This window comes from Melospiza melodia, unplaced genomic scaffold (genome assembly GCF_035770615.1).
Source record: "Melospiza melodia melodia isolate bMelMel2 unplaced genomic scaffold, bMelMel2.pri scaffold_34, whole genome shotgun sequence".
Taxonomy (NCBI): domain Eukaryota; kingdom Metazoa; phylum Chordata; class Aves; order Passeriformes; family Passerellidae; genus Melospiza; species Melospiza melodia.
In genome coordinates, this window is record NW_026948659.1 from 5260679 (window position 1) to 5332494 (window position 71816).

The 71816-nt window shown below is 49.5% G+C and overlaps 1 protein-coding gene across 1 annotated transcript; it reads right to left on the bottom strand.

Moving 5' to 3' along the window:
• Positions 1-21966: 21966 nt before the first annotated feature.
• Positions 21967-22867, bottom strand: LOC134434284 (olfactory receptor 14J1-like). The gene has a single exon (XM_063182963.1). The coding sequence runs from the start codon at positions 22800-22802 to the stop codon at positions 22005-22007; it is 798 nt and encodes a 265-aa protein (XP_063039033.1). The 5' UTR covers positions 22803-22867; the 3' UTR covers positions 21967-22004.
• Positions 22868-71816: the final 48949 nt, after the last annotated feature.

Genomic DNA, 71816 nt, shown 5'->3' on the forward strand with positions numbered 1-71816 from the left:
AGCACATGGGCTCTTCTGACTTCCCAGCGTGTTGTTAACACGTAAGATCAGTAAGAGCATTCCCAGGAGTCTGGTATGAGGCATTCCCCTAAACTCTACAACTACTGAGCTGCACCCAGTGATTGGAGGGGCTGTTTTTAGGCAGACTGTAGACTCACCCAGCCTTGCCTCCTGCTTATGCTTTTCTCCTACAGAAGAGCTCATTGGTTTTAGTACAGAGATTTTTATTCTCTCAGTGTCAACACATTTGACTTTTCTTTACTAATTTATTTTTGCCCTGAGGGGTGTTTTATAGGAGATTGCTTTGCACACTAAGATTGGAGTTAACTGGGGTGCTTTACTTTTTAACACAAAAACATTACCTAAAAATCTTGAACTCAATGGTCAGATGGCTTTAAGAATTTTCAGTATCCAAAATGATAGATAAAATACTCACACCAAAGAAATAACAAGGTATTTACTCTTATGCCTAATCCTACAAAATCATAATATGATTTTATGCTAATCCTACAAAATCATAGTACACCTTATGCCTAATCCTACAAAGCCATACACCAACACAGACAAAGGCTCCAACACAAACTAAAAATTCTTCATTCATTAATAAACACTAACTAATAATGAACGCAACAGGAAAGTATCTACTTTTCAAACTCAAAAGTAAAAGATGAATAACATTAACTGCAATTTTTAAAAGTTCTTAACGAGTTTTGATTATTTAAACAGTTCTTAACAAGTTTTTGACTATAAACACACTCTAGTAATCTTTAGGTCTCCTCTGGAGAGTTAGCTTTAGATCATCTGAGTGATTAGTCACAATCCATTTATTAGAAGACTTAGTAGGGGATGTGGTTGGTTTTGACTCTTCAGTGGGACGTGGTGCAGGTCCTTTAATCTGGGTTATATGTGTCCACCCCCTCTCTTGGGTCTGTATGGCTGTATTGGTGGTGAGTAGGACCTGAAAAGGGCCTTCAGACTTAGAGGATAAAGGTGCAGAACTCCATGATTTAACTAACACCCAGTCTCCTGGATTGATGTTATGTTCCTTAGTGTCTAAGGGAGAGGTTTGAGGGAGATAGCCCTTTTGCCTAAGATCTTTGAATCTCCTTCCTATGGCCTTTAGATATTTTTGGGTGGCTGTCTCTCCTTCTGGATAAATTCCCGTGATATACGGGCTTGTCAAGAAGGAGAGTCCAAACATCATTTCATAAGGTGAGACTCTTATGCCTGATTGAGGCCTTGTTCTAATTTGTAACAGTGCTAAGGATAGACATTTAAGCCAATTCATCTGAGTTTGTGTAACTAATGTAGTTAATGTGTTTTTGATGGTTTTATTCATTCTTTCTACTCTTCTGGAGCTCTGGGGATGCCAATGGGCTGCGCAACCTCCATTTCATTCCCAGGGCTTCAACAACTTGTCGTAAGACTTGGGCTGTAAAATGTGGACCTTGGTCAGAATCTATATTATTTATTAACCCATATTGGGGAATGATGTTTTCTAGGATTGCTTTTGTGGCTGCTTGGGCTGTCTCTGTTTTTGTTGGGAACGCCTCTACCCAATGGATGAGGTCATCCATGGTCACTAATAAATGTCTGTATCCCTGGACAGGGGGCATTTCTGTGAAGTCTACCTGCACACTTTGGAATGGCCGCAAGGCCAACTCTCTTCCCCCAGATCAGACAGTACTCTTCTCATTACTTTCTGATTAATTGGTTGGCAAGTTAAACATCCCTTGGTAACTGCCTTTGCTATGTTATGTACTCCCATGCACATATGATCCCTTGGAAAGGGGTCACATAAGCCTTGTATTTCCCAAGGGGTCAACGCGTGTAACTTCACCATCACCATTCGGACGAGAGCTTTATTTAAAATTTGCTGTCCATCAGGGGTCCACCATTCTCCATTTTCTTTTTGATGTCCTCTCATCTTTTCTAACTCCCTTAATTCTTTCTCGTCAAAGATGGGTCTTTCTTCTTTTCTTTCTCTACTAGGTCTTCTCTCTGTCTTAAGAATTTTAACTGGACTTTCCTGTTGCAAAGCTACTTCTTTCACTACTTGATCAGATAATTGGTTTCCCTTTATTTCAAGGGTCTCCCCCTTTTGATGTCCTTTTATGTGAACTTTGGCTATCTCTATTGGATTCCTTAGTGACTCTAGTACTAATTTTCTTAGCTCTTCATGTATTATATATTTGCCTTAAGAGTTAAGGTACCTCTGTTCTTCCCATTTTTTTCGAATGTATGGGCAATCCCAAATGCGCACCAGGAGTCGATATTGATTGTTCCTTTATCTTTGTCTAGTAAATCTAGACTTCTTTTCAGGGCACAGATTTCACAACACTGGGCAGACCAATTTGAGGGTAGCTTTCCTCAATTTGCAGATTCTGCCCATCTATGGTTGCATACCCTGAGACCTGTTTACTGGCTACCATTCATGATGATCCAACTGTAAATAAAATTCTCCCACATGGGAGGGGCCCATCTTCTAAATCTTCTCTCACTTTAGTCTGCATGTCAATAATTTCTAAACAATCATGCTCCAGGTCTGTTGATGGCTCTCCTGTGAGAAATTGGGCTGGATTTAAAAAATTTGAAGTGAATAATTGGAGGCCGTTGGTACTTATTAGGATGACTTCATACTTTTGTATTTAGGAGTCGGTTAGCCACTGAGGAGCCTTGTGACTTAAAACATCTTTCACATTGTGTGGGGTAAGAACCTGGATCTTCCCCTTTCAGGTTACTTTCTGTGTGTCTTCTATTGCGGTGGCTGTTGCTGCTATCACTTGCACACAGGCTGGACACCCTCTGGCTACTGGATCTGGTAACTTGGAGAGAGATGTGACCGGCTTCCTGCATCCTCCCCAATCCTGTGTAAGGACTCTGCCAGCTATCCCCTCTTCCACGTTTACAAATAGGTCAAAGACCTTTTAAAGGTCTGGTAGGCTCAGTACAGGGGCAGAGGACAATTTAGTTTTCAGATTCCAAAGCTGTTCCTTGTCATTTCAGGTCCAGGTTACAGGCTCTGAGTCTATCGATTTGTCATATGGAAATTTAATGCTTCTAGTGATTTAATACTGATCAAGCCATAACCTGCAATACTCAAACAAACCTAATAATTTTCTAACATCTCTTTTGGTCTTTGGGGCAGGGATGGACAGAATTCCCAAAATTCAAGAGGCCACAAAAGGCTTAGACAAAATGAAAATGATTCACTATTGTATCGAAGTCTGGCCTAAGTTAAACCTTCAGGGGGAGTGGCCATGGTATGGGACAAGAGATCCATGGATGTGTTCCCAATTAAACCAACACCTGAAAACCCGAGAAAGTCCCAATCTTGAGCAGTTAACATATGCTGCATGTTTGCAGTGGGATACCACAGGCAATGTTATAAAAATCTGTAAACTACAAAAACGGAAGGAAAATAATGAGGGGAGAGAAGAGGTTAGTGTAAAGTGGGACCCCCTTGATTACTTACCTCCTCCTCCATTCCCTCCTATTTACCTAGCAAGGCCCCACGCTCCTCTCCCAGATCCCCCGATTTTACCTCTGGCCTCTCCATCCCCAGAATCAGCAGCTGCTCTGATCCCATTACCACCTCCGATTAACACTCCTATGGTTATTACTCCTACTCTAACCTCAACTCCCTTACCTGCTCCAAACACTACTGTCCCACCTCCCTCTAATCCAGTTATTTCTCCAGTCTCCCCCTCAGCCTCTTCAACTGTCTCTCCAGCCCCACCTCCAGTGTCCCTTCCTACGGGTTCAGTCTCTTTCCCCTTACCTACTGCTGTACCATTGCTCCCTCCTAACTGGGAGGTGAGCACCTCCATCTCTAACCCAGTTAGTATAAGTCAACTAGCCCCACTCCTCCTGTTTCTTCCCAGAAGGGTAACCTCACGGAGGGACCTTACTGTAATACAAGATCTAAAACATCAAAAGTGGAGAAGCTTTTTCCTCTTAGAGAAGTCCCCATGGGTGGGATACGTGGGGGACTTGGGTTTGTGAATGCCCCATTAACAGCCACTGAAATTCAAGGCTTTGAAAAGAGTTAGGGAACTTAGTGGAGGATGTGGTAGGTATATCGAACCAAGTAGACCAATTTCTAGGCCCCAGCATTTACACCTGGGGAGAGCTGAACTCTATTTTTAAAATTTTGTTCAGTGCTGAAGTAGTAAGGATGATTGGAGCCGCAGGAATGCGGATCTGGGAGTGAGAAAATTGTTCAGGAGATCCCAGTGACCAGAAATTACCCTTACAGGACCCTGAGTGGGACCCTAATGAAGAGAAAGATAGAAGGAACATGGAAGAGTATAGGTCCCTGATGGTTAGAGGAATAAAGGAATCAGTTCCCTGAAGTAATAACAAAAAACTAGCTTTTGAGAACATGCAAGAAAAGGATGAAACTCCAGCTACTTGGCTTAACAGATTAAAGAATGCAAGAAAAGGATGAAACTCCAGCTACTTGGCTTAACAGATTAAAGAGGAACTTCCAATTATATTCCAATATAGATCGTGATTGCTCTTAAGGCTAAGTACTGCTAAAAGTGCAATTTGTTACAAAATCGTGGCTGGACATATGGAGAAAGTTAGAGAAAATGGATGATTGGCAGGAGAAGGGAATAAATGAACTGTAAAGGAAGCTTTATAGATATATTTAGGGAGAGAAGAAGAGAAAACTAAAGCTAAAGCTAGAATCATGGTAGCTGTAAAGAGGGAAAGTCTAGGGGTAAAGAGATCAGCAGGGACAACCATCGAGAATCAGTGAAAATGGACGAAAGTCCTCCTTTGAAACACCCAAAGATAAACCTATACTACCTCCATGGGTGGATACAAAAAAGAGACCAGGGACACCACTGAGCAACAGGAAATGTTATTACTGTGGAGAGATAGGACACATAAGAAGGGATTGCAATAAACTCTCTGGATGAGGCAATGGTAAAAGAACAAGAGGCTCTTGAGAGACTCCTGAGGGATGACAACAAGGGGTGTCAGGGGCTTTACATGCTACAGGACCCAGTGTACCATCAAGAAGAGCCTCTGGTAAACTTTGAAGTTGGTCCCCAAAGTGAGGAATTTGAATTTTTAGTTGATACCAGAGCAGATAGATCAAGTATAAAGGAATTCCCCACAGGAGTGACGACTGGGAGAAAGGTCTGTGAGGTGATGGGAGCAGAGGGAAAACCATTTAGAGCCTCCATAGCTGAAAACATAGAAATTAAAGGAAACGGAAGGCAGTGTGTGGCTGACTTGACCTATTTACCTAATCTAGAAAGTAATTTACTAGGAAGGGACCTACAAGGCTAATTCAAAGTGGGGATTATCCCAAAGAATGGGAGAATGATAGTCCAGATCATGAAATTGACATCAGGAGATACAGAGCAGACAAACCCAGAGGTTTGGGCAGGAGAAGGAAAGAGGGGCTATCTAGACATCCCACCAATAAGAATTGAAATGCAAAAAGGAATTCCTCCCGTTCAAGTAAAGCAATACCCAATGTCTACTGAGGGAAAAAAGGGACTGACCTCTGTGATTGAGCAGCTATTAGAGGAAGGTATCCTGGAGCCGTGTATGTCTCCCCTATTTTAGCAATCAAGAAGGCAGATGGAAAATACCAATTGGTCCAAGACTTAAGGAAGAAAAATAAGAGAACTATAACCAGGCATCCAGTGGTCCCAAATCCCTACACCATCTTGAGTCAGATACCAAGGGAGCATGCCTCGTTTACTATTATAGATTTAAAAGATGCATTTTGGGCATGTCCTCTTGCTGAGGAATGTAGGGATTGTTTAGTGTTTGAATGGGAACATCCAGAGAAGAGGAGGAAACAACAATTAAGGTGGATGTGCCTACCCCAAGGATTTACCGAGTCCTCAGATCTCTTCGGGCAGGCCTTAGAAGGGCTTTTAGAACAATTCAACCCTGAAAGTGAAGTACAAATTCTACAATATGGAGATGACTTATTAATATCTGGAGAGGAACGGAATAATGTCAGGGCAACAAGTATACGCCTTTGAAATTTCCTAAGAGCAAAGGGTTTAAAAGTATCTCAGAATAAATTGCAATTTGTGGAAGCGGAAGTTACTTATCTGGGACACATAATTGGGAAAGGATATAAGAAATTACGTCCTGAAAGAATTTCAGGCATACTATCCATACCAGCACCAAAAACTAAGAGAGATGTCAGAAAACTATTAGATTTATTTGGGTACTGTAAGGTAGGGTTAGACCAATATACCCAAAGTGTAAAATTTTTATATGACAAATTAGTAAACGCTGACCCAATAGAATGTAGAAATGAGGATGACAAAAAACTAAATAATTTGAAAGATAAACAAACCTCAGCACCTGTCCTAAGTTTGCCCAATCTGGAAAAAGAATTTGACCTATTTGTAAATACTGAAAAATGAATTGCATATGGGGTGGTAGCCCAAGAGTGGGGAGGGTGTAAGATACCAATAGCTTACATCTCCAAACTGCTAGACCCGGTAGCTAGGAGGTGGCCCACCTGTATTCAAGCAGTTGCTGCAGCAACCACCCTAATTGAAGAGACTCAAAAACTGACCCTGCGATGTAAAATAAGAATGCATACACCACATGAGCTAAAAACAATTTGAAGGCCAAAGAGCCCAGAAGTGGCTTACTGACTCCAGAGTATTAAAGTATGAAATAATCTTAATAGATGCTGATAACCTAGAGCTGGAAATCTCTAAAACTCTAAATCCAGTGCAGTTTCTCTCTGGAGAGCCATTATTAGAACTAGAGCATAACTGCTTGGAACTAGTGGACTTTCAGACAAAAGTTAGGGAAGATCTAGAAAAGATACCTCTATCTTATGGAATAAAATTATTTACTGATGGGTCTTCGAGAGTAGTGGAGGGAAAAAGGATGTCTGGATATGCAATAATTGAAACTACAGAAACGGAAGACATGAGATTTACTAGAAGGGCAAACTGCCTTCTAATTGGTCAGCTCAGTGTTGTGAAATCTATGCCTTAAAGAGGGGACTTGACTTATTGGAAGAGGACCAAGGGACAATTTACACTGACTCACGGAACGCCTTTGGAATGGTTCATACACTTGGAAAGATTTGGGAGGGAACGTGGGTATCTGAACTCCAAAGGAAAAAACTTAGTGCACACAGAACTGATAAGATCAATATTAGAATCTCTACCTAAACCTTCAGAGATCGCATGTTAAGGGACATCAGAAAGGGGATACCATCAAGGAAAAAGGGAATCAGTTAGCTGACCAAGTGGCTAAGGAGGCAGCGTTAAACCCAGGGGAGCCAGTGAAATTACTCAGGTTAAACAAAGTGTTGGGCGCAGAAAGGAAAGGAAAACTAGTATTCAGTGAGAAAGAACTAAAAGCAATAAAAGAATTAAAAATGCATCGGGGGAACCAAGGGGAGTGGTTGACACCAGATGGGCGTAAATTTTTAAATAAAGCACTAGCCCAGAAAATGTTAACAGAGATACAGGAATTAACCCATTGCGGGAGTCCAAGGGTTATGTGATCACTATTTAGGAGAAAACTCATGTATCGGAATACATCAGTTAGCAAAAGCAGTAACTCAGTGGTGCTTAATTTGCCAAAAACTAAATCAAAAAGTGATGAGGCAGACCATGCGAGGGGGAAGAGAATTAGCCCAAAGACCATTCCAAAACATTCAAATAGACTTTACTGAAATGCCCCCTGTACAGAGTTGCAAACACTTATTGGTAATAGTTGACCACCTCACTCATTGGGTAGAAGCCTTTCCAACTAGAAAAGAGACCGGGAAAGCGGTAATAGTAGCCAAGATTATCTTAGAATTCTAACATCAATCCCCGATATGGGTTGGTGAACAATATTGATTCAGATAGGGGACCACACTTTATCGCACAAGTATTACATAAAATAATTGAGGCTTTAGGAATAAAACGGAGATTACATACCCCATGGCATCCCCAGAGCTCTGGGAGGGTAGAAAGAGTGAATAAAACCCTCACAAATATATTAACAAAATTAATTGCAGAAATGTAGATGAGCTGGCTCAAATGTCTACCCCTTGCCCTTTTAAGGATCAGGACAGGACCCTGATCAGATATAGGGGTTCCGCCCTATGAAATGATGTTTGCACTCCCATTTTTAATGACTCCATACACTAGTGGGGACCATTTAGAAGGGGAAACAGCTACCCGAAAGTAAATAGAAACCACTGGAAAGACCCTAGAGAGTCTGAGAAAAAGAGGATATCTTCCCCAAACTTCCCCCCTTGATACAGATGTGCACCAAATAAGTCCGGGAGATTGGGTACTAATGAAGTCATGGAGCAATACCCCATTAACTCCAAAATTTGAAGGATCCTTCCAGGTATTACTCATGACGCACACTGCAGGAAGGACACGAGAAAGAGGCTGGACTCACATCACTCCAGTGAAAGGACCGGTACCACCCCCAACAAACAGCAGACTGGATCCAACAGCACCAGCGACAGACGCTTCCACGTGGGTTGCAATCCCGAACTCGGACAATCTCAAAGTTACCTTTAGAAAGAGACCAAAGGTTGCTTAGAAAGACCAATAAAAGCAAAAGAGACTAATATATTAAAATTGTTATACTTTTTATTCAAGTCATTATTATTTATTGTTTTTGTTGTTGACTTATGAATTTAGAATTTTTAGTTTGTGTTGGAGCCTTCATTTGTTTTGGAGTATATTATGATATTATTGGATTAGAGATTAGAGTGAACATTTTGTTAACTGTTTGGTGTTAAGATTTCATATATTATCTTCAATATAGAGAAAGGGTTTCTCCATCTCTTTTAAACTATTCAAGGTTACAAGCTGAAGAGTTATAAGAATTAAATGTTAGTATGATAGGTAAGTTCAAAAGGTTCAATAGAGTTCTAATAATCTGTTTTTCTCCAAGTAAAACCCTGGGGGTTTCAAACCTACTCTCCTACAGAACATTCCTCAGGAGCTATTAAAATGATAGAAAGTGGGAGGAAAGAGAAGGGAGAAAGTTCCCCAATCCTAAGAGGCAAGGCTGGGTGAGATCATTGCAATGGTTCATACTGGACTCTTGGGAGGGCTGGTGTTATTCCTGTTTATGGAAAGCATAGGGAGTAAGGAAAATCCATGTACTATCACCCCCTACATGATGGGGAGAACCTTAGGTCACTGATAAGGCTTCCCACCAATGTAAATCCTTATTTTTTAACTACTCCCAGTTATTTACCTGTCAAGAGGTCGGGAAAGTCTATTGGATTGCCAGAAGCACTGCCTCATTTAGGCAACGCTTACTTGGAGAATGCCCTGTAGGAAAAACTTGGTTTTGTTTTGAGCATGAAAGTAACCAGGAAGGACTGAAAGATCTAAGACAGGAAAGACAATTAACAGTAACCACCAAAAAGGATGAAATAGAAATGCCCTTAGGGAAGACCCTATTCCTAGACCTAGTTGAAAGAATTAGTAAGGAACTAAATCTAACCAACTGCTGGGTCTGTGGGAGTACTAAAATGACAGAAATTTGGCCATGGGAGGGGATTAGTTTAGGACCATTAGAAATTCTAAGGTGGGAACAATCAGGACAGAAACCTCACATTTTAGGACAAAGAAGGAAAGAACAATGGGACTTAAAATCTAAAGTATTTGGGGAAGAATGCATAATAAGGGCAGGGAAGGGCAGGGATATAATACCCCAGTGGGAAAGACGGCATGCAAGAGGTATCTAAAGATTGCGTTGCTTTTTGATGTAAGGCGAGGTGACTTTGTTTTGAGGAAATGACACGGTGACTTACTGCTCAGGGTTACTCGGGTTAAGAATATACGCAGACACTAGTATGGTGGACTGTTTAAGACTTTTATTGTCTCGTCTCGTTGGGTTTTATATTGGGAAAGTTTTTTTTTTTATGTTAGGGGGTTTTGCTTTACTGTAATTGGTTAGAAGGAGTAGAAAGTTACTAATGTTGGGGGTACTATATTTTTGGGTGATCTTTTATCACTAGGAGTTAGGGGGAGAGGAGTTTTGCTACTTTCTGTGACATCGTGAGATTTTTCGAGCGCCTGACCCTATCTACTACAAGATTGAAGACTTAAATGCTAGATGGATTCCCCAAGAGCCAAATCAATAATGGTCCACTGGGAAAAAGGAAAAGGGGTGCATTTATCCTGAAGGCTATAGGCTGCACAAATGTGCAGAAAAAGGGGTAAACCCCTTTTGGAAAATAAGACAAATATGTAAATATTGAGAATACCCTTGGGAAGTTCGAGACATTTTTTGGAAAGCCCCTGATCATCTATTTTGGATTTGTGGCAACACAGCCTATACTACTCTTCCAGGAGACTGGATGGGAAGCTGCACTATAGATGTCATCAAACCTGCTTTCTTTCTATTGCCAAAGGAATCAGGGTCAAGTTTAGGGGTTCCATTGTATGACAAATTGAGAAAGACTAACCAGAAAAAGAGGAATATAATTGACCTGGGGGGAAAACAAACCTGGAAGGGAACAATCTGGACAGCAGAAGAGATAATTAACACATATGGACCTGCAACTTGGGCCCAGGATGGATCCTGGGGATATCGTACTCCAATTTACATGCTCAGTAGGATCATTCGCCTCCAGGCAGTACTAGAAGTAGTGCCCAACAGAACATCACTTGTCCTTGACCATATTAATTACCAATTGGCCCAAACTAGAACTGTCATCTTCCAAATTCGACTTGCAGTTGATTACTTAGTAGCCGATGAAAGGGGGATATGTGTAAAATTTAATTCATCAGAGTGCTGCCTGAAAATTGATGATAGAAGTGAGGTAATAAGAAACAACTCAACAGAAATACGAAAAATAGCATATGTGGGAAATCAGGAGTGGACTCCCCTAACAGGCACCAGTTCGTGGGATGATTTTTGGTCTTTTAAAGGGAAATGGTGGAAGAAAGTAATCTTTATAGTAGTGGCGGCATTAATAAGTTTAATAGTCTTACCTTGCCTACTCCCATGTTTAAATAAGATTATATCATCTACAATTCAAGCTAGTACAGAGGTTTCAGAAACAACTGCTCAAGCCAAAATCAAAATATTGATGATTGAAAGTCAAGAAGGAGAACATAAAACAGCTAAAAGAGTTTATGACCAGTATCAGAAATTACGGAAGTTTTATGTCCACGAAACAGAAATTACAAATTGATGCGGGCTTAAACTCGATCAAAAAGAAAGAGGGGGGATACTGTGAGGAATGAAAATCCTGGAGATGACAGCTCTTTTTCAGAGTAGTAATTGGTAGTTGATGTTTATGAAGTTGATAAGGTCTTAATTTGAAGTGTTGGTCTGTTGTTAAACATTGAATGTTACAGTTCTAGGACTTGCCTTTAGTTGCTGTTTTTTAAATGTTGATATATTACCATCTATTTATATCTCTCCTCGTCATACAATCTATTTGTACCCCATGTTAGTCTGCTGCTAAACATTGAATGTTAGAATTCTAAGACTTGCCTTTAGTTGCCGCTGTTAGATGTTACTATTTTACCCTGTATTTGTATTTCTCCCCGTCATACTCTGTATTTGTACCCCTTTCCCTCTCACCCGGGATTTGTATCCATTCCCATCGGGAACCACTTCCCCTGCTCCCCTGCTCCCCGGAGGACTTGCACCCGGACTGAATTCAAATGAGAGGCTGTGGGAACTATATGAACCCTCTCAAAACAACAAACCAGCGCATAAACTTTGACTTTAACCCACCAGAACCACACTAAGTCACCCACTCTAGACCAGAGCTGGATTCTGTCCTGTCACCATAACTTTGATAGTACCCAGCTTGAAAGATACCCCTGGAGTAGGAGCCAACATCACCTTCCCAAGGACTCTCGTGAGGAGAGAAGCCCCAGCTGTGCCGAAAGAAAAAGCTGCACTCCTCCTCCTCAGCGTCGTCCAGTGGGAGCAGTGGTGGTGTGCGCAACCCCTCGGGTTCCCCACCCAGACCTGACTTTAATAAAGGCATTTTAAAGGAGCTGGTCTCCGGGCCCCATTTATCACAGCTGGCAGGGGCTGCAGGTTGATGCCGTTTGTCCTTGCTGCCCCTCACATCCTCCTGGCCCACCAAGAGCCCCGAGGCAGCCGTGAGGGACAGGCCCTGCTGGCCCAGGCTGGGCTCAGGACTTGGCCTTTCTGCTTCCTGCAGCCAAGCCAGGCCTTGCTCAGCATTGCAGTTCCCTGCTCAGAGCCTTGGGCTCCCTGCAATCCTGCCCTCAAGGATCTGCTCTCACCAGGCCCTGGGCAGCCTTGGGCACTCCCTGCCCTCCCTGGGGCCCAGCCATGCTCCAAGGCACTTGGAGTTTTGCTGCTGACTCCTTGAGCAGCTTCTCCATCCTTCTCTGCGTGCCTGAGGCTCCTGGAGCCAGCCCCAAATCCAGCGTGGGGCTGATTAAAATACAGAAAGCCCTCAGGAGCTCTTTGTCTCCCTTCCATTGTCTTTGAGTCTCCAGGGCTTGTGCAGGGATTGGAGTCAGTTTGGAGTTGTCTTTGGGAGGGTGATTCCAAAATGCACCTCCTGATTGGTTTTTAATCAAGGGTGCATTTTATTATTTTTCAGTTCATTGAAGAGGTGACAGAAGCGTTCCCCAAGTGATCTTGATACTGAATGTCTCCTTAGGAGGTCTGGGCATGGAGAAGAATAAGCCCCTTGCAGGCTGAGCCTGTTTGGACAACCTGACCTGCACCCCCAACCTCACTGAGATCCCAAAACATCCAAAAATGCAATTAATTAATTTTTATTCTGTAATGCATTATTTATTGTCAATATTTTATTATCTATATATTTATTATATTTATTAATATCTATAACTACACTATTGCTTTTTTATTTCCTAGTCTTCATATTTATATAGAAAAAAATCAAGGCATTTTTAGTAGCCGAGAAAATTAATGCTCAATGTTTCTAAGTAAGAAAATTCCCTTTATTAAAAGTGCATATTAATGGCTCTTTGCAGATATTTACCACATGTATTTTGATTTCTTGATTAGTAGTTCTGTATTAACATTTTAATACTAAATGTAGTCCTGTAATTAAAAGGTAGCTTTTGTTGTTAAAATAGGAACTATGTTAATGGGATTTTTAAGAACGGAATGAGGCACTCACCGCAGATAGCAGCCCCAGGACGCCTAAATCTTTAAGAGAAAAATAATTTATTGCCCTCTTATCAGAAGAAATAAACTACTTCCCGCCTCAAAGGCGCTGTTCAGATTATAAGGAAGAATTTGATGATGACCAGACAGAATCCTGTTTTTGACTGGAATTTATGCATCATGTATGAAGTCTATGACTATGCAACAGGCTATTGGTTTAAGGGCTAATCCTTTGATAAAGGGTGTCCTTTACTGGGCTTGTGCTGCCCAGAAAAAGGTACCTGGATGTCCATAACTCTTTCTCTTTATTCTCTCATATTATCCTAATTCAAATTCTCCAAATTATTATTCCTCAAATTGCATTACTATTTTTATAACCATTCTATGGGCATTAAACTTTTAAAATTTTAAAAACAAGTGATTGGGGTTTTTCACACCTTCATTATTTAATTAATTTCTAGCAGTAATTTCTTTATTCCTCTTTCTGGTAATTAGATACATTAGTACTCCTTTTGTCATCTTTTAAAAATTCTTTTCACAATACAGTGCCAGGGGGGAGGGCGGGTGAGGGCACCGTGGAGTCCATGGAGACATTTCTGGGGCACATTTGGGGCAGTTTTGGGTCTGGGGAGGGAATTCAGAGAGAACTTGAGGGTCTGGAGGACACTTGGGGGAGCCAGGTGGGCACTCGGAGGGGCACTCAGGGATTCTGAGGGACAATTCGGGGTCTGGGGCAGCACTTGGGGGTCCAGGGGGGCCCTTGGAGGTCAGGGAGGGGAATTTGGGGCCCTTCGGGGTCCGGGCGGGCCCTTGGGTGACTCGAACGGGGCTGTCTGGGGCGCGGGGGGTGATGGCAGTTGTAGGCCCGGGTATCATACGGTCTAATGGGGCCGCGGAGCATCACGGGAGTTCTGGGCGCAGCTGCAATGGCTCTCGGTGGGGCGCGGGGAATGACGGGAGATAAAGTCCCGGCTGGAATAGCACCGGACGTTCGCCGCGGAGCATGATGGGCGCTGTAGTTCCGAAAGTGGCTCGAACACAATATTTGGAGATCAGAGAAGGCTCTTGGGGGAAACTTTTGTGTCCGAGCCGCGACTTGAGGCCCTCGAGGGGAACGTAAACGTCTTCGGAGCCCTTGGGAGGAGGTCTGGGATCTCTAACCGGGCTCTTTAGGGCACGGGTCACAGCACAAGTTTTAGGGGCGAGACTGTGTTCGAAGGGGCTCTGGGGCCGCGGGGGATGAGAGGAGATGAATTCCCAGAAGTGGCTGTACCGGGCATCTGTGGGGTTGGGAGCACTCAGGGGATCTGGGGACGCTTTTGTGGGGGTCCCGAATGGGCGCTGAGGGGGCACTGAAGGATCCTGGAGGGTCTGGGGGACACTTATGGGACATATGGGGGCGGATCCCGGTGTTTTTTGGAGCGCAGGGCTCCAAAACGGGAGTTGTAGTCCCTGCTTCTATGGGGCTCCTTTCGGCCGCAGGGTGGGATGGGAGATGCAGGCAAAAAGAAATATGGTTCCCATCTAGGCACCGCCCCAAGACCCGGATCCCAGGTGCTGATTAGCTGGAACTGCTGATGGGCGGGAGCCTCGGCAAATGGGATGCGTTGTAGGTGGGAACAGCCAAATCACCCTTCTCCAGTCCTTTCCACTACAGCCCAGTTCCTTCCCAGTTAAGACAAGTATAACCCCAGTAAAGTCCATTTCATCCCAAGTAGAACCCAGTACAACCCCAGTGCTCCTCCAGTTCCTCCCAGTGCAGCCCAATCTATCCCAACACACCCGAGTTCATTCCCAGTTGTTCCCAGTTCCTCCCAATGTCATCCACAGGTTGCCCCAGTGTCCCCCAGTCTTCCCTGCAATATTCCCAGTGTCCCCAGTTTCTCCCAGTATCCCCCAGTGTCACTCCCAGTATGTCCCAGTGTCTCCCACACTCTTCCCAGTGTTCCCCAGCATGTCCCAGTCCTCCCCAGTGTTTCCAAGGACAGTTTAATTTCTCTCGGTGGCCATGGCAGCCAAACCCAGCAGTAGGGTCAGTGCAGTGCCCATGGCCACAGCCCCTTGCAGTGGCCCCGTGCAGCTTGGGCTGATGATCCACCCTCACAGCTGGCCCAGGGCAGCTCTGCAGTGGCTTTGGTGGCACCTGGGGCAGGCACACACCTGAGCAGTGTGTCTGTTTGCAGTGGGGAAACTCAGGAGGTTCAGATTGCTTCAAAAAGCCCCCAAAAGTGAAAACCCCTCTTAGGCTGAGTGCAGCAAGCTCTGCAAGCACAGCAGTGCCCAGGGGAGTGAGGACAGACAGGATGGGGCTGGGCAATGTGGAGCAAAGTTGTCCACACTGGGTCAGAGCTCCAGGCACAGCTTCTGTGAGCAGGATAGAGCTGCTGAGGAGAGACCCTGGGTCAATATCAATCACAGAACTATGCAACCAACTCTGCTCTAAAGAGAAATAAAATAAAATATATCCTTTAAAATAGGAATGTGCATTTCTTACAAGGTCCTTGAAATCTTTCTCCATCCACAGTGTCACAGTGGCCCCTTGGCTCCGTGTGGCCACGCTGTGTCACAATGGCTCACGGTTCCATGAGGCCACAGAGTTTAACAAGGGACCCTTGGTTCCATCAGGCCTTCCTGTGTCACAATGTGCTTCTGGTTCCATGAGCTCTCACACTGCCAGCAGCAGTCTCTTTGGTTCTGCAGTATCACCATCGACCCTTTGTTCCATGAGGTTCCGCAGGAGAACACGGTCACCTTGGTTCCGTGAGGTTCTGCAGTGTCACAATGGACCCATGATTCCACCAGGCCTTGCTGTGTCACAATGGCCCCTTGGTTCCAAGAGGTTTCTAAGGGTCGCAATGCTCTCCTTGGATCCCCACCATCACAATGGACCATTGGTTCATTGTGGCCCTAATGTGCCAAAACGGATTTTGGTTCCATGGGGTTCTGCTGTGTCACAATGGACCCGTTGTTCCATGAGTTTGCACAGTGTCACAGCTGACTCCCTGTGAGGCCCTGCTGTCACTAAATCTCTGAAATATCAGGATAAGGCTCCTCAAGACTCATTTGCTATTTCAGAGGGTATCATTTATTCAGGCCTAAGGTCCAACATGGGATAAATCCTAAAAATGTGGGCATGGAATTCTACTAGTGTGTTGCTTATATACACTCCCTAAATGGGAATTACATTTTACCCATTTCCATAAAACCCACCTGAAATTCAAAGATTCAGTCCTTGTTTTCTCTATTCCCTGCACCCCTGAGCAAGATGTCTTCTTCTTCTCTTCCAACCATCCTTCCTGGGAAAGCAGCTCCTGCATGCCCTGTTCCTGTGCTCAAAGTTAACAGGCAGGATAAAAATGGAATTAACCCTTTTGGAATCAGCCCCAGGCTTTGTATGGGCAGGCAGAGGCAGGAAGGAGGCAGAGCTGTCAGCAAAAGAAGGGGCCACCCAGGTGGGGCAGCCGGGGGATGCCGACAGCCTGCAGGGACAGAGGCGCAGGGCAGGGACACCGTAGCACAGCAGAACTATGTTCAGAACTGGACTGTCTGTACCTGCTCTCAATGGATTTTTTTTCTACTGTGCCCTCGATTTGCCATCCTGCTCCCCTTCCGGCTGTAGCTTATAAAAGAGCCCTGAGTTAACCAAAGACTTTGAGCCCCAGCCCCTGGCCAGGCAGATGCTGTCCCTCCCTCCTTGCTCAGGGCTCTTGCCGGGATGGGCACTGGCATGTGGGGATGTGCGATGGCAAGGGCAGGAGCATGGGGCGGCCCCTGTCAGGCTGCTGAGCAGGGACAAGGAGGCAATGAGGCCCCAGGCCTGCAAGGGTCACTTGTCTCCTGCTCCTGCCTCAGGCCCAGGCCCAGCAGCCATGGCCAAAGTGCTGCCCAAGTTGGCTCTGGCAGGGCTGTCTTGCAGCTGCTGCACATGCCTGTGCCCTGTGCAGCCCAGGCTGTCCCACGGTGTCCCTGCCCTGCGCCTCTGTCCCTGCAGGCTGTCGGTATCCCCCGGCTGCCCCACCTGGCTGGGCCCTTCCTTTGCTGACAGCTCTGCCTCCTGCCTGCCTCTGCCTGCCCACACAGAGCCTGGGGCTGATACCAAAAGGGTTCATTCGATTTTTACCCTGCCTGTGACTTTCAGCACAGGAACAAGGCATGCAGGGGCTGCTTTCCCAGCAAGGATGCTTGGAAGAGAAGAAGAAGACATCTGGCACAAGGGTGCAGGGATAGAGAAAACAAGGACTGAATCTGGGAATTTGGGGTGGATTTTATGAAAATGGGTAAATTGTAATTCACATTTAGTGACTGTGGATAAGCAAGACACTCGTAGAATTACATGTCCACATAACATTTTGAACTTTCCCATGTTGGACCTCAGGCCTGAAGAAATGATGCTCTCATAAACACCAAATGAGTGTTAAGGAGCCTTTTTCTGATATTTTGGACATTTGGTGACAACAGTGTCTGACAGAACCAAGGACTCAACTGTGACACTGTGGAACCCCATAGAACAAAGGGTCCATTTTGATGCAGTGGAACACCATGGAACCAAAAGTCCATTGTATCAGAGCAAGGCCTCATGGAACCAAGGAGAGCATTGCTGACAATGTGGAAGCTCCTGGAGCCATGGGGTCATTGTGACAGTGTGGGGCCGCATGTTACCAATGGTCCATTGTGACACTGCAGAACCTTCTGGAATCAAGGGGATCATGTTATGCTATGGAACCTCATGGAACAAAGGATCCCTGGTGACACTGCGGTGCTCAGACCATTGTTGACAGTGCGAAAGCTCCTGGAACCAGAAGTCCATTGTGACACTGCAAGGCTTCCTGGAACCAAGGGTCCATTGTGGCTCTGTGGGGCTTCCCAGAGCCAAGGAGACCATTTGGACACTGTGGGGCCTCATGGAACCATCTGGCACTGTGACACAGCAGGGCCACCTGGAGCCAAGGGGCCACTGAGACACTGAGGAATCCCATGGAACCAAGGGTCCATTGTTACACTGCAGGGCCCTGGAGAACCAATGAAACCCTGGTGACGCCGTGGTGCTCTATGGAACCAAGGGGCCATTCTAGTTCTGCTTTGCCTCATGGAACCAAGGGGCCACCATGACACTTCAGGGCCTCGTGGAAGTAAGGCAGCCTTGTGACACTGCGGGTCCATTGGGAGATTGCAGGGCCTCATGGAACCATGGAGAACATTATGGCCCTTTGTAACCCGTTGGAACCAAGGGGCCATTGTGACACTGCAGGGCCTCATGGAATCAAGGGGACCACAGTGACACTGTGGGGGTCCATGGGACGAAGGGGCCATTCTGACACTATGGAACAAAGGAGACCATTGCTCTGCTGCAGGACATCATGGAACCATGGAGGCCATTGTGACACAGCAAAGCCTCATGGAACCAAGGGCACAGTAGTGACACTGTGGGGCTCCAAGGGACAAGGGGGGGATACTTAAAGCGCAGAACCAATGAGGACCACTATGACACTCTGGGGCATCATGGAACCAAAAGTCAATTTTGACACAGAAGGGCCTCATGGAACCATGGAGGCCATTTCCACACTTTGAGGCCTTGAGAAACCAAAGGTCCATTGTGGCACTTTGTGTCCCCATGGAACCAAGAAATCCATTGTGACACAATGAGGCCCTGTTGGGCCAAAGGACAATGGTGGCACTGCGTGGCACCACGGAACCAAGGGACCACTGTGACACTACAGGGCCCCATGGAACTAAGGATTATTGGAACAATGTGTGACTTGTTGAACCAAAGGTCCATTGTAACATTGCAGGGCCTCTTGGAACTAAGGGGGGACAATTGTGATGCTCTGGGGCCCAATGGAAGCAAGGGGCCAGTGTGACACAGCTGGGCCTCATGCAGCCAAGGGGCCACTGGGATCCTGAGGAGCCCAAAAGAACCAAGGGGCCGTTTTGACATTCTGCAGCTGTGGAGACCCTGAGAGGCATTCCCTGGGTTAGGGAGACACAAGAAGCTTCCCTCAAAAGCTGTTCAACCCCATCAGCTCCTTCCCTATGTTCTGTGTCACTTAGCCACTCCCTCCCCATTCCCCCATTGGCCCCATCTTTGTACTGCCCCCATTGCACATCAGCCCCTTCCTCTGGAGATACAGAAACCTGGACTCCCCCCAGGAGTCCTGCTTTGTGATCCTGAACATCTCACTGCACGGCTGAATTAAACATCTGTGGGTACCATGCAAAGGCCCTTTTTCCTTCACTATCCTGGGCTTTATTAGCAGCTATTGCAGCTGCAACAATGGCTCATTATGGCAGCGTGGATCCAAGGACATCATGGTGACACTGTGGGACCTCATGGGTCGAAGGGACCATTGTGACACTGAAGAACTTCATGGAACCCAGGGTCCATTGTGACACAGCAGGGCCTCATTGGAACAAAGGAACCATTGCTGAGAGTACAGAAACTCATGGAACCAAGGGGCTGTGGTGACACAGCAGGGCCACATGGAACCCCGAAGACCAGTGACATTTAAGGACCTCATGGAACCAGGGTCCATTGTGACACTGCAGAAACAAGGAGACCATTGTTGATGCTGTGGAAGCTCATGGAACCAAGCAGCCATTGTGACACTCCAAGGCCTTGTTGAACCAGGCAGACCATTGTGACACCACAGAACCTCATCGCACTGAGGGTTTATTGTGGCACAGCAGGGGCCATGGAGCCAGTTGTCCATTTTGACAATGTGGATCTGAGGAGACCATAGTTACAGCATGGAAGCTAAAGGAAACATGGGTCCATTGTTACGGTCCAGAAGCAAGAGACAATTGTGACATCATGGAACCTCATGGAACTAAGGGTCCATTGTTAGAGTCCAGAACCACAGAGACCATTGTGACAGTACAGAACCTCAAAGGACCAAGATTCCATTTTTATGCAGTGGGGCTTCATGGAACCAAGGAACCACTGTGACACAGCAGGGCCACATGGAACCAATGGTCCATGGAGATATTGCAGATCCAAGGAGACCATGGTGATGCTGTGGAACCTCGTGGAGCCAAGGGGCCATTGTGACACTGTGGGGGGGCAATGGAGCCTAATATTCATGGTGACACAGCGGGGCTGCTTGTCACCAATTGTCCATTGTGACGCTGCAGATGCAAGAGACCAGGGTGACACTGGCAGTTGATGGAACCAAGGGGCTGTTGTGACACACCAAGGCCTCGTGGAACCAAGGAGAGCATTGTGGCAGTGCAGAACCAAGGAGGCCATTTTGGCAGTACGGAACCCAATGGAACCAAGGGTCCATTGTTCTACAGCATGGCCTCATGGAGCCAAGGGGCCATTGTGAAATTGTGGGGCATAAGGGAGTCAAGGAAACCACTGATAGTGAAACCCACTGGATAGAAACTTCTGAAAAGAGTTTGGAGTATTTGAAAGCAGGCATTCTTCATTACAGCATGGTGGTCACTTGGGCCATCCTCCCTCCATTGGAGTGCATTAAGCTATGAATGAACAGAGTTTTTATCACACACACAGATTATGTATCCATTAGCTATCCCCACTTCCTTTGAGTTTATTTGACACAGTTGCACACCTTATCACAAATCCTTTTATGGTTCTTTGGTTTTGTCTTCAACATCCAGTGCCCTTTTTAGGTGGCTGTTCCTTGAACCCTCCTTTTGAGAAAGGGCAATATTATTGTTCTGCATAACTTCTGCTTTGTCAGCCTTGCAGAGCTGAGCTGGCATCCTGCTTGCATTTAGTGTGACTTCTGTTTGCGATAGGTACATCCTCAATCAGTTTCTCCAAGGCTGTGTTGTTCTGTTCTCCTGTCCCTTTCTCAGTGCTCGCCCCGCATGAGGCGTCTGCGACCCCCCAGCCTATGGGCCTGGGGTGGGCAAGTGTTCCTGGGGAACAGGGCTGGGACAGCTGGGCTGGACTGACCCAAGGGATGTTCCACTCCATGTCACACCATGATCAGCAATCAAATGAGAGAAGTGGGGGGCCAAGGGGGGTAGGGGATAAATTTTTTTTTTCAGACATATTTCTTTCAAAACAGCACCTAGACATGCAGAATCCTCTCCTGCCACAATGTGGTTAAATATTTTCTGCTGATAGGAGATTTCCTGTGAATTTGCTTTTTTTCTCTTTGTTGCCTTTTTCTTTTTGTGGTTGGTTTGTTTCTGGGGTTTTTGTGTTGTTTTGGGTGGATCTTGCTTTGGGTTTTTTGATTAGGTTTGGGGTTTTTAGGTTTTGCCAGGAGCTCTGGCTGTGCCAGGACACTGCTGTGAGCCCCCCCTGCACACTCCCCCTGCCCCAGGCCCTGGGCTTTGCTGTGCCAGGGCATTCCTGGAGCACATTGCTGACAGCAGCTCTGGAGGGGAGCGAAGCCTCCCTGCCCTGTCCTCAGGAGATGCCCTTTGCTGCTGGAGCTGCTGTGCGGGATCCCAGCTGTGTCCCAGCAGTGCCCATGGCCTGGCCCTGCCTGTGGCCACAGCAGGGACACGCAGCAGGACAGTGACCAAGCTGCCAGAGCGCTCCGGCCTTACAGCCACAGCAGGGCTGGCAAGGACAGGGTGGAGTTGGGCAGAGCAGATCGGGGAAGAGGCAGGGCCATTGTCCCTGGCTGTGCTGCTGTGCTGGGAGTCTCTTCCTGCCACCTCTGCTCACAGGCACTGCCCCTGCAGAGACAGAGAAGGGCTGAGGAAATGCCTTAGACAGACAAGTCAGGCAGGCACTTGTTTTTATTTAAACACGAAGGGAACAAACCACTTGCAAATATTTTTATTTCAAAAGAAATGTAGATATTCATGTAAAAACCTAAGAGTAATACTACAGTATTTTGATAGAAACACTACAACAATAGAAAAAGATAACATAGCAAAGAATAGACAAACAGGGGGAAAAAGGCTGATATGATAAAGAGTTATATTCTGAAGGCTCTGTAGCAGAAAAGAGAATTTATTGCTTCTGAAGTTGCAGTCACCAGTTTTCCCAAGGCATCCTTGAGCTCCTGGTTCCTCAGGCTGTAGATGAGGGGGTTCAGGGCTGGAGGCACCACGGAGTACAGAACTGAAAGGGCCAGATCCAGGGATGGGGAGGAGATGGAGGGCGGCTTCAGGTAGGCAAATGTGCCAGTGCTGATAAACAGGGAGACCACAGCCAGGTGAGGGAGGCAGGTGGAAAAGGCTTTGTGCCGTCCCTGCTCAGAGGGGATCCTCAGCACAGCCCTGAAGATCTGCACATAAGAGAAAACAATGAACACAAAGCAAGCAAAAAATAGAAGAGCACTTAGCACAATGAGCCCAAGTTCCCTGAGGTAGGATTTGGAGCAGGAGAGCTTGAGGATTTGGGGCACCTCACAGAAGAACTGGCCCAGGGCATTGCCGTGGCACAGGGGCAGGGAAAATGTATTGGCTGTGTGCAGCAGTGAATAGAGAAAGGCACTGGCCCAGGCAGCTGCTGCCATGTGGGCACAAGCTCTGCTGCCCAGGAGGGTCCCGTAGTGCAGGGGTTTGCAGATGGACACGTAGCGGTCGTAGCACATGATGGTCAGGAGGGAAAATTCTGCTGACATGAAAAAGGCAAAGAAAAACACCTGAGCAGCACATCCTGAGTAGGAGATGTCCCTGGTGTCCCAGAGGGAATTGTGCATGGCTTTGGGGACAGTGGTGCAGATGGAGCCCAGGTCGCTGAGGGCCAGGTTGAGCAGGAAGAAGAACATGGGCGTGTGCAGGTGGTGGCCGCAGGCTACGGCGCTGATGATGAGGCCGTTGCCCAGGAGGGCAGCCAGGGAGATGGCCAGCAAGAGGCAGAAGTGCAGGAGCTGCAGCTGCCGCGTGTCTGCCAATGCCAGAAGGAGGAAGTGCCTGATGGAGCTGCTGTTGGACATTCCTTCATTCTGGACATTTTGAGCTGTTCAAAGACAACATTGACAATTTGGACAAAGTACCTTGAGTACATCCTATGCTATTTTCTTGCACAGGCACTCAAAATTGCTTCTCTTTCTCTGGAGAAATTTCATTTACCTTTTTCTTTTCAGTGTAGCTTTGGGCTACAAAGTAACTGTGTGCTTTTTAGAAGGGACAAAAGTCCTGTTCTTAGCATTGCTCTCAGGCTGAACACTGGGGAGGCCAGATGGAAAACAGGGCTCCCTGTGCCCCAGTGCACTCAGACCTGCTGGGCCAACACAGGTGCCCTTTGTTCATTTCCCCTCGCTCTAGTACAGGATGTACCAATTTAAAACTGCACTTAAAAATAACATGGTTTTTTTGAAGACTCCAGTTTCAAAATCAATCTCTCCAACTCTACTCTCTCTCCCTATGCAGCGGGACATGGAGGGATGCAAAGGATTGGTCTGGCTCTCTGCTGCCTGGAGTTGTGCCTATTGGGAGCTGTTTTTCTTTACCCAAGCCTTGTCCCTGCCATTGCTGCCAGAGCCCAGCCCAGCCCTGGGGACTCAGCTCTGCCCTGCAGACCCCTCCCAGCACAAGGCACTGCCCAGGGGCATCTCCCTGGCAGCAGGGCCTTAAGGGCAGGCCAGACAAACAGAGATCCTGCAAGCCAAGGTGCTGCTGCTGCTGTCTGTAGGGAGAGGAGGCTGAGGAGGCACTGCCTGAGGGAGATCTGAGGCCCATCTGCTGATGCCCAGGGTGACAGTGTCAGAGTCTCAGTGACACAGACACAGCTGACAGCCCCTTTCCCTTCCCTTGAGGAGAAAGCTGAGAGCAGCCCTGGCCATGCAGCACCATCTCCAGAGCAGGAGGAATCTGCCCTGATGGGGGTGGCTCCTTCCACCTCCACCTTCTCCCTTGCAGCGTCCATGGGAGCTGCCAGGCAGGCTGAGAGCTGCCCCTGGCAGGTGGCCCATGCCCTGGGCTGGCCAAGAGCCCTGAGGGCTGCAGGAGCTGCTCTGCAGGACAGTCCTGGGCAGCCCTGGCTGCAGCCCCAGCTTCAGCCCCTGCAGCCGTCCTTGGCAGCAGGAGCCGTCCTGCCCTGTCCATCTGACGGTGCCCAGGGCAGCCCCGCTCTGCAGCACATCCTCCTCTTCCTGCTCCTGTGCCCCAGAGAAACTGGGAGAGTCCTCCTGACACATTCCCCAGGCTGTGGGGTGTGCTGGCTTCAGGAGATCCCTCCAGGAGCACAGGGGACATTGCCCTGCACCCACACACTCACCATGCACAGGGCTATGAAGATCTTCCCCCAAGTGAAGTCTCAGCTCAATGTCTTCCCAATCCTGATTGCCTTCAGCCTGTCTCTGCCTGGCTCCTGTCCCCTCAGTGCCTGTAGGCAGAGCCCTCAGCCCTGCTGGGCTGGGAGAGGAGCTGGTCCTGGCAAGAGCTGTTCCTTTAAAGCTCAGCAGCACAGAGCCAGCACAAGGACTTTAATGAGCCTCTTGGGGATTTGGTGTTGTTTACATCAGACTCAGTCCCTGAGAGAGTGTTCAAAAAACTTCTCAAGAACTCCAAGTTAAATTGAAACTCCAAAGTTTCTAAAAGTTTAATAAGTCTCCCTGAGAATGTGTCCCCAGTTTCCAGTTAGAGCAGAACACTGGAGGCAGTGATGACAGCTGGGGACAAACAAGGCCAAGGTGTCTCTGGTGCTGAGCAAAGCTGGATGTGTTTGAGGAATGCCAAGGGCCAAGGCCTGAGCCCCAGCCCCTGGCAAGGCAGATGCTGTCCCTCCCTCCTTGCTCAGGGCTCTTGCCGGGATGGGCACTGGCATGTGGGGATGTGCAATGGCAAGGGCAGGAGCATGGGGTGGTGCCTGCCAGGCTGCTGAGCAGGGACAAGGAGGCAATGAGGCCCCAGGCCTGCAAGGGTCACTTGTCTCCTGCTCCTGCCTCAGTGCTTTCCTTTTTATGGAAAAGAATCCTCCCTCCTTCCCAGGCAAACAAGGCTCCCATACTACTAACCAGTGTGATTAGGCAGAAGCCATTTATTTTTTACATTATGCACCTATTTATACATTCTAACCCTACTGCATACACTGATCACTCTCTTCTTCATTGGAGCCTCTCTCTTGTCCTTGTGTTCTTCACGCACTTCTCGGAGTATGTGACTGGTTTCAGTTCAGGTGGTTCACGGCCCTCTCTTATCGAGTTCTTGTCGTCTTGGTATTCTGTTTCTCAGCCTTTTCTTTCTTCATTTAGCACAGTTTATGTCTTAGTAACCTTGATGAATTCCAGAAGGCTCTGATAAGAATGACTACAAGCGGTATGGCTGGTGCACAGTGTGGCCCAAGTTGTTCAGATACATTGCTACAATTCCCCCTTGTTCTTCTTCTTGCACCAGCCAAACCCTTTTTACAGTATTTTCTACCAACTGGGTCACCAATTTCACTTTGTGTGGAATAATACAAAGCAATATAATAATAACTACTAGTAATAACAAAGCTCACTTTAAGGTATCTTTCAATCATCCAGTTATTCCCCATCCTTCAGACCATTCATCCAAGCCCAATTCATTCACAGTCAATTTCTTCATGTTGTCTTCCAGTTGTTTGAGTTTCCTGTGAATCGAAGAGAGTAGGTTCATAAAACACATTCCTTCAAAATTTTCACACCTGTGCCCATGTGCTAACAGCAAAAAATCTATAGCAGCTCTATTTTGCAGTGTGCCATGTCTAATATTATCTAAATCAGTGAGCATTTGATTTAAAATAGCTGACCTTGTGTTCAGTGTGGGAATCCACAAAATCAGAGGGTTTTGGGGAAGCTGCAAAAGGCGGGCGTCAGAGACAGCAGAACTGTGATTAGAGCTAAGCAGTAGCCATGAGATAGGTCAGCAGAAAAATTATTTAAAAAGTAGAAAAGCAAGGAGAAATAGAACAATGGTCTGTGTCTTAACGCTTGTCTAGAATAACTCCCTAAGATACAGAAAAGTTTTTCTGGCAAGATATTAGGAAGTTTGAAGCTTAATTATGGAGCTCTGTGCATTGTGTTTTAAAGCTTACAAGCAGATATTGTATTCAAAATAAGCAAGCGTTGGTTTTACCAAAGGTACATGTGCTTATAGTGGTTGGATAGAACTGCTGTCAATATGCTTTTGCTTTGTGGGATTGGTTAAAAAAATTATAAATTAAGTTGTACTATTAAGTTCTTGGTCAGCTGCTTGGGATGTGAGCTGCTGGCATCTTCGCATTGTCACAACCATGTAATGAGACTGATGCTGAAAAATAAAACAGCTCAAGGCATGTTCCACAGCAGTGCCTTTCCCGTTTGTGATTTGTACATAGCCCCTGGCTCTCTCTATACAGGAGAGACTGTGCAAAGTACTTTACGTTATTTGAATTTCATTAATTCTAATGTGATATAACTTTCACGAATTGCTCTCAAAAAGAACCAAACCCCCCTGTCTTAAGGCACTTTCATAACAACATGTACACACACCTCAAAGAAAGACCTCCAGTACTTGACCAGAATCATGAATCTGAAATTGTTGAAGGGCCATAGCCTCTCATTATGTGGGTGACAGAATATGCTTGTGTTTCTACAGATACAGGACCCCGGTGGATTCCCAGAAGATTTATCAGTCCCTATGTAGACCGCAGATCTGAAGACAACCGCTTGAATGAACACAAAGTCAGCTCCCTCTCCCACCATGCCACAGAAGCTGCTTTCTCTTGGAGATGAAGAAAAAAGAAATTCACATATCCAAACATTGTGGCAAGGACACTCATCAAACGTAGATATATCCCACTGATAATGTCCATGTCAACCTCAAATGCAGACACACCCCTCCCTTTTCCATCCCTCTACCAGTGACCCTTTATCCCTACCCCTCCCTCTTTCCCCTCTTGAAACTACTCCTTTTTTCCTGCCTCAAACTTCCCTTTAAAAAGAGAAGGGAGTGATTGGGAGGAGCTGGTAAGAGCTATAGGGAGAACTTAAGAATATTTAAGAATGTCTTAAAATAAGTCAACTAATGTGTGGTTTTACCATCCACAAGTGAAAACTACCCAGTGGGAAAGAAGAAGTATGATTCTTCCTGTGATACCCTCCAGGGCACCCCGCAGCAGTACCAGTGCCATCATTGGCATCGTCTTTATCAGCACCCTCATCTGTATCCAAGTGACCACCAGCTGGATCATCCCTCAGCCAAAACAAAACATCTGGTCACTTTGGCAAAGTCATTAAAACCAGACAATCTTTGCATGGCTATGGAAAGCATAGACGATACGCTCTTAACATTCTAGGTGGGAGTCCCCCTGTCACCAAATGACTGCCTGTACGTAGGTAAGAAACCCAACCCCATGGACACCTGGACAAATGAACAAAGATCCTCCCACACCATGTCTCCACAGGACTTGCTTTTCAAGGCCCAGGATGGTGTTTCGGGCCGTAGCATGAGACACAGGGTAGGTTTCCAACCATCCAGTGGTGGCTTTCACCAGGGTCAGCACATAGCGCTTGCTCTGGCGTGTCTGGGGCAGTGTGATGGAGTCAATCTGCCAGGCCTCCCCATACTGGTACTTGGACCACCACCCACCATACCAGAGGGGCTTCACTCGCTTGGCCTGCTTGATTGCAGCACACGTCTCACAGTCATGGATAACCTGAGAAATACTGTCCATGGTTAGACTCACCCCTCGGTCTCCTGCCCATTTATAGGTGGCATCTCTGCCCTGGTGGCCTGAGGCATCATGGGCCCATCGAGCTAGGAATAACTCTCCTTTATGTTCCCAGTCTAGGTTTATCTTTGGCACCTCTGTCTTTGCAGCCTGACCTACCTGCTCATTGTTTCAGTGTTCTGCATTAGCCTGACTGTTGCCTTCTGATGCAAGGCGAGGCGACCTGGTTCTGAGGAAACGGCACGGCGACCCAAACTCTCCAGGGTCACTCGGGCCAAGAACACACACAGACACCAGTATGGTGGACGGTTCAAGACCTTTGTGGTCCCGTCTCTTCGGGTTTTATACTGGGAAAGTTTTTCTCTACGTGGGGGGGTCTTACCTTACTGTAATTGGTTAGTAAGGAGTCGAAAGTTACTAATGTTAGGGGGGACTACATTCTTGGGTGATCCTTTATCACTAGGCGTTAGGGGGAGAGGAATCCTGCTGCTTTCCGTGACATCGCGAGATTTTCCGAGCGCCTAACCCTATCTACTACACATCCCCCCCCTTTTTTACAAATGAACGAAGTAGTCATATACATAGGCACTGAGATGAGGCATGGGGTTGTTGACAAAGAAAGGGGTTTGGTGAACCTGGGTAGAAAATCTTGTGACTGGCAGTGTTCCCTGGTCAAATTCACAGCAGTAAATTGCCGGCCTATGAACGGGATGTTGTCCCATTCTAGGTGGGTCTGAATGAATGAGACTAGCTTGTTCAGCAGGCATGGTCCAAAGGTGACAGCTAAAAGAAGCATTGCCAATGGACCTATTAGGGTAGAAATTAGGGTGGTCAGCCATGGTGGTCGATTGAACCAGGACTCGAACCAACCCTGTTGGGCTTCCCTGTCTTTCTGAGCCAGTCTGTTTTGGAGTTCTGCCATGGAGTCTCTAACGACTCCCATGTGGTCTGCGTAGAAGCAGCACTCCTCTTTCAAGGCGGCACACAGGCCTCCTTGCTGCATGAACAGGAGGTCCAGTCCTCGCCTGTTCTGCAAGACTACTTCGGAGAGTGAGGACACTGACTTCTCTAGAAAGGAGATGGATTTCTCGATCTTCCGCAGTTCCTCGTCAATCGTTGCCTGCAGCTGTGACAGTCCTTGGTGCTGGGTCACCAAGGCTGAGACTCCTGTAGCCATTCCGGCTGCTCCTAGGCCCAGCAGCATCGCGATAGTTATACCTGTTACTATTTCTCTTTTGTGGAGCCGACAGGGTTCCTCGAAATGGCGATACACTTCTTCATCTGCGTGGTACAGGACCCTAGGAACAATCAGAACTTGGACACAAAAGTCGTTAGACTCATCGAATTTGGCAAGGAACACACACGGACTCACTCCAGATCGCTGGAAAATCCACATCCCAGACGTGGATGGGACTACCCACTTATTGTTTTTCCTGTCGGGCTTGACAACTTTGGTGCAGACGTTGCCTTTCTGCCTAGCTAGGGTTGCATTGCCAAAGCATCTGCCCTGGCCTGTGACTTGACTCAGGGTGATTCCTTTGCGGGGGGTGTCCCATCTACATTGGTTGGGTGCATCTGCTGTGGAGTAACTGAAGGGAGTGTTTAAAGCGACTCCTTCGTAAAAGAGAGGTTCGACATCGTAACAAAGCCAACAGGATTTGGTCAGGTTAGGGTTAGTTTTGTTCAGGGATAGGAAGGTAGCTTCTAACATACGAAGGATTGGATCTAAATCTGACCTGGCTGAACGGTCTATCTGAAAGGCTTCTACATGGCCGATCGGGATATCAGCGACCCTTGTGGGCAAGACTTTGGGGTGGGTCGCGTTTCTCCCTTTCGGCATGCTTTTAATCACTTTGTTGGGTCTGACCACTCGGGGTGCTGATGGTTGGAGCCTAATAATTCGCACATTCACTCTCTCTTTTGACCCTTGAAGGACTACTGTCCACGCTCTGCCTATTGCCCAGCTAGGGTGATCTGGCTGCAAAACTGTCATGTTGTAGCCTGTACATTTTCGAAATTTGGGGATTTTATGGTGGTTTCGATAAAAGTTTCCGTGGAGGAAGAGGGGTGTTTTGCAACCGGTGGGTGCCAGGTGAACTGTAAGAATTTGTCAGGCTCTTGTGGATCCCACCCAGACCCCGACAGTCTGGCATCTGTGAGAATGGTTTCGCAGCCCCAGTGCCCACAATGTCCCCACCCCAGGTGATTGCAGTAGATTTTCCCAGGGTTTGAAGCTGGGCACCAGTAGGATAGGTACATGTGTGTGGGGTGTGGGGAATGGGGGTCTACCTTTGGTCATCCTGGAAACAGGTCGGTGATGCGGAGCATGAAGGATGGGGCGTTCGGTGTGGTGATTTCTTTGAGCACCTTGTACCTACTAAGTTGTTGCATGACCCACCTGAATGGCCGATGGGGGTAGTGATCTGGGCTGGCTTGCCCTCTGGCAACAAGCCCCAACAGCAAAATCACACAGAAACACCGTTGACGCTTGGGTTCCACCCGTGCGGGTCTCTCGGGCGCTGCCTGAAGGCTTGGTGGTCTGTCGTTTACCTCTGGATGGGGATGTACGCATCACGAGGACGCCCCACGAGCATGTCCTGTAAACAGAAACTCACAACTCTCATCAGTCTCATTCTGCTTGCTATGGAGGTCCGGCTTAATTGACTTAAGTGGACACCACCTAATTTGCCGTCCTTTTTGACAGCTGTGTACCCTCGCCCCGTGAGCATCAACCTCCAGCCCCGTTCCCATTCGCCTAGCTTGTTTCTAATTACCACCTGTGGGCCCTCCGCTCCTGTTTCTGCTCCCAGGCCTTCTGATCCTCCCTTTTTCATCTGCTCCGGTCACTCCAGCTGCCTCTGGCCCTCCTGGTACAGCTCCTCAGCCCTCAATGCCCGCTCCTCTGCATTCTGCTCCATCTGTTTCACAATGCCCTGCCGGGCTCTCATCAGCTCCTGCTTCCTCTGGCGCTCCAGCTCCTCCTGGACCTCCATGCCCTTCTCCTGCTCCATTTCCATCATCTTGTTCAGGTGCTTCTCTTCCTCCGCCAGTTCCTCAAGGATCATCTGCTTCTCCAGGACTTGCTTGTCCCAGATCATGTTGCACTTGGCACTGAGGAACAGCGCGTTCAGTTCCCCCACATCTTCCTCCTTGTCCAGCTTCATCCTTGTCGCTCGCTGCAGCAGCTTCTGCTTCCCCTTCTGCAGCTCCTCTTCCACGTCTCTCCCGTGGTCCCTCTCGTCCTCCAGCTCTGCCTTTCTCTGCTCCTCAATCTGGGCCTTTTTCAGGGCTTCCTGCAACGTCCAGACGCCTTTCGCTGCGGCGTCCGCTTTGTTGTTGCCGATCTGGTAGTGGCCTTTGACTGGGTCGTGGCTGTTGATGTGATTGACTGACATGGTGCCCTGTCGCGAGGAGAGTGCTTCTTGCACCATTAGGGCTGCTACTGATGTTGACACTCCTGGTCCCTTTTTTGTGTGAAGCGTTAAAGCCACCAGCTGGGTGCTTTTCCATGCCCGGGACTGCCCTCCCACTCCGTTCACTGGAGGGACTTCTTTAAATTGCCAATGTCCGGGCCAATGTGCTTGGGGAAAAATCGTGCAGTCTGATCCCGTGTCCACCCAAAACTGGAGCCCTATGACGTGGGGATCCTGACTGCCCTAAAGGCAGCATGTCCCCCACACCATCAGGGGCTCCTTCCCTATTCTCATGGCCAAGGCCACCCAGGGATCCTGCTCTGGGGCACCTCCTGCTGGCCCTCTGACACCGGCGTGGCTTGTGGCGGTGGGGGGTGCGAGGGTACCGATGGTGCTGCATAACTCTGCCATTGTGCTGCTGGCGGGGATGCGAAATTGACTGCTCCCTGTGGGGGCATGGGGTATGAGGGTCCCCTGCCCAACTGGGGGTTGGCATAGATGGGCCGTCTCGCATTCACTGCGGGAAGAGGCTGAGTGTGGCCTGCGCCCCCCTCCCTCTCCCGTTTCCCCGGGACCGAGATCTACAGTCCCTAGCGAGGTGTCTTCCCGCAGCTCCTACAGATCCCTCTCGGGCGTGCTTGGAGTGAGGGTGCGGCCAGGGAAAGCTGTGCCGGCTGGGGACAGCTCGCTGAGTTGCTGCCCTTCCCCAGAAGCCCAGGCTAACACGGTCGTCCTGCCACTCCTGCTTAGATACAATCCGCCCCGCCCCATCAAAAAGCATGTGGTTTATTTGCGTAATATCAAAAGTGAGCAGATCGTTATTGCTAGAAAGGTCGTCCTCAAGAGTGGGTACTACAGCTGAGTTGATCCCTATTTCTGAAATTGCTTTGGCTTCTTTTGGGTTAACTGGGGTATATGCCCTTTGTTGGTTCCCCCGCGCTCTGGCAACCCCCACCGGGAAAGCATGCATGGAGGCTGCCGGTGCCCGGTCCCCACAAGCTGCTTTTATTTTTCCCTAATTGGTGAGTTTGTTTTGCGATTGTTTCCTGATATTGTTTAAAGCTTTATTCGGTTTCGCTCGAAACCGCATTAATTCTGCTCTCTCGGTTTCCGAGTCCCAGCCGGACTCGGTCGGCTCTTCCGAGCTGTCTGAGCAGCTGTTACTTGGCTCTGAGGCGGAAGCTGACTGCCGGTACACTTCTGGCGCTCCGTGCCGTTTTGTTCGGCTTCGACCCCGCTCCTCCCTTCGGGGGTGGTGCGGCTCCCTCCCCCTGGGGTCCCCCCGCCTCCTGCTGGGGGAGATGCTTGCCCTATAAGGACCTAATTTGAATAGAGTGCTCTGATTTGTCTTACGCTCCACCGCAAGTGCCGCCCCCCCTCCCCGCTCGCCCGCGCATGTGATGATAAGCAGGCTGACTGCCTTTCCGCCCTTTTCCCCCTCTTCTCTTCCGCCCTCGGCATGCGGTTAGGCGCCATTAAGCGCACATGGCGGGGCGAATTTTTACTGATCCCAGCGGGGTCCAACAATCCGGTTGCGTTCCGCGCCTTCTCCGTGAGTCCCTGCCAAAAGCATCGCACATGCTGCTCTGCCTCCTGCGCCGGATCGGCGACCGGCGGGGAAGGGATGGATAGAGAAACCGCGGATTTTTTGGACGGCTCCGCGGGGGGGCCGGGACAAGGCGGGCTCCGTGGGAGGGTCGGGGGGTCCCCTGGGTGATCCGGGGGGTCCCCTGGGGGCTCCTGGGCGTCTGGGCTCGGGCTCAGGAAGGGGTGGAACGCGCCCGGCCCCCGCATATTCCCGTCTTCAATCCGATCGCTCTCAGAGGCGGTTTGTGTCGCGGCCCCCACCCCCAGCTTTGGTGTAGCTAATAAACGTGTACATGCGGCTTTCCTCGTCTCCTGTTCTTCTAACGTCTTGCGTAGGGCCTCTTCTACTTTCCCCCACGCTTTGAGGTTTTTACCACTGCCTAAGGACTTAGAGTCCTCCGCTGAGGCGGCAGTGCACTTCTCCCGTGCTTCCCAATATAATATATTTACCGGACGTCCGATCGTCCCGAGCTCTAGGAGCCTTGCAATAGCAAGATCAGAATTCCTGAGCTCACCTTTAATTCCCCATTGCTCATGAGCCTGACTTATGACCTTTGCCAAAATTTCCATGATTCGAGGGCGTCCCGTCCGCTGTAGTCGGACCTGCCGCTACAGCTGCCGTGCTCTGTCCAGGCGATCCCCGTTCCCTGGGCACTGGTTCAATCCTGGGTTCTGGCACCACTTGTTGCCTTCTGATGCAAGGCGAGGCGACCTGGTTCTGAGGAAACGGCACGGCGACCCAAACTCTCCAGGGTCACTCGGGCCAAGAACACACACAGACACCAGTATGGTGGATGGTTCAAGACCTTTATTGTCCCGTCTCGTCGGGTTTTATACTGGGAAAGTTTCTCTCTACGTGGGGGGGTCTTACCTTACTGTAATTGGTTAGTAAGGAGTCGAAAGTTACTAATGTTAGGGGGGACTACATTTTTGGGTGATCCTTTATCACTAGGCGTTACGGGGAGAGGAATCCTGCTGCTTTCCGTGACATCGCGATATTTTCCGAGCGCCTGACCCTATCTACTACACCTGACTCTTGGGGACATGGGCATCTACATAGCGGACATTCACAGATAGATTTTCTACCCAAGAGGCAATGTCTTTCCACTCACCAGCAGCCCAGATTGATTTTTCTCTGCGCTGCCAGTTGGCCTCTTTCCACCTTTCCAGCCAACCTGACAGAGCATTGACAACCATCCGGAAATCAGTGTAAAGGTAGAGCTTTGGCCACTTCTCTCTTTCAGCAATGTCCAGGGACAGCTGAACAGCCTTGAGTTCCTCAAGTTGACTTGATCCACCTTCTCCTTCAGTAGCTTGTGCAACCTGTCATTTGGGGCCCCATATGGCTGCTTTCCACCTCCAGTTCATCCCTATGATGCGACAGGAACCATCAGTGAAAAGAGCATAGTGTGCTTCCTCTGCTGATAGCTAATTGTATGGTGGAGCTTCTTTAGCCTTGTCACTTACTCCTGGTTCTCTTCATCAGTGAGAGCAAAGTTTTCACCTTCCAGCCAGTTTGTAATTATCTCCAAAATTCCAGGGTGATTCAGCTTTCCAATACGGGTGCGCTGTGTGATCAGAGCAATCCATTTGCTCCATGTGGGGTCAGTGGCGTGGTGGGTGGTGGGAACCTTTTCTTTAAACATCTGCCCCAGCACCAGTAGTCGCGGTGCCAGGAGGAGTTGTGCTTCTGTGAACATCACTTCTGAGGCCCCTTGGACTCCTTCATAGGCAGCCAAGACTTCCTTCTCTGTGGGAGTGTAGTTGGCTTCAGATCCTCTGTAGAATCCCAGTAGTTGGCCTTGAGCATCCCCAGCCACCTTCTGCCAAAGGCTCCAGGACAGACCATGGCTCCCAGCTGCAGAGTAGAGCACATTCTTCACCTCTTGGTCCTCTGACTGGACCAAGGGCTACTGCATGAGCGATCTCCTGCTTAATCTGGACAAAGGCTTGTTGCTGCGTGGGCCCCAATGGAAAGTGTTCTTCTTACAGGTGACCAGGTAAAGAGGGCTCATGATCTGACTGTGTTCAGGAATGTGCATCCTCCAAAAACCTATGACACCCAAAAAAGCTTGTGTTTCCTTCTTGCTGGTTGATGGAGACGTTGTTGTGATCTTACTGATGACCTCCATGGGAATCTGACACCGTCCATCTTACCACTTTACACCCAGGAATTGGATCTCTCGGGCAGGTCCTTTGACTTTGCTCTTCTTGATGGTGCAGCTGGTTTCCAGCAGAATCTGGATGATCTTCTCTCCTTTCTCAAACACTTCCATTACTGTGTGTGTTCCCTCACACAATGATGTCCTCAATGCACTGCAGGTGTTCTGGAGCCTCACCCTTTTCCAGTGCAGCCTGGGTCAGCCCATGGCAGATGGTGGGGCTGTGATTCCACCCCTGGGGCAGTTGGTTCCAGGTGGACTGCCCGCCCCTCCAGGTGAAGGCAAACTGAGGCCTGCATTCTGCTGCCAAAGGAATGGAAAAAAACACGTTGACAATGTCAACAGTGGCAAATCACTTTGCTGCCTTGGACTGCAGCTCGTACTGGAGTTCCAGTATGTCCAGCACAGCAGTGCTCAGCAGTGGAGTCACTTCATTCAATGCACGATAGCCCACAGTCAATCTCCATTCTCTGTCAGATTTGTGCACAGGCCAGATGGGGCTGTTGAAGGTTGAGTGGGTTTTGCTGACCATCCCTTGGCTCTCCAGCTCATGGATCATTCTGTGGATGGGGATCATGGCATCTCAATTTGTTCAATACTGCTGGCGGTGCACGGTCAGGGTGGCAGTTGGCACTCATTGCTCTTCCACCCTCAGAAGTCCTACTGCAGATGGGCTTTCTGACAGTCCAGGCAAGGTGTTCAACTGCTTGTTGTTCTCTGCCTCTACAGCAGCTATTCCAAATGCCCACCTGAGTCCGTTTGGGTCGTTGTAAAGTTGTTCCAGAGGAAGTCTATGCCCAGAATCCACGGGGCCTCTGGGCCAGTCACAATAGGATGTTTCTGCCACTCCTTCCCAGTCAGGCTCCTCTCAGCTCCCAACAGGGTCAATTGCTGTGATCCCCCATCACCCCAGCAATGGAAACAGGTTCTGCCCCCACATGTCCTGATGGTATCAGGGTTCCCTGCACACCTGTATCAACAAAGGTGTTGTGTTTTTGTGGCTCTGATGTGCCAGGTCATCGGATCCACACCATCAGGAAGATCCAGTTTTCCCCATGCCTCTTCCTTCCTGGCTAGAGGCAGGGCCCCTCTAACCCTAGTTATCATTTCTTTCCTGGGCATACATACTAGAGGTACTTTCAAGGGAATCTGACAGATCACACCTGGTAGCTCGGTCATGGGAGGCTGAGGCTATCTTCATTTTGGTGGAACTCTTTGGTTTCCCTCCTTGAGTTGATGCACTCGGGCTGCTAGGACAGAAGTGGGTTTCTCATCCCACCTTCCCATGTCTTCCCCATGGTCACACAGGAAGAGCCACAGGTCAGCCCATGAGGTGTACGTACCCTCTCTCTCTGGCTGGGGGATGTTGGGCTTTGACTTTGGGGCCTGTGACTCACACTGGTGCCATATGGGAACTGTTTCTCTTCACCTCCTCCATCTCCCTCATCTCCTCTTTGAGGTCCTTGATCATACCAGAGACACGAGCCTGCATGGGGCCATTGATCACACTCTCACAATTTCTAAGCTTGTTGGTGACAGAACCCACTGTCTCTCGGTTGTTATCAGCATTAATCGTTGCAATGAAGGTGGTGTATTGGGGTGCCCCCGATTTGCCAGACTCCACAGCATTTGCCCTGTGCACCTGACCTTGTCTGGGTCATTATCATGCTGTCCATCCCTCCCAAAGGGTACCTCCAATACTGCCACTTCTCTCAGCTCTTGGATCCCTTCCTCGAGGGCCTTCCAGCACATTCTATGGTGGTGCTCCTGCATTCTCTCCCTGTGGACAAACCTCTTTCTGACACTCATTAAAAGCTGCTCCCAGAGGGAAAGGGACCCTGACTCCCTTACAAAAATCTGATTCCCACCTGACTCCTGGGTCAAGGGTCCCAAATTCCTTGCCTCACCACCATCCAGTTGCACGCCTGTACCCATGAGGTCCCAGACCCAGAGTAACCAGGTTGTATAAGCCTCACGTCCCCATCGTACAATGTCTTTGTGCAGATTACAGAGACTTTTGTACATCAGGGACTCGGTGATGATCTCAACCATTGGCTCCCCTGTGGGTTATGGGGCCGTCCTTTCTTATCCTTATCTGGGTGCTCTGGTTTCATCTTAGACATCCTTGTTTCCACAGGGGTGACTGCTGCTGGCTGTGACTGCCTTTGCAGTTCAGCTGGAACCTGGACGGTTGTAACATCTGTGGGTTCCACTGCTGCACCATCAGACTCTCCCTCTTTGGGGCAGGGGGAGGGTTTCTCACCAGCTGGGGAAATGTGCTCCTTCAGCATCTGGCCCATCTCCTTCACCAGAACCCCCACCCCGTCTGGGTGGTTCATTTCTGAGGTGGGCTGTGGGGCAGGGTCAGGCTCTGGGGCAGCAGCATCCCTGGTCTCTGGGGCTGGTGTCAGCATGGTTATCCAGGTCAATCTTCCCTTATCTCTGAATGCTAAATAGAACAGGCCTATCAGCAACACCAACCATTGTATGATATCATTGGCATTTAGAGTGGATCTGAACCCTTTGAAAACTGGTGGGGCAGACCCAAAGAGCTGGCTGAAGGGTTGGGAGAAAAGTTCCCCAGTGTCATTTCCTCACAGCAAGTACCATTATTAAAGTAAGCCCAAAACCACACAGTTAGTGTGCGATAGCTCTGAATCCATGTACTTGTCTTCCAGAGGAAGTTAAAAATCCCTAAATTCCTCACTTTATTAAGTCATAAAGCAAACTGGATAACAGCCACATTAGCCTTAGTTATAGGACCCATGTTTAGATAAGGGCCTGCAAATGGCAGAATTACAGCCATGACTATGTGCCACCCAAACCAGGGTAAGCTGGACCACATGGTGACACTGAATGAGGTTTCTATGTCCAGCACACAAAAAATTAGGTTATTTAAGAACTGTTATTCCTTTTTTTCTTGATGCCCTCAAGCCTCATGATGGGCACCAAAATCTTTCTCGGTTTGAAAAGACAGGCAGAAGCCTCCCTTGAAATGAAAATGGAAACCCCCTCCCTCCTGAATTGTTATAATTTTGAAATTAAGGGAGCTCTCAGGCAAAGATATGGGAGTAGGAATAGCAGTTCTTTACTAGGAATAAAAAAGATAAAACCAATCTTAAAAAAAAATCTTAAAAAAAAAGATAAAACCAAGAATGCAGTAATACAAAACAACACTGACAGAGTCGGAATATGATCTGACATCCTGTTGCTCAGGATGTTGGTAGCAGTCTGAATAAACGGTTGCTGTAGCCCTCCTGCAGTGACAGGTGTGGTTCTGCTGGAGCAGTGATCCTGTAGAAGGGTGGAGTTTTCCTCTGAAGGTCTGGTGGTGGTGTAGATGGGCCTGGTCTTCCTCTTGGAATCCAGTGGGAAAGGGCTGTTCCTCTGGGAATCCAGTGGGAGAAGGCTGACTGTGGTGATCTAAATCTTGGTTTATATCCAAGTAGGAATGCTTGGCTCCTCCCCCTGAGCAAAGCACCACACAATGGGATGACGAAATTTTATCAGTCATGCAGTGAGACTCAATGGCCCATTAACAGAAGATATTTCCCAGAGGGAGGATTGGTTTTTGGATGAGATAAAGAAAAGTGCCCAATTAACAGAAGATAACTGCCCCACCTCTAACAAATGGTAAATAGAATACACACCCCCAGCTAAATCTTTCATTCCATATATGGAGTCACTCTGTATTGACAGGAGGCCTGGCCTTAGGAAATGAGAAGCTTAGGACCTGATTGTGACAATCATGTCGAGTTTTGGGGTGCTCCAGCACGAATAACAACATCATTCCTTACTCCAGGTGTTGCTGCTACTCAAGCTTTTGCTGAGTTGGGGTGCTGGATAGCTGAACACAACTTCAGCTATTTTAAATCAAATGCTCACTGATGTAGATAGTATTAGACATGGCACACTGCAAAACAGAGGTGCCACAGATATTTTACTGTTAGCACATGAGCAGAGGTGTGAGGATTTTGAAGGAATGTATTGTATGAACCTCTCTGACCATTCTGCATCCATTCAGAGGAAACTGAAACAACTACAAGAAAACATGAAGAAATTGACTCTGAATGATTGGGGCTTGGATTAATAATTAATAGTTTGAGGGATGGGGAATAATTGGATGATTGAAAGATATCTTAAAGGGAGCTTTGTTATTATTAGTAGTCATTATTATATTGCTTTTTGCTATTCCACGCATAATGAAATTGGTGACCCACTTGGTAGAAAATACAGTGAAAAGGATTTGGCTGGTGCAAGAAGAAGAAGAAGAAGGGGGAGTTGTAGCAATGTATCTGAACAACTTAGGCCACACTCTGCACCAGCCATGTAGCTTGTAGTCGTTCTTGTCAGAGCCCTCTGGAATTCACCAAGGTTACTAAGACATAAACTATGCTAAATGAAGAAAGAAGAGGCTGAGAAACAGAATACCAAGACCACAGACCACAAGAACTCGATAACAGAGGGCTGAGAACCACCACTATGTAACCAGACACATACTCTGAGAAGTGTGTGCAGAACACAAGGACAAGAGAGAGGATCCAATGAAGAAGAGTGTGATCAGCGTGTGCAGTAGGGTTAGAATGTGTAAATAGGTGCATAATGTAAACAATAAAGGGCTTCTGCATAATCATATTGGTTAGTTGTATGGGAGTCCTGTTTTCCTACAGTGGGTGCCTGGGAAGGAGGGATGGTTCTTTTCCATAGAATGGAAAGCACTGAGCCCCAGGGTTTCAGGGACACATGAGAAGAGACCCCACACATGCTGAGGTCAGTTGAGCCCATCAGGCCAAGCCAACCAGACCCGTTCCCTGTTCCCTTGGAACCACAGGGCCCCACAGGCTCAAAATGGTGGTGTCATATTGGACCCTTGCTTCCATGAGGCCCTGCAATATGGGAATGGACCCTTGGTTCCAAGGGCCCTGCAGTGTCACAAGGCTGCCTTAGTTCCACGAGGCCCTGCAGTCATGGTGTCCCCTTGGCTCCATGAGGGAAAGCAGAATCAGAATGGCCCCTTGGTTCCATAGAGCACCACTGTCTCACCACAGTTCCATTGGTTCCACAGGGCCCCGCAGTGTAACAATGGACCTTTGGTTCCATGAGGTTCCTCAGTGTCTCTGTGGCCCCTTGGCTCCAGGTGGCCCCGCTGTGTCACAGTTCCAGGTGGTTCCATGAGGCCCCACAGTGTCCAAATGGTCTCCTTGGCTCTGGGAAGCCCCACAGAGCCACAATGGACCCTTTGTTCCATGAGGCCCTGCTGTGTCACAATGGACTTCTGGTTCCAGGAGCTTTCGCACTGTCAACAATGGTCTGAGCATGGCAGAGTCACCAGGGATCCTTTGTTCCATGAGGTTCCATAGCATAACATGATCCCCTTGATTCCAGAAGGTTCTGCACTGTCCCAATGGACCATTGATCCCACGCAGCCCCACACTGTCACAATGACCCCATGGCTCCAGGAGCTTCCACACTGTCAGCAATGGTCTCCTTTATTGGAATATGAATTCCAATATTACCAGTGAGATAGTGCCTGGGCCAGTCTGACCCTTGCTGCTGGACCAAAGGCAGCAACTGTGGCGTAATCACCCCAGAGATACCTTGGCTTGCTGGAGATTGCAGCTGGGCACTGAACAAGTCCAGGCTTGTTAGGAACTCCGTTTACCTCAGGAGGATAGCTTCAGGCGATGGTGAAGAGAAAAAGGAGATGGATTCTGCTGGAGGGTTTATATCCTGAGGTTTATTCCATGGTTACAGAGGTCTGAATGGTTGTTCTGTTGGAGCAGTGAGCAACTGCTCCAACAGAATCCCCGGCCGCATGGTCTGATTCACCTTTTAAGCTCAGGGACAGGGGGAGGGGAGGTACAGGTGAGCCACCAACCAGGTGAGAGGGGCAGGGTCTCAGGGGAAGATGACACCCAGACAGGCCAATGACCCCTGGGCCTGAGGGGCATCCCTTGAACTTGACCAACCACACGACGCCTTGCTGGAATGTTAAGCCTGATTGACAGGACTCACTCAGCATGGGGGCAAGGGGGAAGGGAGAGAGGTATAGGCACACCTGGGGAAGGAAGTTTACAACACACTGCAACATCTCCCCCTAGTTTTGTTTAAAAAGAAGAGGACTGTGTTTGTGGTGCAAAATGATTGCCAAACCATGGTTGGTAAATCAGTTCTTCCTCTACAGGAGGGTCAGTGTCTTCCACTGAGGCTTCTAGGTCATCCATTGGAGCACTGAGGGCTTCCAAATGGTAGACCTCAGGAGGGGGAGATGAGCTTGAAACTAACTTGAGAACCATGCGTTTGATTAGTCCAAAAACAATACTAACAACTACAAAACTATAGAAAAAATAAACAGCACTAAAAACACAGTTTTCAGAATAGATCCCAACCAGCCCGAGAGTCCCCAGCCTTTGAACAGTCCATTCAGCCCGTTGTCAGTTTCTCTGTTGATGTCCGAAAGCCTTTGTCAAGGTAGTCCATATGTGGTTTGGGCTGAGGCACTATGCAGGAGGTCACAGGTGGGATGATCACGAGTAGGACGAGAAGCAGGCTCGATCTCATGGCATCTCAAGGCTACACACGAACAGTGGGATTTAAACTGGTACAAAAACTTGAAACAAACATATATTACAAACTATTCCAGATAGGAGGCTTAAATGGAATTTCCTCCAGAGAACACATGCAGTGTTTTGTTCTTCAGGCAGCATGAGCAACCTGGGAGTGCTTCTGTAGATTTCTCTGAGACTTTGGGAACATAGGGCTTTACCCATTTGGAAGGAACCCACCTTAAACCAGAGGGGGTGGACACACAGGGACATATCCACGTCCCCAAGTAACCAATTTGTAAGGTCCCACCATTTTCCAAGTCTCAGGGTCCTTTACTAAAACCGGAGGTTTTTCTTTCATTAACCTATGATTGCTCCCCCCAAAGTGGCGTAGGATGGGTGGGTTCAGGCTGTCAAAAGAACAATTCAGAAAATTGATTGTGAATAGCGCCCTGGATAACCGGATGTGGGGAGGTTCCACCTTCAGAACCTGTTGTTGCTGGTCCAGGACCCTTTTAATATCATGGTGAGTTCTTTCTACAATGGCTTGACCTGTAGGGGAGTAGGGGATGCCAGTTTTGTACTCTACTCCCCATTGCTGCAGGAAGCTCCCGAATTCCTTGGATTTATAAGCAGGCCCATTATCAGTTTTCAGCTCCTTGGGGATGCCCATGAAAGAAAAAGCCTGTAAGAGGTGCTTAATAGCATCGATAGATGATTCTCCTGTGTGGGCAGAAGCATAGACCGCTCCAGAAAAGGTATCTACACTAACATGAACATATTTCTGCCGTCCAAAAGACTATATGTGTGTAACATCTGTTTGCCACAGTTCACAACTGTTCAGCCCCCTTGGGTTTGCTCCCATACTCACTGTAGGAAGTGCATGTTGTTGGCAATTTGGGCATGTGGCCACAATCGCTTTGGCCTGTTCTCGAGTGATGTTAAACTGATGGACCAGGCCAGGTGCATTTTGGTGGAAAAGCTGGTGGCTGATTTTTGCCTGTTCAAAAACATTTGGGAGAGTGGCCATCACTGCAGGTGCAGCAAGAGCATCTGCCCTTCTGTTGCCTTCAGCGATAAACCCTGGCAAGTCAGTGTGTGACCTGACATGCATCACATAAAATGGTTGCTCTCGGTGAGTGACTAACTTTACCAGTTTTGAGAGCAATTCGAAAAGTGCGATGTTAGACACATCTTGCAGTATTGCTTGATCTGCCCTGGATACTACTTCTGCCACATATGCAGAGTCTGTAATCAGATTAAATGGTTCTGAGAACCTTTCAAAAGCCCTAACAACCGCAGCCCATTCAGCAACTTGAGGTGAACCTTCCACCTCAGCAATGTCTGTCTCCCACTGCTGGGTTTGAGGATCCTTCCAAGTCATAACGGACTTGTGGGACCTCCCAGATGCATCTGTAAAGACAGTCAGAGCCTTTTTTAAAGGTCTCCTACTTAGAGCACTTCTCAATTTTAAAGTAAATTGAACATCTTGTTCGAACAATTTGTGAGCAGGCCGCGCTGCCGAAATTTGTCCTGAGTAGGAATCCAGAGCAAACTGCAACACTTCATTTTCTTGAAACAATTGTTCCAGTATTTTCATAGTATTTTGACCTGATTTTAACTCAACTGGAATGTGAATGCACTTAAAATCACATCCTGCTAACTCCCTGATCCGGGTCCTTGCTTTCAGGGTCAGTTCCGCTATCAGCTCCTGAGGCTTTGTCAGTCTCTTGGACCTTTTGTGACTGAGGAAAACCCATTCTATGATCAAGAGAGGGTCCCTCTGGTCCCGGTCCTTTTTTGGTGTGTTCTTTGCCTTAGGTGTTTGTTTTTCCTCCCACTGGAAAATAATTCCATGGAGGTGTGGCAACTTACCTAGAATGATAAATGTGAATGGCAGGTCAGGCCGGCATCAGTTGGCCTGTCTTGTTCACATTGCAAGCTGAACCTTTTCTAGTGCTTTCCGTGCCTCTGGGGTAACAGACCTAGGAGCACCTGGGTCCTCTCCCCCTTTCAATAAATTGAAAAGAGGGACAAGGTCTTCATTAGTCAGACCGAGCCATGGTCTTTCCCAATTCAAAGACCCACATAACTTGTGGACATCCGCAATGGTCTTGATCCTTGGATTGATTTCTAGTTTTTGAGGAACAATGGTCCTATTTCCAATTTCTAAGCCCAAATACTTCCAAGGTGGCATCTTTTGAATTTTCTTTTCCTGGAGCTCAAACCCTGCAACAATCAATGCATCGATCATTAGGTCAAGCGCATGTGTGAGTAAATCATCACTGGGGGCACACACAAGGATATCATCCATATAATGATAGATGATGGCCTTCTCTGCGGCTGCACATACTGGGGAAAGCAGGGAAGAGACATACCACTGGCAGATAGCTGGAGATACCTTTAATCCCTGAGGAAGAACGGTCCAATGGTACCTTTTCATAGGTGATTCTATATTAATGGAAGGGACGGAGAATGCAAAACACGGTGCATCGTCAGGGTGCAAGGGGATTTGGAAAAAACAATCTTTAATATCAATAACAGCTAATTTCCAATCTTGGGGAAGCATTCTTGGGGATGGCATACCAGGTTGGGGAGAACCCATATCTTCAATTACATTATTAATTTGTCGGAAGTCGTGAAGAAGTCGCCATCTCTTTTTGTCAGCTTTTTGGATGACAAACACTGGAGAGTTCCATGGGGACATGGTCTCCACAATGTGGCCCTTTTTTAGTTGCTCTTCCACTAGTTCCTCAAGCACGTTTATTTTTTGTTTACTGAGCAGCCACTGTTTTACGTCAACTTGTTTGTCTGTTTTCCACTTCAGTTTTTGGGTGGGGCGCTGTTGTTCAATGACTGCTGCACAAAAATGCTGAGGAGAGTCTGGAATATCAATTGCGACACCTCACTGGGCCATTACATCTCTCCCTAACAAAGGTTCCGAATAATCCAACACAAATGGACGGATATTAGCCAATTGTCTGTTTGGTCCCTCAAATTGAATAATGCTTTTGGATTGTCTTGCCAATTGCAGACCTCCTACACCTCGAAGATGACCTGCAACATTTTGCAAAGGCCAATGTGCTGGCCAGTCTTGTACTGGAATCACTGTGCAGTCTGCACCTGTGTCTACAAGCATCTCAATGCGTTTAGACTCCCCACCCCCACTGACATTACACCATAATTTGGGTTTGTCTTTCCCAATAACTTGTACTCGGGCGACTGTGGGCCCTTGTTTTTCCATATTTTCAGGTAAAGATGGCACAGGGATAGCTTGTGCAACAATTTGTCCCTTGGGAAGAAACAGGGGTGGGTGGAAACAATGCAGGCTGAGAACGAATTGCTCAGGATCTGATGTTGTCATTCCTGGAGCCATTTCGATCTCTTGTGGTGTGTGTTTGGTGTCCCCAATGATGATGTACTTACAACTAATTCGGTTCCAAGTACCCTTCTGTTCAGGATTGACAGAGACAAAATGCCAGTCAGTGTCCTCCAGGCGGAGTGACTCTGTCAGCTGCAACCTGTAAGGCTCATTGACAGAAGACGTGGTTAACACAGGATCACCTAAATCATAGCAAAGGTTATTTTGTTTCACTTTCAACAGTGTACCAGCAGACCTGGTCTTTGAAGCACCTGCTTCACTTACACAAATATTAGTATTATTGCACGCTTGGTTTGTTTTGCTACCCTTATTCCCATGGCCTGCTCTTTTGTATCTGCACGCCTAGCAGGCCGGCGCTCCCTTTTCAGTTTTTTTGTTGTTGTTGACCCCCAGGGAGGGCTTGTAGTTCTCCTCCCCTGCCATGTCTAAATTCATCAAATTCCCTTTTCAGGGGGCACTGGTTACTCCAGTGTCCTAGGTTATTACAAAGCAGGCATGGTTTTGTGGGCTCAACCATTGCTGGTCTCCGCTGCTGCCCAGGGTACTGCTGTGCTGAGGGGAAAGGCGCAGGCGACACGCTGGGGTGGTCTTGGCAGCAGCCTTGGTCTGGTGTCTTCAGCCACACTCATCAGAGGCACTTTCCTGTTACAGACTAGAAGCATATATTTTAGCGTAGGGTGGCGGTTCTATAGGAAGGCTCAGGATTGCCGCTTGACACTGTTCATTTGCATTTGTGAATGCCATTTCCTGTAAAATCGCTTCTCTAGCATACTCTTTTTAAACTTGTATTTCAATAGCTCTAGTTAACCTTTCTACAAATTTCACAAAAGGCTCTGATGGTAGCTGTTTAATTTTACTATAGGGCTCAAAAGGCCCCTCAGGTTGGAGGGAAAAGAATTCTTTTTCAGCTGCTTCTTTTACTTTCTCGAGTGTTTCTGCAGGAATTGCAGTAGCTTGGATTGGGGGTGAAGACCATTGGCCCTCACCACAGAGGTGCTCAATGGTGATAGGGTTACCACTGTTGTCCTTGGCTGTGTTTGGATCAGCATGCAAGCCTGGGAGAGCATCTTTTAGCAGTTGTTTCCATGCTAATTCCCATAATTTGAATTCCGTGGAGGTCATGAGACAGGAAAAAAGCTGTTTTAAATCATGTGGAATCACCACAATCCTACTTAGGTCAGAATTTAAAAGGCCACAGAAATATGGACTGTGTGGACCATATTCTTTATGAGACTTACAGATCTCTTTAATCAACTGTCGTCCAAAAGAACTCCAATTAGCAGTTGGAGCTGCTCCTCCCTGAGCTGCAGGCTGAAAGGTAACAGGAGCCAGTGACATGGGACTATGCATTGCATCTGAGGTTCCCTGCTCTGTGTCCCTTGAATTGGAAGCATTGGGATCACAGATACAGGATTGGGGACAGGCAGTGGGTGTGTCCCCACCGTGGGAACCTGGGGAGGGGGCGGGGACGCAATGGGTACAGGGGGTGGGGACAGGGGGCTGGCAAAGGGCGGGGAAACCGTGGGAACAGGGGGCGGGGTCAGGGGGCGAGCAGGGGGCGGGGACACTGTGGGAACAAGGGGCGGGGTCAAGGGGCAGGCAGGGGGCGGGGACACCTGGTGACATCATGTCAGCAGACGCCCCCTGGGAGGAGTAGAGGGGTGGAGCAGAGGGTATTGCAGGAAAGGGAGGGGGAGGGGGGAAGGTATCACGAGGAACAGGAGGAGACGGGGATGGGGCTGGAGTTTTGGGATGGTTAAGAGGATTTTGGGAAGAAGAAGACAAGGTTTGGGAAGATGCCACGTGGCATCCACCATCTTGTGGACCACCTAGGGACTGGGGGCGATTTTGGGCATCACTGCTCTCTGGAAAGCTGACACGTGCTGTGGGTTTCAGAGGAGGGGACACAGGGGATAGGGAAGGGTTCCACGCAGCCTGGCCGGGGCCTTGTGGACAGGGCAACTCAGGCATTTCAACAGACTCTGGGAGTCGACTTCCCAATGAGTGCGTTTTCTTTAAAATACCAAGTTTTGGGGAAAGAGGATTAGGGGATTTAGAGCTAGGAGAGGGAGAAACAGGGAGAGCAGAGGTACATGGCTTGGCATTTGGCTTTTTCTCCATTTCCTTTTTTTTGAGCAAGGCTGTTCGAATTTGTAAACTCCAGAACACAAATTTAGCTGAGGGTGCATTGCCAGATTGTCCTAAGGTTATCAATTCATTCCCAACTTTATCCCAGAATTGAATATTGTGGATTTCTTTGTGGGAAGTGGAGAAATGGCCATCTAATAAAATGTTTCAATTTTCCTTTAGAGAACTTCACATTACGACTGACTAAAATACTAACAATATTGTAATACACTCCTTTTTGTACAATGCTGAGTTTAGAACCCATGTTAGATGTAAAAGGAAAAGTACTAAATCCCGCCTGACCAAAAACAACGCCAAAATCAGCTACCGATTTCTAAAAAAACCACAGATAGGAAAGCGATAACGAACAGACAAAAGCTTCACAATGCAGCTGTATATACTGCTTTTAAAATTCCCGGGCAGCAGCAGCAGCAGGGCATGCTCTGCCGAGCTGAGCTGGAAACAAAGCCTCCCCCGCCGTGGAATGCAGCCCCCCCGCGGAGCAGAGAGAGCAGCCACGCCACGTGGCAAGCTGAAACCGGGGCCCCCCCCGCGCCGCGTGTGCAGAGAACACCCCTCCCCCGCACAGAGAGAGAAAGATCTCCCAACCATGTGGAGAGAGCTGAGCACGCTGCGCTGCCGAGCCGGGGGGAAGGGCAGAGAGCACTCCCGCTCCGGTGCGAATTCCAAAAGAGATTAACACACGCAGCAGATAGCTAAAAGCTAGAACGCAATGAATTCCCATCTGTGGGGCTGGGCAGCCAAAAATGCAAAGACAAAAAGGAACAGAACTCGCGGCAGAGTCTGTTTTTGAGCTTCTGCTCCACCGAGAGCAGAGATACTCACCCGAAATAGAAGCTGTAGCTGGCTGGGTACAGGCAGGTCTCCTCACCGGAACAGGACCTCTCTATGGGCAAGAGAGGCTACCCTGTCCTCCCTCTGGAAACTCTGCTCACCACAAAAGAGCTGGGCTTTCCAGAGGCGCCTAACAGTCCATGAAACTTCTTCTGGGAATATTCCCAAAGTCTCTAGCTGAGACCGTTGCAACCAAAGCCCTTGCAGCTGGGTGCACAGCTGCCAGAAGCTTCTCTGAGGTACTGCGAGTCCGTTGACGGGCTGCAGAGTCGCTTTGCCCACCTCAGGGACACCAAAATATTGGAATATGAATCCAAATATTACCAGTTAGATAGTACCTGGGCCAGTCTGACCCTTGCTGCTAGGCCAAAGGCAGCAACTGTGGTGTATCACCCCAGAGATACCTTGGCTTGCTGGAGATTGCAGCTGGGCACTGAACAAGTCCAGGCTTGTTAGGAACTCCGTTTACCTCAGGAGGATAGCTTCAGGCGATGGTGAAGAGAAAAAGAGATGGATTCTGCTGGAGGGTTTAAATTCAGAGGTTTATTGCATGGTTACAGAGGACTGAATGTAGGCAACTGCTCCAACAGAATCCTGGCCACATGGTCTGATCACCTTTTTAAGCTCAGGGACAGGGGAAGAGGAGGGAACAGGTGAGCCACCCAACCAGGTGAGAGGGGCAGGGTCTCAGGGGGGGATGACACCTAGACAGGCCAATTACCCTTGGGCCTGAGGGGCATCCTTTGAACTTGACCAACCACATGATGCCTTGCTGGAATGTTAAACCTGATTGACAGCCCAGCAGGGGGCGAGGGGGGGAAGGGGATGAGAAATATTGGCACACCTGGGGAAGGAAGTTAACAAGACACTGCAACAACTAGGAATGTAGCTCCCCTAACGATAGTAATGCTAGTAACTTTCCACTCCTTACTAACCATAGAAAGTACTGCAGACCCCCTCTGACGTAGAGAAGACCCTTAGACTATAAAACCCCATGAGATGAGACAATAAAGGCCTTTGACTGTCTGCCACATTGGTATCTGCGTGCTCTTTGGCCCGAGCGACCCTGGTGAGTTTGGGTCACCGTGCTGCTCCTCGAAACCAGGTCGCTTTACCTTATATCAGAAGGCAACAACTGGTGCCGACACCCGTGAGGGAGCTCAGGTAACGGGATTCGCCTGGACAGAGGACCGGCAGCTGCACAGCTGGCCTAGTGCAGCGGGGGGAACGCCCCTGGACCCGCGTAGACCATGGAAGCCATAGCAAAGGTCGTAACTCAGATGCAGGCGCAATGGGGTATTGAGTGTAAGCTTAAAGATCTATGTCTTGTATTACCGAGACTGATTAAGCTTGGGGCCATAGAAAGCCCAATAGAAATCCTCGATTCAGGGGTTTGGGATAATTGTACAAAGGCTCTGGCCAAGGAAACCACGTCCTCAGGCTCAGGGAAAGCCCTAAAATCGTGGGGGCAGAGTTCTCCAGGCTCTGCAAAAAGCTTGACAAGAGCAAGAAACCTGGAAAGCCGTGCGAACTTGTTTATTAGCCACGCCGCAGCTGGGGGTGGGCGTGGCAACACAGACCGCGGAGGATTTTGATCAGATCGGCAGCGCGGAACCGCGAACGCTGGATTCCCCCTAGCAGACCGACATACCATCAGAGGGGGGGGGAACACGCGCGGGCATTTTGGCAGGGGCTCGCGGAGGAGGCGTGGGAAGCGGCCGGATTGCTGGACCCTGTAGGGATCGATAAAAATGACCCCCCACCCTATGCGTTTGAAAATGGCATCGAACCGCGTGCTCAGGGCGAAAAGGAAGACGCGGAGGGCGGAAATGCAGTCAGCATGCTTAACAACGCATGCGCGGGGGAGCGGGGAGGAGGGGCGGCCCCCGCGGAGGAGCGTAAGACCGATCAGAGCGCTCAGTTCACATTAGGTCCTTATAGGGCAAGGACCTCCCCCAGCAGGAGGCGGGGGGAGCCCAGGGGGAGGGAACGGCCCGACCCCCACAAGAAGGGGCGGGGTCGGAGCCCGAGAAAACAGCAGAGCAGCCCGGAAACGTCCGGCCAGTCGACTTCCGGCTCGGACTCATACTCGAGCTCCGAGCTCGAGAGGGGATCGGGGGGTTCCGACTCGGATTCTAGTTTTAACAGAAAGAGAGCAGTGGCATGTAAGGTCACTTGTCACAGCGCTCCCGCATGGGTGAAGGGGTTATCAGAGAAAGATTGAACCCCGCTTACAGACTGGCGGAAAATAAAAATAGCGTGTGCAGAATGGGCTCCGTCAGCGACACTGATGTGTCTGGTCCGGGTGGGGGGAGCAGGCGGAAATCAAAGAACCTACTCCCCGGTAAACCCGAAAGACGTGCAGGCAATTATTAAAGCGATTGCAGACAGCAAATTAATTCTGCCATGGTTTCCACACTCACTGACAGTGTTTTTGGAGGGGTGACATTCTACCTTTTGATATTAAGCAGACTTGCAGGATGATTTTCGATGGGCAGGGATGATAGTTTTTAAACAGGGAGGACAACAGTATAAAGCAGCTAGCTTTGGTAACGGGAGCTGACCATCCACTGCACGGCTCCAGCATACAGAGGCTAATGGGCACAGACCCCACTATGATCAACCCCCAGGCGCAGCCTGAGGGCTTGCGGGCCCATGAGGTTATGACAACAACCTGTGCTGCCCGAGAAGCCATCTGTGTTGCGTCCAAAGTAATTGCCAAACCCTCCCCATGGTCTACTATAAAACAGAGTGAGAGTGAGAGTGAGAGCTTCACTCAGTTTGTGGACCGCCTTCAGGCAGCATTAGAGTCCTCTGCATTACCCTCAGAGGCGAAGGGTCCCGTGCTGGCAGACTGCCAATGCCAGCAATGCAACTCAGCCACCAAGGACATTTTAAGATCACTGTCACCTGGGTCCAATGTTGCTGCCATGATCAGACATGTTGCAAAGGAAGAACACCTAGCCCCCATCCAAGCAGCAGTTCACACTGCAATAACCAGTGTGATGGCATGCCTTAAGTGCGGCCAGGCAGGCCACTTGGCAGTGAACTGCCTCCAGCCAAGATGCCCACCAGCAGCCGCTCCACCATGTCAGGGGACACTTAGGGGACCATGCTGGGCATGTGAAAGGAAGGGGCATTTAAATAAGGAATGCAGATCCAGACCTCAGGGAAATGGGTGAGGGAGGGGGCACCCGGGCCGTATCCAGCCTCCTCCCACCTGGAACATGCAGCGGCCCAGCTACAGCAACCCCCAGTGGGGCAGGGGACCCTCATACCCCATGCCCCCACAGGGAGCAGTCAATTTCGCACCCCGCCAGCAGCACAATGGCAGAGTTGCGCAGCACCGCCAGCAGTACTTTCGCATCCTCCACCGCCACAAGCCATGCCGGTTCCACAGGGCCAGCAGGGGACGCCCCAGAGTGGGACCACTGGGTGGCCCTGGCCATGAAAATAGGGAAGGAGCCCCTGATGGTGTGGGGGACATGCCGCCTTTATGGCAGTCAGGATCCCCACGTCATAGGGTTTCAGTTTTGGGTGGACACGGGATCAGACTGCACGATTTTTCCCCAAGCGCATTGGCCCGGACATTGGCAATTCAAAGAAGTCCCTCCAGTGAACGGAATGGGAGGGCAGTCCCGGGTGTGGAAAAGCACCCGGCTGGTGGCTATAACACTTCACACGAAAAAGGGACCAGAACTGACAGTCACGATTTATCCCTACATCCTGCAAAATTCTCCACCCCTGTTAGGAAGGGACGTTCTTTCCATGCTCGGATTCAGGATTACAAATTTTTCCTGAGGGCCACTGCCGTACACCCTCTGCTGCCAATAAAATTGACTTGGAAATCATCAGACCCCGTATGGGTCGAGCAGAGGGCCCTGGCAGAGCCTCGAGCGGCAGCCTTGCTGGAACTGGTTGACCGCGAACTGCGAAAGGGTCACATAGAACCCTCCATCAGCCTATGGAACACCCCTGTATTCGTGATCCCCAAAAGCTGTGGAGAAGGTTATCGCCTCATCCACGACCTGAGAGAAGTGAACAAGACGATCCAACCCATGGGTCCAGTCCAGACACTGCTACCCATGAACTCAGCCATCCCCGCAGGGCAGCCGTACGCAGTGCTGAACATCAAGGACTGTTTCTTTTCAATACCTCTGCACCCTGAGGACAGAGAACGATTTGCCTTTTCTGTGGTGTTTTGAAACAGCGAGCAGCCCAACCTCTGCTTCCAATGGAGAGTATTACCACAAAGTTTGGTAGACAGCCCGACCATATGCCAAATCACTGTGGACAGAGCACTGACGCCAGTCCGACACTCCTATCCCACCGCAACCATCATTCAATATGTGGACGACATCCTAGTTGCTGCGCCATCGGCAAGCCAAGTAGATCACCTGGTGTCCACAATCACGGAAACCCTTCAGGCCAACGGCTTCGAGATCGTGAGTGCAAAGATCAAGAGAGGACCCTGCGTGACCTTCCTGGGAGTGGGGATCACAAGCTCCTACGTGACCCCCCCCAAGGTGAAGGTCCGTCAAGACATCAAGACGCTCCACGACGTACAACGCCTGGTGGGATCGCTGCAGTGGCTTCGCAACATCGTCCTAATTCCTCCCGAGGTCATGGACCCTTTACATGACCTCCTGAAAGGAAACCACCCCTGGGAACCCAAGGAGCTGACACCGCAAGCAACAAGCCCCCTCAACTTCATCGAAAGCCAGATGTCCACTGGCACACTTGCCAAGTGGAACCCAGCCGTGCCACTGGACCCATACGTCCACTTTACACCGAAGGGGGGAGTGGGAGCACTGGCCCAAGAACTTTCCGAAAAGTCCCGACCAATCAAATGGGTGGTCCTCGGAAGACCCGCTCATGCATTTTCCCCGGGAATCGAATGCATTGCTAAACTCATCATGAAAATCGCCTTGAAACACCTAGGAACCGAGCCGACAAGCATCCACATTCCTTTCCGCAAGCAGCCGACCTCGGAGTCAATCACAATATCAGAGCACCTACCCCTCGCTCTCACCGGCTTAAGAGGAGAAATCTCCTACTCTGCCAGACCACCCTGGACTCAGCTGCTGACCATTGTCGCCGTGGACATGCCGCCAAAGGTCATGGACCGACCTAAGCCAGGACCAACGGTCTTCACAGACGCTTCCTCCACGACTTCAAGCGCAACAGCAGTGTGGCAGGCAGGAGAACAATGGCATTGCGTCAAAGCGTGTGACCCCACACTGTCAGTGCAACAACTGGAGGCAGCAGCAGTGGTCTTGGCGTGCGGACTCTTCCAAGATGAACACCTCAACATTATAACGGACTCTATATTCATGGCAAGGCTCTGCCTAGCCATGGCAGGACCAGGAGTGTCAACATCAGCAGCAGCCCTAATGCTGGAAGAAGCGCTCTCGTCACGACAGCGCACCGTGTCAGTCATCCACATCAACAGCCACGACTCAGTCAAAGGTTACTTCCAGATCAGCAACGACAAAGCGGACACTGCAGCAAAAGGTGTATGGACGTTGCAGGAAGCTCGTCAACTGCACGAGTCACTCCACATCGGAGCCAAAGCACCGGCGAAGAGATGCGGAATCTTGACAGCGGATGTAAAACATGTGGTAGCCACCTGCCCTCATTGCCAGAAGTCACCCCAATGGACCTGTGGGGTCAACCCGAGAGGTCTCAAGCCTTCAGAGATCTGGCAGTCGGACTTCACTTTGTGTCAACTGCTGAAGCCCTGAGCATGGCTTGCAGCAACAGTGGACACTTATAGCGGAACGATCAAAGCCACACAGCACCACAAAACTAACTCCAAGGCCACAATCAGCACTGGCTGACAGCCATTGCTTGGCTTGGTATCCCCAAGCAGATCAAAACTGACAACAGCTCCAATTTCACCTCCAAACCAGTGCAAGAATTCACCTCAAAATGGGGCATCACATTAGTGCGAGGTATCCCATATAACAGTACCGGGCAGGCCATAGTTGAGCGAGCAAATCAGACCCTGAAAACCAAGCTAGAAGTGTTGGCAAAAGCATATGGCTTTGCCAGTTCCATTCCCCAGGAGATCAGGCGTGTATACTGGCAACCGCTTTGCTAGCACTGAACCAATTCCCTAGGGGAGATGAAACAAACAGTCCCGTTCAAAAACACTTGGCCACCCGAGCGCTAGAGGAGGGCCCGCAGGTTGTAATTAGAAACTAGCTAGGCGAATGGGAACGGGGCAGGAGGCTGATGCTCACGGGGCGAGGGTACACAGCTGTCAAAAAGGACGGCAAAATCAGTTGGTGTCCACTTAAGTCAATCAAGCTGTGAGTTTCTGTTTACAGGACATGCTCATGGGGCGTCCTCATGACGCGTACATCCCCGTTCCAGAGGAAAGTGACAGACCACCAAGCCGCCAGGCAGCGCCCGAGAGACCCGCACGGGTGAGACCCAAGCATCGAGGGTGTTTCTGTGTGATTTTGCTGTTGGGGCTTGTTTCCGGAGGGCAAGCCAGCCCAGACCACTACCCCCATCGGCCATTCAGGTGGGTCATGCGACACCTTAGTAGTGACAAGGTGCTCAAAGAAATCACCACACCAAACGCCCCATCCTTCGTGCTCCACATTACCGACCTGTTTCCAGGACAACCAAAGGTAGACCCCTATTCCCCACACGCCACACACATGTACCTATCCTACTGGTGCCCAGCTTCAAACCCTGGGAAAAGCTACTGCAATCACCCAGGGTGGGGACATTGTGGGCACTGGGGCTGCAAAACCATAGTTACAGATGCCAGACCGTCGGGGCCTGGGTGGGATCCACAAGAGCCCGAAAAATTCTTACAGTTCACCTGGGCACCCACCGGCTGCAAAACACCCGTCTTCCTCCAGGGAAGTTTTTATCGAAACCGTCATAAAATCCCTAAATTTCAGAAATGCACTGACTACAACATGATGGTTTTGCAGCCACATCACCCTAGTTGGGCCGAAGGCAGAGTGTGGACAGTAGTCCTTCAAAGGTCGAAAGAGAGGGTGAATGTGCGAATTATCAGGCTCCAACCGTCGGCACCCCGAGCAGTCGTACCCAACAAAGTGATTAAAAGTGCGCAGAAAGGGAAAAACACGACCTACCCTAAAGTCTTGCCCACAAAGGTCACCAATATCCCCACCAGCCATGCGGAAGCCTTTCAGATAGACGGCTCAGCCGGGTCGGACTCAGACCCAATCCTTTGCATGCTAGAAGCTACCTTTGTATCCCTGAATGAATCCAACCCTAACCTAGCTGACTCCTGCTGTCTTTGTTACGATGTTAAACCCCCCTTTTACGAAGGAGTCGCTTTAAACACTCCCTTCAGTTACTCCACAGCCGATGCCCCTCACCAGTGCAGGTGGGATACTCCCCACAAAGGAATCACCCTGAGTCAAGTCACAGGCCAGGGCAGATGCTTTGGCAATGCAACCCTAGCTAGGCAGAAAGGCAACGTCTGCACCAAAGTTGTCAAGCCCGACAGGAAAAACAATAAGTGGATAGTCCCATCCACGTCTGGGATGTGGGTTTTCCAGCGATCTGGACTGAGTCCCTGTGTGTTCCTTGCCAAATTCGATGACTCTAATGACTTTTGTGTCCAAGTTCTGATTGTTCCTAGGGTCCCCTACCATTCAGACGAAGAAGTGTACCACCTTTTTGAGGAACCCAGCCGGCTCCACAAAAGAGAAATAATAACAGGTATAACTATTGCAATGCTGCTGGGCCTAGGAGCAGCAGGAACGGCAACGGGTGTCTCAGCCCTAGCGACCAAACACCAAGGACTGTCCCAGCTGCAAATGACCATCGATGAGGACCTGCAAAGGATCGAGAAATCCATTTCCTTTCTAGAGAAGTCAGTCTCCTCACTCTCAGAAGTGGTCTTGCAGAACAGGCGAGGACTGGACCTCCTGTTCATGCAGCAAGGGGGCCTGTGTGCCGCCTTGAAAGAGGAGTGCTGCTTCGATGTGGACCACACGGGAGTCGTAAGAGACTCCATGGCGGAACTCCAAAACAGACTGGCTCAGAGACAGAAAGACAGGGATGCCCAACAGGGTTGGTTCGAGTCCTGGTTCAATCAATCACCATGGCTGACCACCCTGATTTCTACCCTAACAGGTCCATTGGCATTGCTGCTTTTAGCTGTCACCTTCGGACCATGCCTGCTGAACAAGCTAGTCTCATTCGTTCAGACCCGCCTAGAACGGGCCAACATCCTGTTCATAGGCCGGCAACAAATGCTGTGAGTTCAACCAGGGAACACTGCCAGTCACAAGATTTCCTAAACTTACCTGGCAAAAACTTACTCAGGTTAACCAAACCCCTTTCCCTTGTCGAATTACAAGCCTATACCTCATTTCATTTCCTATGTATATGACTTCCTCATTCATTTGTGAAAAAGGGGGGGGGGAGATGTGGTAGATAGGGTCAGGCAATCAGATGATCACACAATGTGACGGAAAGCGGCAGGATTCCATTTCCCCTAATCCCCTGAGATAAGAGATCACCCTAGGAATGTAACTAGGAATGTATTCCCCCTAACGATAGTAATGCTGGTAACTTTCCACTCCTTACTAACCATAGATAGTACTGCAGACCCCCTCTGACGTAGAGAGACCCCTTAGACTATAAAACCCCACGAAATGGGACAATAAAGGCCTTTGAGCATCTACGACATTGGTATCTGCGTGCTCTTTAGCCCGAGCGACCCTGGTGTGTTTGGGTCACCGTGCTGCTCCTCAAAACCAGGTCGCTTTGCCTTATATCAGAAGGCAACACCCATCTACCCCGTGCGCTCCATAGACCCTCGTTATATGCACGCATACAACTCCCACCATCCCCCGTTGAGCCCCATTATATCCGCGCCTACACCTCCCATCATGCCCTGCGCCCCATAGAGCCCCGTTATACCCGCACATCCAACTCCCATCATCTCTCATGCCCTATAGGTCCCTATTATATCCGCGCCTACATCGCCCATCGTCCTCCACGCCACACTGAGTCCCGTTATGTCCACGCATACAACCCCCATCATCCCTCGCGCCCCATAGAGTCCCGTTATATCCGCGCCCCATAGATCCCTATTATATCCGTGCATACGACTCCCATCATCCCCCACGCACCATAGATCCCTATTATATTTGCGCCTCCAACTCCCATCTTCCCCCGCTCTCCATAGAACCCCGTTATACCAGCGCATATATCTCCCATCATCCCCTGCGCTCCATAGACTCCCGTTGCATCGGCACTCCATTGAAGCCCCAAAACAGATAGCCTTCAAGAAATAATGAGTTAAAACATAGAATGTGAGGCATTTGAAGAAAGCATAGCATTTAGGAAACACATAGAGCAATAAATCGGCTAAAGCATGGAACACAATGACAGGAAAGAGAGGGACAGGAGAACTGATGGGCTAAGCATGTTCAGAGCCAACAATGTCAAACTGACCCTAAGAGCCTTGCCAAGCCATGGGGACCAAGCCAAGTACACCGGGAATTGGCCAAATTAGGAAAGGGGTTCAAAGGTTCAAGGAGGAAGACTCATCAGGAGACCCCAGCCCATGGTGAAGGCAACCGGAACGACCACCAAGATGATCCTCAAAAGAGGTATCCCTGCCCATGCTCCGCCTACACCACACCCCATATGAATATTCATGCAAAGATGTGATTATGTATATGATCTGATGTAATCGTATATGCAAAACTGTATAAAAGGCTTGCCTTTGTTATGGGAAACTTAGAAATCCATTTTGTGATTTCTCCGACGTGTCGCAATAAAATACCTCCTGCTTATCTGACTTAAGCTGAGTCTCTTAGGCAGTTATTCTCGCCTTTTGGGGCAAAATTCGGCATCACCATAGATCCCTATTATACCCATGCATACAACTCCCATCAACCCCTGCGGCCCATTGATCCCATTATACCCGCGCATACAACTCCCATCATCCCCCGCGCTCCATAGACTCCCGTTATACCCACGCCTCCAACTCCCATCATCCCCCGCGCCCCACAGATCGCCATTAATTCCCTCCCACACCCCAAAACCCCCCCAAAACCAGGAACAAACCCCAAATTTATTTGACCACCAACACTCAGACACCTCCGAGCTCCCAAATCCTTTAATATTCACAACTTCCTCCTGTTTAACCCCTTCCTCCCATGCCGTTCAGCTCAGCGGGTTTGACTGAGCTCCATCTGCTCCATGGGTGTTTTTGGGGGCATTTTGGGTTTTTGGGGTCCCTCAGAGCAGGGCCCGGCCCCACTGGGTGAGCAGGACCCCGAATCTCCGTTTCAGGGCCAGGCGGTGCCGCGAGAATTTGTCATCGGGGGAGAAGCGGGCGGGGTGGGCCGAGCGTGTGGGGAGCCCGGCCGGGGACACTTTCTGAGGGGAAAATTACACAAAATGCTGTAAAATACAGTAAAATCCTACAAAATATCCAAAATCCACCCCAAATCCCCCATCAGGACAAGCAAACTCCCCCAAAATCCCCCTAAAATCCTCAAAATTCCCCCCAGATTCCTCTCCTCAGGACACTCAAAATTTCCCGCCAAATTCCCCCCTCAGGATACCCCAAAATTCCTCCAAAATCCCAAAACTGCCACCTCAGGATCCCCAAAATGCCCCAAATTCCCCCTCAGGACACCCAAAATCCCTCAAATTTCCCCAAAATGCCCCAAATTCCTCCCAAATTTCCTCCAAATTCCCCCTCAGAACATCAAAAATCCTCCAAAATTCCCCAGGTTCTCCCCAAATTCCCCCGCAGGACATCCAAAATGTCACAAAATCTCCCCAAAAATTGCCTCCACTAAATCCCCCAAATTCCCTCCTCAGGACACCCAAATTCCCCCAAAAAGCCTCAAATTCCCCCCTCAGGACACCTAAAATCCCTCAATATCCCCCAAAATGCCCCAATTTCCTCCCAAGCTCCCCCAAAATCCTCTGAATTTCCACCCAGATCCCCCAAATTTCCCCCTCAGGACACTCAAAATCCCTCAAAATCTCCCAAATTCCTCCCAAAAAACCCTTCAGGACACCCAAAATCCCCAAATTTCCCCTCTCAGGACACCCAAATTCTCCAAAATCCCCTCAAATCCCCCCCTCAGGACACCCAAAATCCCTCAAATTTCCGCAAAATCTCAAAATTCCCCCCAAATTTCCCCTCAGGACACCCCAAAGTCCCCCAAAATGCCCTAAATTCCCCAAAAAATGTTCCAATTTCCCCAAAATCTCTGAAATTCCCCCTCAGGACACCCAAATTCCCCCAAAATACCCCAAAGTTCCCCCTCAGGACACCCAAAATCCTCCAAATTCCCTCAAATCCCCCTTGAGGATACCCAAATTCCCATAAACTCCCCCAAACTCTCCCTCAGGACACCAAAAATCCCCCAAATTTCTCTAAAATCCCCCAAATTCCCCCCTCAGGACATTGAAAATCCTCAAAATTCCTCCAAAGTCCCCCAAATTCCACCTTAGGACACCCAAAATTCCCCCAAAATGCCCACACTCAAACTCCCCCAAAATCCCCCTCAGGAAACCAAAATTTCCCCAGATTTCCCCCAAATTCCCTCAAAAATCTCTGCTCAGGACACCCAAAATGCCTCAAATTGCCCCAAAATGCCCCAAATTCCCCCCTCAGGACACCCAAAACCCCCCAGATTCCCCCAAAATCCCCAAATTTTCCCCTCAGGACAACCAAAATCCCCCAAGATCCTCCAAAATCCCCCCCAAAATCTTCCAAATTCCCTCTCAGGATTCCCCCAAATTGCCCCAAAATCCACAAACTGCCCCTCAGGACACCCAAAATCCCCCAAATCCCCCAAAATCCCTCAAAATCCCCAAATTCGTCCCAAAATTCTCTCAATTCCCTCAAATTCCCCCTCAGGACATCAAAAATCCTCCAAAATTCCCCAGATTCTCCCCAAATTCTTCCAAAAATCCCCAAATTCCTCATCAGAACACCCAACATCCACAAAAATCTCCACAAAAATCCCCCAAAACCCCTCAAAATCCCCTCTAAGGACACCTAAAATCCCTCAAATTCCCTCAAAATTCCCCCTCAGGACACTCGAAATCCCCAAATTTCCCCCAAATGCCCCAATTTTTCCAAAATCAACCAAATTCCCCCCTCAGGATCCCCCAAATTCCCCCAAAATCCCCCAAATTCCCCCCAAAATCCCCAAATTCCTCCCAAATTTTCTCCAAATTCCCTCAAATTCTCCCTCAGGACATCAAAAATCCTCCAAAATTCCCCAGATTCTCCCCCAATTCCTCCAAAAATTCCCCCTCAGGACAACCAAAATCCACAAAAATCCCCCCAAATTTCCCCAAATTCCCACAAAATTCCCTCTAAGGACACCTAAAATCCTCAAATTCCCTCCAAATCCCCCAAATTCCTCCAAAACTCCCCCAAATTCCCCCCTTGGGACACCAAAATCCCCCAAATTCCCATTTTTAGTCCCGAATTTTCCTTTCTGGGATCAAAATTCTCCACTTTTAGTCCCAAATTCTCCCCTTTTTCACCCCAAAATTCCTTTTCTTGGACCCAAACTTTCCATTCCTTGACACAAATTCTCCTTTTTTAGTCCCCAATTTTCTCTTTTGGAGCCCAAATTTTCCCTTGTTTCAGCCCAAATTCCCCTTTTGGAGTTTAATCTTCCCACATGAGCACCCAAATTCCCTTTTTTGGTACAAATTTCCCATTTTTGGCTTCAATCTTCCCACCTGAGTGCCCAAATTCCCATTTTTAGTTCCAATTTCTCCCTTTTTGGACCAAAATTACCCTTTTTTAGTGCCAATTTTCCCTTTTTTCGACCCCAAATAAAAAAAAAAAAAAAAAAAGGGGGGGGAATTTGGGATGAAAAAAGAGAAATTTGGGTCCTAAAATGGAGAATTTGGGTCCTAAAATGGGAATTTGGGTGTCCCGATGGGGAGATTGGAGCCAAAAATGGGGAATTTTGGTCTAAAAAAGGGAAATTTGTGCCCCCAGAATTTTCATTTTTGGCCCCAATTTCTCCCTTTTAGACCAAAATTCCCCATTTTTAGTCCCAAATTTTCCCTTTCTGCACCCAAATTCCCATTTTTAGTCCCAAATTCAAATTTTTGAACCCAAATTCTCCTTTTTGGGGGCACAAATTTCCCTTTCTTAGAACCAAAATTCATTTTTTAGGTCCAATCTCCCCATCTGGGCACTCAAATTCCCATTTTTGGACCCAAATTCTCCCTTTTTGGTGTCAAAATCCCCCTTTAGACCAAATTTCCCTTTTTTAGTCCAATTTTCCCCTTTTGTAGACCAAAATTTCCCTTTTTTAGATCTATACTTCTCACCTGAGCACCCAAATTCCCTTTTTTTGGTAAAAATTTCCCTTTTTTGGACCCAAATTCTCCCCTTTTCAGCCAAAATTCTCCATTTTTGGACCCAAATTTCCCTTTTTTATACCCAAATTCTCCATTTTTGGACCCAAATTCTCCTTTTCTGGTACAAATTTCCCTTTTTTGGACCCAAATTCTCCTTTGTTAGTCCTAAATTCCCCCTTGTTTAGTCCCTAATTTCCCTTTTTTTAGTTCCAAATATTCGTTTTCTGGTACAAATTTCTCATTTTTGCCCAAAATTCTCCATTTTTAACCCCAAATTTCCCTTTTTAGACCCAAATTCCCCCTTTATGGACCCAAATTCCCCCTGTTTAGTCCCAAATTCCGCTTTTTTAGTCCCAAATTTCCTTATTTTAATCCCAAATTTCCCTTTTTTAGTCCCAAATTCTCCCTTTTTAGTCCCTATTTCCCCATTTCCAGTCCCAAATTCCCATTTCTTATTCCCAAATTCCCCTTTTTTCTAACAAATTTCGCCTTTTCGCCTCACAACTCCGGTCCCAATTCCCCCCTCAGCCCACCCAACTTCTCCCTCATCGCTCCCAAACCGCTCCCAAGGCACCCAAACCCCGCGGATCCCCTCAGAACCCTCCCCAAAATCCCCAAAACCGCCCAAAATTGCCCAAAATTTGCGAAAATCGCCCCAAAATCCCCTCGGTACCTTGAGGGTATAAACGCGCTCCCCGCGCTCGTTCTCGTAGCACTGCAGGAACATGGCGGCGGTGGCGGGAAACAGAACCGGAAGTCGCCTCAGAATTGAAGTAGATGTGGGCGGGGTTTGTAGCAGAAGTTAGAGGAGGGGGTGATGGGAAATGTAGTCCCAAAAGGGAGCGGGAGTAAAGAGGGGAAGTGGGCGGGGTTGAAACCGGAAATTGGCGAAGGGGGTGATGGGAAATGTAGTCCCGGAATGGAGCGGGAGCACAGAAAGGAAGTGGGCGGGGTTTGCAGCGGAAGTGAGCGAAGGGGATGATGGCAAATGTAGCCCCGGACGGGAGCGGAAAGCGGAAGTACCGGGCAGAAAAAAAGAGGAATTTGGGACCAGAAAGGGAAAGTTTGGGTCAAAAAAGGAGAATTTTGGTCCAAAATGGGAATTTGTGCCCAATAATGGGAATTTGGGCACTAAGGGGAGGTTTGGAGCCAAAAATGGGAATTTGAGTCCAGGAAAAATGAATTTGGACGAAATAAGAGGAAATTTGGGTCCAAAGAGGAGAATTTTAGATTAAAAATGGAAATTTGTCCACAAAAAAGGGAATTTGCGCAACAACAAGGGGAAATTGGGTCAAAAAAAATGGGAATTTGGGCTGAAAAAAGGGAAAATTTGGTCCAAAAATGAGAATTTGGGACTAAAATAAGGAATTTGGGTCCAGGAAGGGAAAGTTTGGGTCAAGAAAAAGAATTTGTGTCCAAAAATGGAGAATTTCGAACAAAAAAGTGGAATTTGGATGAAGAAAATGGAAATTTGTGCCCAAAAAGGGAAAATTTGGGTCCAATAATGGGAATTTTTGTCCTAGAAGGGAACTTTGGGTCCTAAAAGGAGAATTTTGGTTGAAAAAAGGAGAATTTGTTTCAAAAAAGGGAATTTGAGCAACAAAAAGGAGAAATTTGGACCTAAAAAGGGAATTTGGGTGAAAAGAGGAAAAATTGTGGGCAAAAATGGGAATTTGGGTGCTCAGATTAGAAGTTTGGACCCAAAAATGGAAATTTGGGACTAAAAACTTGAAATTTGTGCCCAAAAAAGGGAATTTGAGCAACAAAAAGGGGAATTTGGGCTGAAAAAAGGGAAAATTTGGGTCCAAAAAATGAGAATTTGGGACTCAAAAAGGGATATTTGTGCCCCACAAATGGGAAATTTGGGTCCAGGAAAAAAGAATTTGGACCAAAAAAAGGAAATCTGGGGAGAAAAAAGGGGAATTTGGGGCCAAAAAGGGAACATTTGGGCTCAAAAAGGGGAATTTGAGCAACAAAAACCGTAAAGTGGGTAAAAAAAAAGGGAATTTGTGCTGAAAAAAAGGAAAATTTGGGTCCAAAAATTGTAAATTTTTTGTGGGAAAAAAAGGGAATTTGGACGCAAAAAAGGGGAAATTGGGCTGATAAATGAAGAATTGTCACAGAATGAGGCCTTTGTCGGGGATGAGCCATTTGTCGGGTGCAGGGAAAACTCGGACAATCAATATGAGTCAACAGCAAGTTCCGTTTATTGAAGAGAGCATCAGACACTTATCCAGCAAGTAATGAGCTCATGAATATTCTGTGAGCCAAGCGATCTATTGGTTAAACTAAACATCAATTCTCCCTCATTCCTTTGGGCCTACGTTCTCTATTTCCCACGTCTCTCTGTCCACTCGTTATCATACCCAGCTAGGCCCAAGGACGCGCTGTCTTGCAGGTGCAGGACTCGGAATTAGCCACGGCCTTGTGCTTTTCCAGTCTCTAGTCAGCGAAATTCCCAACAGGTGGGGACTGAGGACAGCAGAGGAGAACCCTGGGAGGGACTGAAGGGTGGTGTCAGAGATGGTGAAGCCTTTTGACATGGTAGAGAAAAGCCAGAAAAAGCCCAAATTAATGCCAAGGGCACCCGGGGAGGCCCAGATTCAGAACAAATGTTTTGTGGAGAAAAGAAGAAACCTCACAACTTTGTAAAAGTTGTAAAGCCCGGTATGCTTTTATTACGACGCGCGCCGGACGCAAGCCCCCAGAAAGGCAAGCGTGCCTCTGAAGATCTCGGGTCTTCTTTTATCCCCCTTCCAAATGCATATGCATACAGTTTCACAATAAGTTCATACATATTCATTCCGTGTGACATTTAGCACCAGTTCTTCTTTATCAAAAGAATTTCTATGTCTGGGGCAGATTGACCTTGTGGTCATTTCTGTTTTTCTTTCTCTGTCTCCTTGTTGTCTCTAAAATGTGGCTTTTCTTCAGCTTTGGCTCCACAGACTCTTCACCTCTTCCATACACTTCACCTAATTCAGAATAAATCTTTACTCTGTCTCACAAAGACAATGGAGTTTCTCTCCCAGGGCAGGGCTGTGGTGCAGCACATCCCCCAGAAGGAGCCTGGGCCAGCCCTTGGCTTTGTGTGGGCAGGCAGAGGCAGGAGGGAGGCAGAGCTGTCAGCAAAGGAAGGGCCCAGCCAGGTGGGGCAGCCGGGGGATGCTGACAGCCTGCAGGGACAGAGGCGCAGGGCAGGGACACCGTGGGACAGCCTGAGCTGCACAGGACACAGGCATGGGCAGCAGCTGCAAGACAGCCCTGCCAGAGCCAACTTGGGCAGCACTTTGGCCACGGCTGCTGGGCCTGGGCCTGAGGCAGGAGCAGGAGACAAGTGACCCTTGCAGGCCTGGGGCCTCATTGCCTCCTTGTCCCTGCTCAGCAGCCTGGCAGGGGCCGCCCCATGCTCCTGCCCTTGCCATTGCACATCCCCACATGCCAGTGCCCATCCCGGCAAGAGCCCTGAGCAAGGAGGGCGGGACAGCATCTGCCTGGCCAGGGGCTGGAGCTCAGCCGTTGGCCCTTGGCATTCCTCAAACACATCCAGCTTTGCTCAGCACCAGAGACACCTTGGCCTTGTTTGTCCCCAGCTGTCATCACTGCCTCCAGTGTTCTGCTCTAACTGGAACATGGGGACACTTTCTCAGTTGTGTCCATCGGTGGGACTCATTTAAACTTCAAGAAACTTCAGAGTTTCGTTTTAAATTTGAGTTATTGAGAAGTTTTTTGAGCACTCTCTCAGGGACTAGATCTGATGTAAACAACACCAAATCCCCTAGAGGCTCATTAAACTCCTTGTGCTGTTTCTGTGCTGCTGAGCTTTAAAGGAACAGCTCTTGCCAGCACCAGCTCCTGTCCCAGTCCAGCAGGGCTGAGGGCTCTGCCTGCAGGCACTGAGGGGACAGGAGCCAGGCCGAGACAGGCTGAAGGCAATCAGGACTGGGAAGACATTGAACTGAGACTTTATTTGGGGAAAGATCTTCACAGCCCTGTGCATGGTGAGTGTGTGGGTGCAGGGCAACGTCCCCTGTGCTCCTGGAGGGATCTCCTGCAGCTGACCCAGGACAGATCTGATGTGACTGTAAGGATGACTCTGCTGCTGTTTCTGCTTTGGGGGAGCATGTGCTGCAGAGCGGGGCTGCCTTGGGCACGGTCAGAGGGACAGGGCAGGATGGCTCCTGCTGCCAGGGACGGCTGCAGGGGGTGAAGCTGGGGCTGCAGCCAGGGCTGCTCAGAGCTCCAGCTCATGCCCAGGGTGACTTTTCATGAGCTCATTCATGGCTGGACTTTCCTACTCGGGTCTCTGCTTTCCTGAATCTGTGGCTGGCTCAGCTTGGCGGCAATAGAAAATTAACAGTGCAGGGCAGAGCAGGGGCTGAGACCCTTAAACCATCACCCTGAGGATTCCTGGGCACCTCAGCAAGTGCCTGCACCTGCCCAGCCTCCAGATCCATGCAGCATCACCTTTCCATGGTGCCCAGGCTGGGGGAGCTGTTCTTTAATCTCTTCAGGGCCCAGCAGCTGCAGGGCAGGGCTGGCCCAGGGGCTGGGCTGGGCTCTGGCAGCTCTGGCAGGGAAGGAGCCTGGGGCCACAGGAGCAGCTGGGGCTGGGACAGCTCCAGCAGCAGAGCCGTGGGCAGGCAGGGAGGGAGGCAGTGCTGAGGGAAGCCCTGCTGCAGGGCAGATGTGGCACCTGCCGGGCCTGCCCTGCAGGGCAGACACTGCCCTGAGCAGCACAGCTCTTGTTTCCCCTCGCAGCCAGCACAGCCCTCAGCCCGGGGGCTCGGGGCCCTCAGTCCCTTCTGGGCTGGCACAGCAGCCCCAGAGATGAAGGGCATCTCTGCGGCCATGTGCCCATTCCCTGCTGACCAGGGCCTGAGGGCCACTGTCCTGCCCTGCTGCTGCCTGGCAGGGGCTGGTCAGGGCTGGCCAGGGAAAGGCTTTTCCTCAGGCCGGGCTCTCTCTCTCTCCTTGCCTTGCCCAGGTGCTGCTGGCATTGCTGAGGGGCTCTCTGCAATGGCAGTTCCAGCTGCAGGGCCAGGCCCAGCCCTTGGGCTCCTCCTGTGCAGGCTGAGCACAGCAATGGGGTGTCCCAGCTCCCTGTGCCCGGGCAGCTCTGGGCAGGGCAGCCTGGGAGGCTGGCAATGAGCCCACTCTCTTGACTCTGGGAAAGGCAGGAGCCACTTTGTGTGCCAGGGATCCCTCTGCTCTCAGCTGTGTCTCCTGGCTGCCCAGGGTAACACGGGAGAGGATCTCAGAAAGGTGCAAGTGCAGGGCAGCTGGAACAGGAGAGAGGGACAGAGCAGCTCCCCTCAGTCTGCACTAAGCCTCAGACAAACCTCCTGTCTCACCGGACTCTCTGTTCTCCCCAGGTGCAGCAGAATCCCTCGCTCTGCCTTCTGTTATCCCCATCCCTTCACCCAGGCAGTTCTGCAGCCTTACAGGAAGATTCTTTATCCAAGCCTGAACACCAGGACTGGGCCCTGCTCTCACTGTTCCCCTGCACTGACTGGGGGTCAGAGCTGACTCCCAGGTGTCCTGCAGGCCAAGGTCCAGCTCCTCACACAGCATTGGCCAGCAGCAATCAGAGATCCAGCAACAATGGTGAAGGAAGATCTCCTAGACATACACAAGGGGGAGGTGCTTAGTGGAAAGAAAGAGGCTACGACAAAGAGTTTTGATTTTTCTGTGAAAAATTTCCCCTCCATTGCCCTGTCTTTCCTCCTTCTGTACGTTGAAATGTGCAGACACAGCAAATGTCCAACTGCAGCTCCATCAGGCACTTCCTCCTGCTGGCATTGGCAGACACGCGGCAGCTGCAGCTCCTGCACTTCTGCCTCTTGCTGGGCATCTCCCTGGCTGCCCTCCTGGGCAACGGCCTCATCATCAGCGCTGTAGCCTGCGGCCACCACCTGCACACACCCATGTTCTTCTTCCTGCTCAACCTGGCCCTCAGCGACCTCGGCTCCATCTGCACCACTGTCCCCAAAGCCATGCACAATTCCCTCTGGGACACCAGCGCCATCTCCTACAAAGGATGTGCTGCACAGGTATTTCTGGTTTTCTTCTTTGTCACAGCAGAATTTTCCCTCCTGACTGTCATGTGCTATGACCGCTATGTGTCCATCTGCAAACCCCTGCACTACGGGACCCTCCTGGGCAGCAGAGCTTGTGCCCACATGGCAGCAGCTGCCTGGGCCAGTGCCTTTCTCTATGCTCTGCTGCACACAGCCAATACATTTTCCCTGCCCCTGTGCCATGGCAATGCCCTGGGCCAGTTCTTCTGTGAGGTTCCCCAGGTCGTCAAGCTCTCCTGCTCCCACTCCACCTTCAGAAAAATTTGGATTTCATTGTTTGTTGCCCCTTTAGCTTTTGGCTGTTTTGTGTTCATTGTTTTCTCCTATGTGCAGATCTTCAGGGCTGTGCTGAGGATCCCCTCTGAGCAGGGACGGCACAAAGCCTTTTCCACCTGCCTCCCTCACCTAGCCGTGCTCTCCCTGTTCCTCAGCACTGGCTTTTTTGCCTACCTGAAGCCCCCCTCCTTCTCTTCCCCATCCCTGGATCTGGCCCTGTCAGTTCTGTACTCGGTGGTGCCTCCAGCCCTGAACCCCCTCATCTACAGCCTGAGGAACCAGGAGCTCAAGGCTGTGGTGTGGAGACTGATGACTGGAAAATGTAGAAAACATTAAACTAGTTGCCAATTTCTGCATATCTCCTGTAATAAAAGTGAGACTTGAAAGTTTTTGTTGGATTGGTTATTTTCCCCCTCTGTTTTAATTTTTAATATTCTCCCTATTGTTTCTTCCATTTCTAATTTTCTTTCTCTCCACCTTCCCAGTGCCCCCAGACAGTGTCAACATGAGCTGTGTTCTCAGTGTCTTTAAATGAAATAAAGGATCTCTCAGCAGAATTTTCACCAGAGATCTCCCTTTGTTCCTTCCCTGGAGCTGCAGCAGCAATGTCTGTGTGCAGAGCTGGGGCAGATCAGGGCTGGCACAGCAGCTGTGCCCAGCAGCAGCAGCACTTGGTGTTGCCAGTGCTGGTGCCGTGGCCCTGCCCCGCTGCCCTGGTGGGCCTGGTGTTGCTGCAGGGCCTGAGTGCTCTCGGGGCCGGGCACAGCCCTGGGGGTGGCCGTGCCGGGGCTGCAGCAGGGACAGGCCATGGGCACTGCTGGGGCAGCGCTGACACCTCAGCCCAGGGCCTGGGGGCTCCAGGCTCCTTGCCCAGGCTCTCTCAAGAACACGCCCAGGCCAATGCTCAGCACAGAAAAGCCCCGTGAGCAGCCCCAGGCTGGCCGTGGGCAGGCTGGGGGCAAACAGCATGGCTGGGCCTCTGCAAGGGCCCTGGTGCAGACAGGAAGGAGCAGCAGAGCAGGGGCTGATCCATCCCCAGTGCGCTGCACAGCCCAGGGCAGCGTCCCAGAGCGTCCTCATGGAGCTGCCAACAACATCCCCCCTCTGCAGCCCTGGCCTCTCCCCCAGCTCATACAGGTGCCCTATCCTTGCAGGCACAGACACAGCAGCACTGGCTCAGCAGCCCCTGTTTACATTGCACAGAGCAGAGGGAGCACCCCCATGCTGTTGTGGTGGGGACATGAACCTGAGGGAGCACAAATGCCATCAGCCACTGGGGCCAGCAAGGGCTGGGCGACACCAGGGAAACCACTCAGCTTTGTCCTGGCCTCTGCAGTCACCCAGAAAGTTTGTTCCCATCAGCTGGGAGTTTCCTGTGCCACTGCAGACGCTGTTGCTCAGAGCCAGGGCTGCCTGGCAGCCATCCCAAAACTGCCCTGAGCATTTCCTTGGCTTTTTCCTTTGCTTTGTTTCTTCTTTCCTGGTCCCGATTTCTTCCTATTACCCATCCCCGTCCCCTCCCCTGCAAACAGCCCATCCCTGTTTGCCCTGTCCACTCTGGCCCCACTCCCCAATGCAGTTCCTGACTTGGCGCCATGGGAACGTCCCTTGGGCAGCAGGATCATCCTACAAGTGCTGCAGGAATTGTCTGCAGGCTCCTGCAGTGCCTGGTGCTGCTCACTTGCCAGAGGCACCCCAGGCCAGGGGGGCACATCTGGGCTGCTGTGTCTGGCTCTGGGGCTCCCTGTTCTGGGCACTGAGGAGGGGCTGCAGAGGCTCTGCAGGACTGACAGGATGGGCTTTGGGGCTGGCAGGAGAAGCTGAGGGACCTGGGTTGCTGGAGCTGCTGAAGAGGAGGCCCAGGGCTCCTCCTGCAACTGCTCCAAGGGTGGTTCCATAGAATCACAGAATCAGCAAAGTTGGAAAAGACCTTGGAGATCATCAAGTCCAACATGTGCCCTGACACTGCCTTGTCTCCGTGGGCCTCCTCTTCTCCAGGATAAACAACCCCAGCTCCCTCAGCCTCTCCTCAAAGGACTTGTGTTCCAGACCCCTCCTCAGCCTTGTTGCCCTTCTCTGGACACGCTCCAGCCCCTCCATGGCCTTCCTAAATTGGGGCACAGAACTGGACACAGCACTCGAGGTGTGGCCTCACCAGTGCAGAGTGCAGGGGAAGAATCGCTGCCCTGCTCCTGCTGGCCACACCATTCCTGATCCAGGCCAGCAGCCATTGGCCTTCTTGCCCACCTGAGCACACTGCTGGCTCATGTCCAGCCTGCTGTCCATCAGTGCCCCAGGTCCCTTTCTGCCTGGCCACTGTCCAGCCACTCTGTCCCCAGCCTGTAGCACTGCAGGGGTTGTTGTGGCCAAAGTGCAGGGTACGGCACTTGGACTTATTAAACTTCATCTTATTGGACTCTGCCCATCCATCCAACTGTTCCCGGTCTCTCTGCAGAGGCCTCCTACCTTCCAGCAGATGGACACACGCTCCCAGCTTAGTTTTGTCTGCAGATTTACTACTGAAAGTCTCAACACTCTCATCCATGTTGTCAGTAACAATATTGAACAGAACTGGCTCCAGCAGAGACCCCTGAGGGACACCACAGGTGACTGCTTGCCAGCTGGATGCAACAGCATTCACCACCACTCTCTGGTGTAACATTCACGGCCACTCAACTGGCCATCCAGCCAGTTGTAGGTGTTTAGTGCATGCCCCTTGTTCTTTCAGAGAATATTAAAAAACTTAATAATTTCATGGTCAGTAGTGGTGTTCACAGAGGTCCTAGAAGAGGGAAGAGAAAAGGATCTGACTCCATGTTTCAGAAGACTAATTTATTATTTTATGATAGATATTCTATTAAAACTATATAAAAAGAATAGAAGAAAAGATTTCATCAGAAGGCTTGCAAGCAAAGCAGAAAGAATGGAATGATAACTAAATCCTGTGTCTGACCAGAGAGAGACACAGCTGGACTGTGATTGGCCATTAATTAGAAACAATGACATGAAGCCAATCACAGATCCACCTGTTGCATTCCACAGCAGCAGATAATGATTGTTTATATTTTGTACCTGAGGCCTCAGCTTCTCAGGAGCTAAATCCTGGCAAAGGGAATTTTCAGAAAATATCATGGCTACAATGGTCGCTGTGCCCCAAACAGCCTCTGACCACCACACATCTCCCACCAGCCCTTCTCTGTTTGTGACCAGCAGGAGACAGAGCTTTCTTTGGCAGTGAGAATTGCAGGAAACCTCCCCCAAGTGCACCTTGGAAGGTTCAGGCTGGAGCTGAGGAGAAAGCAAAGTCCCTCGCAGGGCAGAATGTTGGTGCTGGAGGTGTGGCAGCGTGAGGCTGGGCCATGGCCGGGCTCTGTGTGCCAGGAGCCGGCAGTGCTGGGTGCAGGGAGCCCAGGGAGGGCACAGCAACGCTGGGTGAGAAATGCTGGGGCACAGCGAGATGGGCGAGTGCAGCCGGCCAGGGCAGAGGAGCAGCACGCCCAGGGGGCACAGCCTGCAGGACAGATGGCCAAGGGCTGGCAGGGCAGGGCTGACAGGGCCACAGGCACCCAGGGCTTTGTGCCCTGGGCTCGGGCAGCGCCTCTGGAGGCCCCACAGGAGGAACTTTCCTGGCAGGGGCTGCACTTTGCTTCTCCCTCGGCCTCCCTGGGGAGGCTTGCAGGGGCTGCAGGTTGATGCCATTTGTCCTTGCTGCCCCTCACATCCCCCTGGCCCACCAAGAGCCCCCAGGCAGCCGTGAGGGACAGGCCCTGCTGGCCCAGGCTGGGCTCAGGGCTTGGCCTTTCTGCTTCCTGCAGCCAAGCCAGGCCTTGCTCAGCATTGCAGTTCCCTGCTCAGAGCCTTGGGCTCCCTGCAATCCTGCCCTCAAGGATCTGCTCTCACCAGGCCCTGGGCAGCCTTGGGCACTCCCTGCCCTCCCTGGGGCCCAGCCATGCTCCAAGGCACTTGGAGTTTTGCTGCTGACTCCTTGAGCAGCTTCTCCATCCTTCTCTGCGTGCCTGAGTCTCCTGGAGCCAGCCCCAAATCCAGCGTGGGGCTGATTAAAATACAGAAAGGCCTCAGGAGCTCTTTGTCTCTCTTCCATTGTCTTTGGGTCTCCAGGGCTTGTGCAGTGACTGGAGTCAGTTTGGAGTTGTCTTCAGGAGGAAGATGTCAAAATGCACCTCATGATTTTTGTTTTTTTAATCGCATCAGTATTTTTTAATTTTTTAGTTATGAGAAGAGGGGATAGAAGCATTCCCCAAGTGATCTGGATGCTGAATGTCTCCTTAGGAGGTCTGGGCATGGATGAGCCCCTTGCAGGCTGAGCCTGTTTGGACAAGCTGCTCCTCAGCCCAGCCTCACCATGTCTCACAAC

Bases quoted from the DNA above. Each gene is read 5' to 3' on its own strand.
- LOC134434284 (XM_063182963.1), bottom strand. From the start codon at position 22,802: ATGTTCTTCTTCCTGCTCAACCTGGCCCTCAGCGACCTGGGCTCCATC.